Source organism: Lynx rufus, unplaced genomic scaffold (assembly GCF_022079265.1).
Source record: "Lynx rufus isolate CCGP_SWC_20201006 ecotype Redwood Valley unplaced genomic scaffold, mLynRuf1.p SCAF_14, whole genome shotgun sequence".
NCBI lineage: Eukaryota > Metazoa > Chordata > Mammalia > Carnivora > Felidae > Lynx > Lynx rufus.
This window is the reverse complement of record NW_025814828.1, coordinates 64,824,602-64,896,690: the sequence shown is the minus strand read 5'-3', so window position 1 is coordinate 64,896,690 and position 72,089 is coordinate 64,824,602. Positions and strand designations below refer to the sequence as shown.

At 37.2% G+C, this 72,089-nt stretch overlaps 1 protein-coding gene across 1 annotated transcript; it reads left to right on the top strand.

The window, feature by feature from the left end:
- Window positions 1-18,480: 18,480 nt before the first annotated feature.
- On the top strand, window positions 18,481-55,205 carry ZMAT1 (zinc finger matrin-type 1). The gene is made up of 6 exons (XM_047075715.1): window positions 18,481-18,757; window positions 34,452-34,558; window positions 41,764-41,865; window positions 41,960-42,134; window positions 52,583-52,682; window positions 53,885-55,205. Exons 1-6 carry the CDS (start codon window positions 18,481-18,483, stop codon window positions 55,203-55,205), a joined length of 2,082 nt encoding a protein of 693 aa, XP_046931671.1.
- The last annotated feature ends 16,884 nt before the right edge of the window (window positions 55,206-72,089 follow it).

Here is a 72,089-nt window from a genome sequence, read left to right as displayed (position 1 = left end):
GCAGGGCACCCGTTGCGATGAGCACTGGGTGTTGTATGGAAATCAATTTGACAATCAATTTCATATTTTAAAAAAAGAATCAAACAAAAGCACACTCAGGAGCTAGTTTTTGTTTGTTTTCTGTGTTTTTGTTTCTTTGTTTTCTCTTCCTTTCTTCTTTTTCTTTCTAGACAAAATGACGAGTCAGATAAGTTCACCCCAAAAGAAAGAACAGGCAGCAGAACTTCTGGCTAAGGATTTAATAAATACAGTTATAAATAAGATGACTGAACTAGAATTTCAAACCACAATTATAAGGATACTAGCTGGGCTTGAAAAAGGCATAGAAAACACTAGAGAATCCCTTTCTGCAGAGAAAAAAGAACGGAAATACAGTCAGGCTGAAATAAAAATGCTATAGCCAATATGAAGTCTCGAATGAATGCAATGATGGCAAGGATGGACAGGCAGAGGAGCGAATCAATGACATAGAAGTGACATTTTTGGAAAATAATGAAGCTGAAAAGAAGGGGGAAATAAAATCATGGATCATAAATGCAGACATAGGGAACTCAGCAACTTACTAAAAAGGATTAGCCTTCATATCATAGGAGTCCCAGAAGATGAAGAGAGAAAAAGTGGCAGAAGGATTATGTGAGCAAATTATAGCTGAAAAATTCCTTAACCTGAGGAAGGATACAGACATCAAAATCCAAGAAGGACAGGGAACTCCCATTAAATTTAACAAAAGCTGGCCATCGCCAAGGCAAATGATAGTCAAATTCACAAGATACATGGACAAGGAAAGAATCCTGAAAGCAACAAGGGGAAAAAATCCTTAACCTACAAGGAAAGACAGATAAGGTTCATAGCATATCTGTCCACAGAAACTGGTAGGCCAGAAAAGAGTGACAGGATGTATTTAACGTTCTGAATGGGAAAAAATATATATGCAGCCAAGAATTCTTGGCAAAGCTGTCATTCAGAATAGAAGGAGAGATAAAGATTTTCCCAAACAAAAACTAAAGGATTTTGTAACCACTAAACTGGCCCTAAAAGAAATTTTAAGGGTGACTTCTTGAGTAGAGAAAGAGCATAAAAAAGACTGAAATCAACAAAGACTAGAAAGGACCAGAGGACACTACAGGCAACACAATGGCACTAAATTCATATCAGATAGATAAATTCATATCTACCAATAATCACTCCGAATGTAAATTGACCTAATGGTTGGATCAAAAGACCTAGCAGAATGGATTAAAAAAAAAAAAAAACAAGATCCATGTGTATGTTGCCTGCAAGAGACTCACTTTAGACCTAAAGACACCTGCAGATTGAAAGTGAGGGGATGGACAACCATCTATCATGCTAATGGACATCAAAAGAAAGCCAGAATAGACATACTTATATCATACAAATTAGGTTTTTAAACAAAGACTGTAACAAGAGATGAGGAAGGGCATTATATCAAAATTAATGGCTCTATATCCATCAAGAAAATGTAAAAATTATAAATATTTATGCCCCCAACTTGAAAGAACCAAATATACAAATTTATTAATAACAAACATGAAGAAACTCATTGGCGATAATATAATAATGGTAGGGGACTTTCATACCCCATTTATAGCAAGGGACAGATCATCTAAGCAGAAAATAATAAGGAAACAATGGCTTTGAATGACACACTGGGCCTGATGAACTTAATAGATATATTCAGAAAATTTCATACTAAGTCAGCAGAATACAAATTATTTTTGAATGTCCATGTAATATTCTCCGGAATAGATCACATACTGGGTTCACAAATCAACACTAAACAAGTACAAAGAGATCAGGATCATACCATGCATATTTTCAGATGACAACACTACGACAATACTATGATAAAACTTAGTCAACCACAGGAAAAAAATTGGAGAGACAACAAATACTTAGAGGTTAAAGAACATCCTGTTAGGAATAAATGGTTTAACCAAAAAATTAAAGAGTATATAAAAATATACATGAAAACCAATGAAAATGAAAACATGACAGTCCAAGCCCTTTGGGATGCAGCAAAGGCAGTCATAAGAGGGAAGTATATAACAATCCACGCCTTCCTAAAGAAGGAAGAAATATCTCAATACACAACATAATGTTACACTTAAAGGAGCTGGAAAAAGAACAGTAAATAACGCTCAAAATCAGCAGAAGGAAAAAAATAAAGATAACAACATAAAACAATTATGTAGAAATAAAAAAAACAAGAGAACAAATCAATGAAACTAAGATCTGGTTCTTTGAAAAAATAAGAAAAATGATAAACCCCTATCCAGACTTATCAAAACAAAAAAAAAAAAAAAGGAAAGGACCCATATAAATAAAATCAGAAATGAAAGAGATCACCACCAACACCGCAGAAATACAACCAATTATAACAGAATATTATGAGCAATTGTATGACAACAAATTGAGCAATCTGGAAGAAATCGATAAATTCCTAGAAACATATAAACTACCAAAACTGAAACAGGAAGAAATAGGCCCATAACTAGTAAAGAAATCGAAATCAGTAATCAAAAACTCTCCATCAAACAGGAGTCTGGGGTTGGATGGCTTCCCGGGGAATTATACCAAATATTCAAAGAGGAATTAATACCTATTCTTTTGAAAGTGTTCCAAAGAATAGAAATGGAAGGAAAACTTCCAAACTTATTCTATGAGGCCAACATTACCTGGTTTCCAAAACCAGACAATGTCCCTGCTAAAAACGAGAATTACAGACCAATTTCCCTAATGAACATGGATGCAAAATTCTGAAAAAGATACTAGCAAACTGAATCCAACAACACATTAAAAGAATTATTCATCATGATAAAGTGGGGTTTATTCCTTCAGGGGTGGTTCCATATTCACAAATCAATCAACGTGATACACCACATTAATAAAATAAATGCTAAGAACCATATGATCCTCTTAATAGATGCAGAAAAAGCATTTGAGAAAATATAGCATCTTTTCTTGATAAAAACCCTCAACAGAGTAGGAGTAGAAGGAACATACCTCGACATCATATAGGACATATATGAAAAACCCACAGCAAATATTATCAATGGGGAAAAACTAAAAGCTTTTCCCCTAAGTACATAACCAATGACAGGGATATCCACTCTCATCATTGTTGTTCAAGATAGTACTAAAAGACCTAGCCTCAGCTATCAGGCAACAAAAAGAAATAAACTGTATCCAAATTGGCAAGAAAGAAGTCAAACTTTCACTCTTCACAGATGACCTGATACGCTACGTGGAAAACCTGAAAGATTCAACCGAAAAATTGCTAGAACCGCACTCTCAACAATAGCCAAGTTATGGAAAGAGCCTAAACGTCCATCAATTGATGAAATGGATAAAAAAAATTGTGGTTTATATAGACAATGGAGTACTACGTGGCAATGAGAAAGAATGAAATATGGCTCTTTGTAGCAACATGGATGGAACTGGAGAGTGTTATGCTAAGTGAAATAAGCCATACAGAGAAAGACAGATACCATATGTTTTCACTCTTAGGTGGATCCTGAGAAACTTAACAGAAACCCATGGGGGAGGGGAAGGAAAAAAAAAGAGGTTAGAGTGGGAGAGAGCCAAAGCATAAGAGACTCTTAAAAACTGAGAACAAACTGAGGGTTGATGGGGGGTGGGAGGGAGGGGAGGGTGGGTGATGGTTATGGAGGAGGGCACCTTTTGGGATGAGCACTGTGTGTTGTATGGAAACCAATTTGACAATAAACTTCATATATTGAAAAAAAAGAAAAATGCTAGAACCGATACATGATTTCAGAAAAGTTGCATATATAAAATCAATGTACCGAAATCACTTGCATTTGTATACACCAATAATGAAGCAAAAGAAAGAGAAATCAAGAAGTCCATCCAATTTAAAATTGCACCAAAAACCATAAAATACTTAGGAATGAACCTAACCAAAGAGGTAAGAAATCTGTATGCTGGAAACTATAGAATGCTTGTCAAAGAAATTGAAGAAGACACAAAGAAATGGGGAAACATTCCATGCTCATAGATTGGAAAAACAAATTTTGTTAAAATGTCAATACTAACCAATGCAATCTACACATTCAATGCAATCTCTATCAAAATAACATCAGCATTTTTCACAGGATTAGAACAAATAATTCTAAAATCTATATGGAAGCAGAAAAGACTGCATAGCCAGAATAATGTTGAAAAAGAAAACCAAAGCTGGCGGCATCACAATTCCAGACTTCAAGATGTATTACAAAGGTGTAATCATCAAGACAGTATAGCACTGGCACATATATCAACAGAACAGAATAGAGAAATCAGAAATAGTCCCACAAATATATGGCCAAATAATATTGGACACATCAGAGAAGAATATCCAATGGAAAAAAGACAGTCTCTTCAGCAAATGGTGTTGGGAAAACTGGACAGCAACATTCAGAAGAATGAAAACTGACCACTTTCTTACACTATACAAAAAGATAAATTTGAAATGGATGAAATACCTAAATGTGAGACAGAAAACCATCAAAATCCTAGATGACAACACAGGCAGCAACCTCTTTGACCTCAGCCACAGCAACTTCTTACTAGACATGTCTCTTGAGGCAAGCAAAACAAAAGCAAAAATGAACTACTGGGTCCTCATCAAGATAAAAACTTCGGGGCACCTGGGTGGCGCAGTCGGTTAAGCGTCCGACTTCAGCCAGGTCACGATCTCGCGGTCCGTGAGTTCGAGCCCCGCGTCAGGCTCTGGGCTGATGGCTCAGAGCCTGGAGCCTGTTTCTCATTCTGTGTCTCCCTCTCTCTCTGCCCCTCCCCCGTTCATGCTCTGTCTCTCTCTGTCCCAAAATAAATAATAAATAAACGTTGAAAAAAAAAAAAGATAAAAACTTCTTCACAGTGAAGGAAACAATCAACAAAACTAAAAGGCAGCCTACAGAATGGGTGAAGATATTGGCAAATGACATACCAGATAAAAGGCTAGTATCCAAAATCTATAAACAACTAATCAAGCTCAATACCCCCCCATAAAAACACAAATAATCCAGTGAAAAAACGGGCAGAAGACATGAATAGACACTTTTCCAAAGAAAAAATCCAGATGCCTAACAGACACATGAACTGATGCTCAACATGACTCATCATCAGGGAAATACAATCAAAGTACAATGAGATATCATCTCACACCTGTCAAAATGGCTAAAATTAAAAACTCAGGAAGCAAGAGTGTTGGCAAGGATATGCAGAAAGAGTAATCGTCTTACACTGTTGGTGGGAATGCAAACTGGTGCAGCCATTCTGGGAAACAGCATTGAGGTTCCTCAAAAAATTAAAAATAGAAAACGTTGGAAGATGGCGGCGTAGGAGGACGCTGGGCTCACCGCGCGTCCTGCTGATCACTTAGATTCCACCTACACCTGCCTAAATAACCCAGAAAACCGCCAGAGGATTAGCAGAAAGGAGTCACCGGACCCAAGTGCAGACGAGAGGCCCACGGAAGAGGGTAGGAACGGCGGAGAGGCGGTGCGCGCTCCACGGACTGGCGGGAGGGAGCCGGGGCGGAGGGGCGGCTCGCCGGCCAAGCAGAGTCCCCGAGTCTGGCTGGCAAAAGCGGAGGGGCCTGACGGACTGTGTTCCGACAGCAAGCGCGACTTAGCGTCTGGGAGGTCATAAGTTAACAGCTCTGCTCGGAAAGCGGGAAGGCTGGAGGACAAAGGGAGGGAGAGCTGCGGAGCCCCCGGACGACAGAGCTCAGTTTGGTGGGGAACAAAGGCGCTTGCCAGCGCCATCTCCCCCGCCCATCCCCCAGCCAAAATCCCAAAGGGAACCGGTTCCTGCCAGGGAAAGTGCTCACTCCGCGCAAACACCCAACTCTGTGCTTCTGCGGAGCCAAACCTCCCGCAGTGGATCTGACTCCCTCCCGCTGCCACAGGGCCCCTCCTGAAGTGGATCACCTAAGAGAAGCGAGCTAAGCCTGCCCCTCCTGCCCCCGTGCACCTTGCCTACCCACCCCAGCTAATACGCCAGATCCCCAGCATCACAAGCCTGGCAGTGTGCAAGTAGCCCAGACGGGCCACGCAACCCCACAGTGAATCCCGCCCCTAGGAGAGGGGAAGAGAAGGCACACACCAGTCTGACTGTGGCCCCAGCGGTGGGCTGGGGGCAGACATCAGGACTGACTGCGGCCCCGCCCACCAACTCCAGTTATACACCACAGCACAGGGGAAGTGCCCTGCAGGTCCTCACCACTCCAGGGACTATCCAAAATGACCAAGCGGAAGAATTCCCCTCAGAAGAATCTCCAGGAAATAACAACAGCTAATGAGCTGATCAAAAAGGATTTAAATAATATAACAGAAAGTGAATTTAGAATAATAGTCATATAATTAATCGCTGGGCTTGAAAACAGTATAGAGGACAGCAGAGAACCTCTTGCTACAGAGATCAAGGGACTAAGGAACAGTCAGAAGGAGCTGAAAAGCGCTTTAAAAGAAATGCAAAATAAAATGGAAACGACGACAGCTCGGATTGAAGAGGCAGAGGAGAGAATAGGTGAACTAGAAGATAAAGTTATGGAAAAAGAGGAAGCTGAGAGAAAGAGAGATAAAAAAATCCAGGAGTATGAGGGGAAAATTAGAGAAATAAGTGATACACTAAAAAGAAAGAATATACGCATAATTGGTATCCCAGAGGAGGAAGAGAGAGGGAAAGGTGCTGAAGGGGTACTTGAAGAAATAATAGCTGAGAACTTCCCTGAACTGGGGAAGGAAAAAGGCATTGAAATCCAAGAGGCACAGATAACTCCCTTCAGACGTAACTTGAATCGATCTTCTGCATGACATATCATAGTGAAACTGGCAAAATACAAGGATAAAGAGAAAATTCTGAAAGCAGCAAGGGGTAAACGTGCCCTCACATATAAAGGGAGACCTATAAGACTCGTGACTGATCTCTCTTTTGAAACTTGGCAGGCCAGAAAGAATTGGCACGAGATTTTCAGGGTGCTAGACAGCAAAAATATGCAGCCGAGAATCCTTTATCCAGCAAGTCTGTCATTTAGAATAGAAGGAGAGATAAAGGTCTTCCCAAACAAACAAAAACTGAAGGAATTTGTCACCACTAAACCAGCCCTACAAGAGATCCTAAGGGGGACCCTGTGAGACAAAGTACCAGAGACATCACTACAAGCATAAAACATACAGACATCACAATGACTCTAAACGCGTATCTTTCTATAATAACACTGAATGTAAATGGATTAAATGCGCCAACCAAAAGACATAGGGTATCAGAATGGATAAAAAAACAAGACCCATCTATTTGCTGTCTACAAGAGACTCATTTTAGACCTGAGGACACCTCTAGATTGAGAGTGAGGGGATGGAGAACTATTTATCATGCTACTGGAAGCCAAAAGAAAGCTGGAGTAGCCATACTTATATCAGACAAACTAGACTTTAAATTAAAGGCTGTAACAAGAGATGAAGAAGGACATTATATAATAGTTACAGGGTCTATCCATCAGGAAGAGCTAACAATTGTAAATGTCAATGCGCCAAATACAGAAGCCCCCAAATATATAAAAAATTACTCATAAACATAAGCAACCTTATTGAGAAGAATGTGGTAATTGCAGGGGACTTTAACACCCCACTTACAGAAATGGATAGATCATCTAGACACACGGTCAATAAAGAAACAAGGGCCCTGAATGAGACATTGGATCAGATGGACTTGACAGATATATTTAGAACTCTGCATCCCAAAGCAACAGAATATACTTTCTTCTTGAGTGCACATGGAACATTCTCCAAGATAGATCATATACTGGGTCACAAAACAGCCCTTCATAAGTTTACAAGAATTGAAATCATACCATGCATACTTTCAGACCACAATGCTATGAAGCTTGAAATCAACCACAGGAAAAAGTCTGGAAAACCTCCAAAAGCATGGAGGTTAAAGAACACCCTACTAACGAATGAGTGGGTCAACCAGGCAATTAGAGAAGAAATTAAAAAATATATGGAAACAAATGAAAATGAAAATACAACAATCCAAACGCTTTGGGACGCAGCGAAGGCAGTCCTGAGAGGAAAATACATTGCAATCCAGGCCTATCTCAAGAAACAAGAAAAATCTCAAATACAAAATCTAACAGCACACCTAAAGGAACTAGAAGCAGAACAGCAAAGGCAGCCTAAACCCAGCAGAAGAAGAGAAATAGTAAAGATCAGAGCAGAAATAAACAATATAGAATCTAAAAAAACTGTAGAGCAGATCAACGAAACCAAGAGTTGGTTTTTTGAAAAAATAAACAAAATTGACAAACCTCTAGCCAGGCTTCTCAAAAAGAAAAGGGAGATGACCCAAATAGATAAAATCATGAATGAAAATGGAATTATTACAACCAATCCCTCAGAGATACAAACAATTATCAGGGAATACTATGAAAAATTATATGCCACCAAATTGGACAACCTGGAAGAAATGGACAAATTCCTAAACACCCACACGCTTCCAAAACTAAATCAGGAGGAAATACAAAGCTTGAACAGACCCATAACCAGCGAAGAAATTGAATTGGTTATCAAAAATCTCCCAACAAATAAGAGTCCAGGACCAGATGGCTTCCCAGGGGAGTTCTACCAGACGTTTAAAGCAGAGATAATACCTATCCTTCTCAAGCTATTCCAGGAAATAGAAGGGGAAGGAAACCTTCCAGACTCATTCTATGAAGCCAGTATTACTTTGATTCCTAAACCAGACAGAGACCCAGTAAAAAAAGAGAACTACAGGCCAATATCCCTGATGAATATGGATGCCAAAATTCTCAATAAGATAGTAGCAAATAGAATTCAACGGCATATAAAAAGAATGATTCACCATGACCAAGTGGGATTCATTCCTGGGATGCAGAGCTTGTTCAACATTCGTAAATCAATCAACGTGATACATCACATTAACAAAAAAAAAAAAGAGAAGAACCATATGATCCTGTCAATCGATGCAGAAAAGGCCTTTGACAAAATCCAGCACCCTTTCTTAATAAAAACCCTTGAGAACGTCGGGAGAGAAGGAACATACTTAAAGATCATAAAAGCCATTTATGAAAAGCCCACAGCTAACATCATCCTCAACGGGGAAAAACTGAGAGCTTTCTCCCTGAGATCAGGAACACGACAGGGATGTCCCCTCTCACCGCTGTTGTTTAATATAGTGCTGGAAGTTCTAGCATCAGCAATCAGACAACAAAAGGAAATCAAAGGCATCAAAATTGGCAAAGAGGAAGTCAAGCTTTCGCTTTTTGCAGATGACATGATATTATACGTGGAAAATCCGATAGACTCCACCAAAAGCCTGCTAGAACTGATACATGAATTCAGCAAAGTTGCAGGATACAAAATCAATGTACAGAAATCAGTTGCATTCTTATACACTAACAATGAAACAACAGAAAAACAAATAAAGAAACTGATACCATTCATAATTGCACCAAGAAGCATAAAATACCTAGGAATAAATCTAACCAAAGATGTAAAAGATCTGTAGGCTGAAAACTATAGAAAACTTATGAAGGAAATTGAAGAAGATATAAAGAAATGGAAAGACATTCCCTGCTCATGGATTGGAAGAATAAATATTGTCAAAATGTCAATACTACCCAAAGCTATCTACACATTCAATGCAATCCCAATCAAAATTTCACCAGCATTCTTCTCGAAACTAGAACAAGCCATCCTAAAATTCATATGGAACCACAAAGGCCCCGAATAGCCAAAGGAATTTTGAAGAAGAAGACCAAAGCAGGAGGCATCACAATCCCAGACTTCAGCCTCTACTACAAAGCTGTCATCATCAAGACAGCATGGTATTGGCACAAAAACAGACACATAGACCAATGGAATAGAATAGAAACCCCAGAACTAGACCCACAAACGTATGGCCAACTCATCTTTGACAAAGCAGGAAAGAACATCCAATGGAAAAAAGACAGTCTCTTTAACAAATGGTGCTGGGAGAACTGGACAGCAACATGCAGAAGGTTGAAACTAGACCACTTTCTCACACCATTTACAAAAAATAAACTCAAAATGGATAAAGGACCTGAATGTGAGACAGGAAACCATCAAAACCTTAGAGGAGAAAGCAGGAAAAGACCTCTCTGACCTCAGCCGTAGCAATCTCTTACTCGACACATCCCCAAAGGCAAGGGAATTAAAAGCAAAAGTGAATTACTGGGACCTTATGAAGATAAAAAGCTTCTGCACAGCAAAGGAAACAACCAACAAAACTAAAAGGCAACCAACGGAATGGGAAAAGATATTTGCAAATGACATATCGGACAAAGGGCTAGTATCTAAAATCTATAAAGAGCTCACCAAACTCCACACCCGAAAAACAAATAACCCAGTGAAGAAATGGGCAGAAAACATGAATAGACACTTCTCTAAAGAAGACATCCAGATGGCCAACAGGCACATGAAAAGATGTTCAGCGTCGCTCCTTATCAGGGAAATACAAATCAAAACCACACTCAGGTATCACCTCACGCCAGTCAGAGTGGCCAAAATGAACAAATCAGGAGACTATAGATGCTGGAGAGGATGTGGAGAAACGGGAACCCTCTTGCACTGTTGGTGGGAATGCAAATTGGTGCAGCCGCTCTGGAAAGCAGTGTGGAGGTTCCTCAAAAAATTAAAAATAGACCTACCCTATGACCCAGCAATAGCACTGCTAGGAATTTATCCAAGGGATACAGGAGTACTGATGCATAGGGGCACTTGTACCCCAATGTTCATAGCAGCACTCTCAACAATAGCCAAATTATGGAAAGAGCCTAAATGTCCATCAACTGATGAATGGATAAAGAAATTGTGGTATATATACACAATGGAATACTATGTGGCAATGAGAAAAAATGAAATATGGCCTTTTGTAGCAACGTGGATGGAACTGGAGAGTGTAATGCTAAGTGAAATAAGCCATACAGAGAAAGACAGATACCATATGGTTTCACTCTTATGTGGATCCTGAGAAACTTAACAGGAACCCATGGAGGAGGGGAAGGAAAAAAAAAAAAAGAGGTTAGAGTGGGAGAGAGCCAAAGCATAAGAGACTGTTAAAAACTGAGAACAAACTGAGGGTTGATGGGGGATGGGAGGGAGGGGAGGGTGGGTGATGGGTATTGAGGAGGGCACCTTTTGGGATGAGCACTGGGTGTTGTATGGAAACCAATTTGTCAATAAATTTCATATATATATAAAAAAAAATTCATGTGGGCATTTAGAAGTAGAACTCTCAAATCTGAAAGGGTATTTAATAACTTGCTGGTCCTTTTGTGTTGTGAACATGGATTAGAGACTGAACGAATTTCATGAAATAAAAGATACCATTCTGTATAAAAAAAAAGAATAAATATTGTCAAAATGTCAATACTACCCAAAGCTATCTACACATTCAATGCAATCCCAATCAAAATTGCACCAGCATTCTTCTCGAAACTAGAACAAGCCATCCTAAAATTCATATGGAACCACAAAAGGCCCCGAATAGCCAAAGGAATTTTGAAGAAGAAGACCAAAGCAGGAGGCATCACAATCCCAGACTTCAGCCTCTACTACAAAGCTGTCATCCTCAAGACAGCATGGTATTGGCACAAAAACAGACACATAGACCAATGGAATAGAATAGAAACCCCAGAACTAGACCCACAAACGTATGGCCAACTCATCTTTGACAAAGCAGGAAAGAACATCCAATGGAAAAAAGACAGTCTCTTTAACAAATGGTGCTGGGAGAACTGGACAGCAACATGCAGAAGGATGAAACTAGACCACTTTCTCACACCATTCACAAAAATAAACTCAAAATGGATAAAGGACCTGAATGTGAGACAGGAAACCATCAAAACCTTAGAGGAGAAAGCAGGAAAAGACCTCTCTGACCTCAGCCGTAGCAATCTCTTACTCGACACATCCCCAAAGGCAAGGGAATTAAAAGCAAAAGTCAATTACTGGGACCTTATGAAGATAAAAAGCTTCTGCACAGCAAAGGAAACAACCAACAAAACTAAAAGGCAACCAACGGAATGGGAAAAGATATTTGCAAATGACATATCGGACAAAGGGCTAGTATCCAAAATCTATAAAGAGCTCACCAAACTCCACACCCGAAAAAACAAATAACCCAGCGAAGAAATGGGCAGAAAACATGAATAGACACTTCTCTAAAGAAGACATCCGGATGGCCAACAGGCACATGAAGAGATGTTCAGCGTCGCTTCTCATCAGGGAAATACAAATCAAAACCACACTCAGATATCACCTCACGCTAGTCAGAGTGGCCAAAATGAACAAATCAGGAGACTATAGATGCTGGAGAGGATGTGGAGAAACGGGAACCCTCTTGCACTGTTGGTGGGAATGCAAATTGGTGCAGCCGCTCTGGAAAGCAGTGTGGAGGTTCCTCAGAAAATTAAAAATAGACCTACCCTATGACCCAGCAATAGCACTGCTAGGAATTTATCCAAGGGATACAGGAGTGGTGATGCATAGGGGCACTTGTACCCCAATGTTCATAGCAGCACTGTCAACAATAGCCAAATTATGGAAAGAGCCTAAATGTCCATCAACTGATGAATGGATAAAGAAATTGTGGTTTATATACACAATGGAATACTACGTGGCAATGAGAAAGAATGAAATATGGCCTTTTGTAGCAACGTGGATGGAACTGGAGAGTGTGATGCTAAGTGAAATAAGCCATACAGAGAAAGACAGATACCATATGGTTTCACTCTTATGTGGATCCTAAGAAACTTAACAGAAACCCATGGGGGATTGGAAGGAAAAAAAAAAAGAGGTTAGAGTGGGAGAGAGCCAAAACATAAGAGACTGTTAAAAACTGAGAACAAACTAAGGGTTGATGGGGGGTGGGAGTGAGGGGAGGGTGGGTGATGGTTATGGAGGAGGGCACCTTTTGGAATGAGCACTGGGTGTTGTATGGAAACCAATTTGGCAATAAATTTCATATATTAAAATAAGTAAATAAATTAAATAAATAAATATAAATTAAATAAATAAATAAATAAGTAAATATAATGAAAGGACCACTGGTAGGCTTTTTCTTTTAAGCTTATTTATTTATTTTGAGAGAGAGACAGAGACAGGACAAGTGGGGGTGGGACAGAAATAGAGGAGAGAGTGAGAATCCCATGCAGGCTTTGCGCTGCCAGCACAGAGCCTGATGCGGGGCTCAAACCCACGAAGCCACAAGGCCATGACCTGAGCTGAAGGAGTCAGACGTTTAACTGACTGAGTCACCCAGGCACACTGGTATGCTTTTTTTTAGCTGATTTCTCAGATATGCAAAGATATATTCCTTTGTTTCTTTTTGGCATCTCTGAACTCCACCTTAGACCTTTTCCACATGCCCCCACCTGCATCTTCTTTCTATTATTTGGGGAGTTGGTAGTTAAAACTTAGTTGAGGCAATACAGTGTCCTCCCTGTGGCCAAGTGATGGAAACACATCATTTCAATCAGTAAAGTAAAAACAATGGAATAGTTAATTACATCAGTGAGGTTCAGTTTACATTCTTTAAATGGGATTAATGAGCACAATATAACATCACTGGTGTGAGAAGATGAAAATTATGGAAAATGTCTAGCCTACAGCAGGCTTTCATCAATTGTTACTCTGTCACATCCCACCTCCTCTCTCCTGTGAAATAAATTACTTTGGCACTCACTTAGCATTACTGTCATAGAGAGCAATGGTAAGAGTTGGAAAGGAAAGTGCGCGCTCATTGTCATAATGTATGACTGAGATTTGGTGGAATTTTTTTGTATTATGACATGTCACCAAATGGAGTTGGGGAATGGGGAAAAATTAACTAGCTGCTTTTATTTCGTGCATTGTCCTCTCCCCTCTTTTTACTGTTTGATTGACACATAATTTTCCATGGAGCCTAAGAAGAAAGAATTAATTCCAAAATTTAATAAATATTTATTAATGCACTGCTGGTGGGAATTCAAACTGGTGCAGACACTGTGGAAAGCAGTTTGGAGTTTCCTCAAAAAGTTAAAAATAGAACTACTTTATGATCCAGCAATTGCACTACTGGGTATTTACCCAAAGAATAAAGAGCACTAATTTAAAGTGATACATGCACCTGTATGTTTATAAGAGAATTATTTATAATAGCTAAATATGGAAGGAGCCCAAGTGTCCATCAATGGATGAATGGATAAAGAAGATATGGTAGAGGCACCTGGGTGGCTCAGTCAGTTAAGCATCAGGCTCTTGATTTCAGCTCAGGTCATGATTTCATGGTTTGTGAGTTTGAGTCCCACATTGGGTTCTGCAATGATAGTGCAGAGTCTGCTTGGGATTCACTCTCTCCCTTTCTCTCTCTCTCTGCCCTTCTTCCTCCTCTCTCTCTCTCTCTCTCTAGTTAAATAAATAAACTTTAAAAATATTATATATATATATATATATATATATATATATATATATATAGGGAGAGAGGGAGAGAAAATGGAAAACTATTTGGCCATAAAAAAGGATGATATCTTGCAATTTACAAAGACATGGATGGAGCTAGAGAGTATAATGCTAAACTAAATAAGTCAGTACAATTCATACAATTTGAATTCAGTAATATGTGGAATTTGTGACACAAAATAAAACAATAAAGAGAAAAAGAGAGAGAGACAGAGAGAGAGAGAGAGGGATATCAAGAAACAGACTGTTAACTATAGACAACAAACTGATGTCTACCAGAGGGCAGGTGGCTGGAGGGGATGGGTTAAATAGGTGATGGGGATTAAGGAGTGCACTTGTGATAAGCACAGGATGACTTATGGAAGTGTTCAATCACTATATTGTACACCTGAAACTAATATAACACTGTAGGTTAACTAACTAGAATTACAATGAAAAATAAATATTTACTCAGTGCTGTAGTCCAAAGACAATTATAACTACCACGCAGAGGTCAGGGGGCTGCAGAAAACCATTGCTAATCTTACATGTCCTCAGAGCCTTTGGGTGCAAACTTGAGGAAGAATGCTAAAGCCACCACAGACATTCATGTTTGATATCTTTTGGAATCCATATAAATAATGGGTTTTATCCCTATTTTATTTTATTTTTTAATTTAAACTTTAGTTAGCATACAATGCAATATTGGTTTCAGGAGCAGAATTCAGTGATTCATTACCTACATACAACACCCAGTGCTCATCAAAACAAAAGCCCACCTTTATACCCGTCACCTATCTAGCCCATCTCTCACCCATATCCCTCCCTCAACCCTCAGTTTGTTCTCTATTGTTAAAGAGTCTCTTGTGGTTTGTTTTCCTCTCTTCTCTTTTGTCTCCCCCCTTACCATATGTTCATCTGGTTTGGTTTTTAAATTTGACATATGAGTGAAATCAGATGGTATTTGTCTTTCTCTGATTGACTTATCTCACTTAGCATAATACATTCTAGCTCCAACCACTTCATTGAAAATTGCACGGTTTCATTCTCTTTGATGGCTGAGTAATATTCCAGTGTGTGTGTGTGTGTGTGTGTGTGTGTGTGTGTGTGTGTATACTATATATCTTTTATATCCATTCATCAGTAGATGGACATTTGGGCTCTCTCCATAATTTGGCTATTATTGATAATACTACTATAAACATTAGGGTGCGTGTACATACACCTTCAAATCTGTATTTTTTAATCATTTGGGTAAATACCAAATAGTACAATTGCTGTATCATGGGGTAGTTCTATTTTTAGTTTTTTGAAAAACCTCCATTCCTTCTCCAGAGGGGGTGCCTGTGTGGCTCAGTTGGTTAAGCATCTGACTCCTGATCTCAGCTCACGTTTTGATCTCAGCTTTGTGAGTTCAAACTCTGCATTGGGCTCCATGGTGGGCATGGAGCCTACTTAAAAATAAATATTTAATTAATTAATTAACTAACTAAATAGAAACCTTTGAGGGAGAAGTAGGAGGACCCTTGGCTTTTCTCATCCCACTCTATTTTTAAATGTCATGCAAATGTGTATCACTGGTAGGACCTAAACCATATACAGACCTTGCTGGCCAAGAAATTTAAGAAATGTAATTGATGGGCTTCCAGCTTCTGCAACACGGGGGAGTGCATAGATAGAAGTGCTAGCTGACAATATCCGGAAACATCCTCTGAGTTCTATTCCTCTAAACTTTCTGATTTTTTAAAACACCAGATTTCCTATATTAAATCTTCTGTTTATTTTTTTTAATTTTTTTAATGTTTATTTTTGAGACAGGGAGAGACAGCATGAATGGGGGAGGGTCAGAGAGAAAGGGAGACACGGAATCTGAAACAGGCTCCAGGCTCTGAGCTGTCAGCACAGAGCCCGACATGGGGCTCGAACTCACGGACCACGAGATCATGACCTGAGCCGAAGTCGGATGCTTAACTGACTGAGCCACCAAGGCGCCCCTAAATCTTCTGTTTAAAATACCTAGTGCAGTTTCTCTTTTGCTGTCTAAATCCTGAGTTATGTACACTCTTCAAAGATTCTGACTGAATAGTTCTTATAGAAGTGGACTGTGATCCATATTTTGAGAAGTAATGTGTTTGAGGGATTTCCTCCCCCCTACACACAGTATTGGAAGGAATAAAATTACACCCCCTCTTTATCCTTACCTTGTCCTATTGGCTATTTCAGTGGAACATTTCTTGTGTGTAATCTATCCAGTAATTTCTTTGGTAAGTAAACATTGCACTAACTTCCAGAAGAACAGGATAGAAAATTAGAGAAATAATCCAACAACTCAGGTAATCTTGGGTAAATTACTGAACCACAAAAACAACAAAGATATGTTCCTAAGAGCCCAGCATTCCAAGTCTCTAAATTTGCTATTCAGCTCCAACCAGTTGTTTCCAGTCAGGAATGTACAGCCAATACTGCCAAATTTTCAAATGATTTTAAGAGATTTTTTTGGGGGGGGTTATGAAATGACCTTTTCAAATACTGACAAGGAAGTAAATAAACAAAACATATCTGTGGGCCAGACCTAGGGACTTAAGGATCTAGCCCTAGGAACAACTAGTTTGTGACCTTGGCCGTAGGACTAGAGCATGTGCTAGAGCATGAGGAATCAAAATGAAAAATGAAAAAATCAAAAATGATACAAACTGTATTTTGTATCAAAAGGGTCCCAGGCTATGGAGAAGAGAGGCATACAATACAAATATGCATAAGATATGGGTGCATCACAGAGGAGGGTGGAATTAAGTCGAAGTCGGACAGAACAGGTCACTGGAGGAAGTGATGTATTATTATCTGGGTTTCAAAGAATGTATAAGAGCCCCTAATGTGGGGAAAGTGCATTTCAGGAAGAGGGAGCAATACATACAACATTGCATAATGAAATGACAGTCTTCATAGGAATCTGTAAGAAATTTAATATTGCTGAACCATAAAATAAAACAGTGGTGAGGTAGGGGCAGTGGAAGGGATTGAGATCAGAAGAAGGAAGACCCAAAGATCAGAGGCCTTACTTCTAATGAGAGATAATGAAGACTTGAGATTGGGAAATGGAAGTGAGACTGGAAAGGAGAGCATACACAAGCGAAAGTTTTGCACAGATGCACCAGGACACATATCCATCAACAGGGAAATGAATGGGATATTGCACAGCACTCAAAGTGAATGAACTACATCTACATGGATGAATTTTAGAAACAAATCATTTAGCGAAAGAAACAAGTCCCAAATTACTACATAGAAACAGATACAAAGTGCTGTGAAATTTGAAAACAAAACTAAAAAACTTTGTTTAGGCATGCATGTATGTGATAAGAGTATATGTAAAAAGATCATGGTAATAAACATAAATCAAGATAATGGTTTCTTCAGCAGGGCAGTTTGGGGAAAATGTTGAGATTTAAATTATCAGTAAATATTCTAGTTCTTTGGCTGGGTACCAGATTCACAGGTTTCTACTGTAATTTAAATGGATAGATGGATGGATAAATCATCGTTTATGGCTCCATGAACGAAATGTCATGACTACGTACTCTGCTTATTTCTGCTCTTAGTACTTAGGGCTATGAGAATTAGCATTTTGGAGGTGGAATCAATTGGTTTCCAGTCATTTTGTTTTTTACCTTAAATTGGTTTTAGATCAGTTCCTCTAAGGAAAGAGGCCTCACTATGTGAGGCCCACGTGCTTTTACATCCCGCTCTTTTTACCCTTTGCCTTTGGCCCTGCTTCCCCTCCAAAGGGAAGAGGGTGACGCCAAGCAGTTGGTGAAGGGGGAGGGGCTGCCCGTGGATCTAAAGTGTTCCTATTGGTGTGGAGAAGGAGCGAGAACGAGGCTCGAGCTGTAGCGTGGAAAAGAGGGGCGAGGGGGCGGGGCTAAGCGGGAGGCGGGGCTAAAAGAGCTTAACGGGAGCGAGGCGCAAGTGCAATTGTCCGCGCTTCGCTGCGATGGCGGCGGCGCCGAGCACAGTCACACTGCTGGCGGCGGAGTCTTCCCCTCAGGAAGCTACCGTCCCTGCCGCCTCCTCCTCCTACACCGCCTGCGCGGCGGCGGCGGCAGTGGCGGCAGTGATTGTGCCTGCCTCCTCAGCCACCTCCACCCCTGCCAGCCCGCCTGCCGGTGGCTGTGGCGACGGCGGCGGCAGCTTTGGCGGCTCCACTATGGCGGCGGCGGGGAGGGGGGGCAGTAGTTTTAAAGTAGACACCCGCCCTTGCCTCAGAGAAGGTGAGTTCCCGTCCCGGGGTGTGGGGGCGGCCCCATCTCCTTCGCTGCCTCTCCAGCCCGTCCGCGATCAGACTGGGCGCGGTTCACCACCGCCCCACCCCCCCACCTGCTGTGGCGCAGTAAAGGCCAAGCTCGCCCCGCCCCGCCGTAGTAGCCCCGAGTGTGCAAGATGGACCGAAGTAGAGAGGGTCTTCCCTACTTCTCCCCACACCCCCGAAAAGGATGGGGGGGGTCCCTAGGAAAAGGAGCTGCAGGTATTCACAAAGCAGGAGTTTGAAGGGAAGAAATATACCACTTAGTTTCTCTCCCAACCAGGGCGCCTTACTTTGCTCTGTGAAGTTGAGGTGTGATTTGGTAGAAAGGAGACAAGGTAGAGGTGCTGTGGAACTGGAGGGTCAGGGAAAGGGAAGGGGGACTGATGGAGAAAGGGGGCAGAGATAAAAGAAAGCGCTGAAGAAATCAATAAGAGGGGGGAAACCCCCTTTGGTGAAATTCAGCATCCTGCAGTGTAGAAACTTTGAATAGGATATTTAGAGAGGAGATTAGGAATTTGGGGAGGTTAGAGTGTATACATGAGCTTTAAAGTAGGAGCTGTTAGATTTTAGGGTCATAGGGTCCGATGGAGGGGGTTGTGCTAAGAAGAGAGTAAAGGAAGTGTGGGAGAAGCACAGATTTCAGATACCACATTGGAGAGTTTTCTTTGGCTATTTGAGGGTGTGACCTTGTAGAGCAAGGTTTAGGGACCCATCTTTGAGATGGTTTTGATTTTAATAAGTGCTGTTGTACCTACCAACACATACTACTCCTAACATAAAAAAGAGATTTCTTGACTATTTCAGTATAAATGCTATTTAGTTCACACAAATACTATATACTAGTAAACAGCAAACTGTAAAATTTGCCGTTGAGATTCATTTTAAAGCAGTGTTTGGAAATGCTTCTTAGGTTGTTGAGACCAATTCCACTACAAAAGATCTCAGTAAAGCGTTTTGCCATCGTAAATTTTGTAATTAATTTCCATTATTTGTGTGTTACCTTATATTGCTAACTTGCCTCCAAAGTGAACGACGTGGACACCAAAATGGAGTTTAAGTTCCTTTTCCTTAGAACCCCCCATTAAAATTAGCCCATAAAAATGATTTTCTCTTCACATTCTTAAGTGATATATCCCTGTGTGCTATTTATTACCTTTCACACCTTTCACTTTGGGGGAATGGCAAAGCAGTAAAAAAATCCTTTACAATAGTTGTCATAGGCACATGACATAAATGCCACTTACTAAATATGGAAGTTAGAAATACACTGCGATATGGTGATGTCTTTTTATTTATTAACTCTCTTACTTAAGGCAACCTTGGAAAGATTCTACTGTCTTCAGTCAGCCTGGATTTGTACAGTTGTTTCGGGATGAAAATATGAAACCTGGATTTTTGTTTGTTTGTTTCTGTACCAAACTTTCTGTGTAACCGGAAAGAACGAGAAAACAGTTTTGTAGGTGGTCAAGATCACAATTCAGTCTGGCTCTCATGGCCTTTTCACAGTAAGGTTTAGGACCAGTAGCTCATGCAGCAAATGGCTTTTTGCCTGTCTCTGTGACTGGATTGGTTATAGTATTTTTTAATTTATGCAGGTATTAATGGCTTTAAGAGGTATAAATTCATAATGTAGCAACCATACCCTGTCTACACTATTACTAACTGACAAAACGAGGAGAGCTCTAGCATAGAAGTCTGGTGCAGTGAACTTGGGTTCTGTTGTTTATGCATTAGATTTTGTGACCCTGAACAGATCACAAACTTCCTGGGTTTGGGTTTTGACATTGAACCAGCCAGACTCTTAAGGTTGATTTCTGGTCTGACAGTATGAACCATGATTTTGCAGTTCTGCATTGATACATACTCTTAATGACATTTCCACGGCTGTGCACTAGAACAGTAATTCATAAGCCATAAGAAACTTTGACCATAGTTATCACTTGACATTCAGTGAGTAATTAAATCTGTGTTGTTAGTGTTGAGACAATTTACTAAGCTATGAAAAAAAAATATAATTGCTACCTAAAAATTATCTCTTACTATTTCATTTTAGGTAAATATCCTTAATTATGTGTTCACTCCAAACCAAAACTTTTACCTTTCCACCTAACGAAAGATAAATATGTAATATAGTACACTGTCCAAAGCACTATTACATCATAAAATATTTTTGTTTGGATATTTCTAAAGACTATAAATGGTTGCCAGTTATAAGATACTGGATAAAAGAGAAGAGAGAAAAATGTTTCTTGATGGTGTGCCAGTATCTTTTGCTTTGTTTTTGTTTTTTTTTTTAAGCCCTGGTTAGGAGATTACTCTAAAATGTGACAAAGAATTGTCAAGATTCCAGTTGTTATAAGTATACTCCAGATAGAACCATTAAAAGTCGTTTAATAAAGCATTTGGTGATCTTTTTTCAACTATAGCCAACACTCCTAAGGATCTCATCTGTCTTGGGGTTGGTAATGAGCAAATGACAGTGGAGATTAAAAATTGCCAAGCAGGGAAGATGAGAAGTTTCAAAAGTTACAACTGGGAAATTGGGCAATAAACTTAAAAACAAAACAACAAACAAAACAAATGCCAGGTGAATGGACATATGACAAAACATACCTGCCTAGAATTCATGGTAAAGGGAGTCATGAGATTTTGTAGGACACTTCATGTTTAATGGCTCAAAAAAGGAATTTTCACCCAATATTGATGTTCCAGTGTAATCATAGTAAACATCAAAACAAAAATAAACAAAAACTCTCTTGTTTGTTTACCTCTTCATTTAAAAAAATAAATTATTAAGTGAATTCTGTTTTAGATTGGAGGACATGCTGGCTTTTTCTTTAGTTAATAATCCATTTGTACAGTAATTACCTAACAATTACCTTTGTCTCCGTATTATTCAGTGAAGTTTCAAGTCCATCATAAGAAAACCTAGTTAATGGCCTTTCCTTCATTTATTCGAGAATTGTTTATTGAACTCCTGTGTGTGTGTCACTATGCTCAGTGATGAGGATATAGTTGAATTAGACACAGCTGTGTCTAAGAACTCTAGATTAAAGAAGTCAATAGTATTGCTTGATAGTGAAATTATAAAATGAATAAATAAATAATTGGGGAAAATGCAATCTTAAATATCATTTGTCAGACTCTTAAACTATCAGGGCCCTCCCATTGTTTATTATAGATCTGCATTCTACCCATGGTGTCTTATATATTATAGGTACACTAAAACACATTATAAATCTAATGTTGGTATCTAGGAAGGAATAATTAGCAAACTGTTAGAATTAACATTTATTCTTTGCATTTGTTAGGGTAGGAATGTCTGGAGAGAGGTTAATGACCACTTGTTAGTTTCTGATCTTCTGTCTCTATGTGTCTTTAGGTGTCAATATGTGAAAATATTGACTAAGCCTGCCCCTTCATGTATTAATCACATATTTGTTTGGATATGAACCTTGATTCTTTTCCATCTGAAACCAATCTTGGAGATCCATTCACATTTACTAACCTATTGGAATGAATGGCATGGTGACTTTCTGATGCAATGTAGCTGTCATGGGATCAAGTAAATTAGTGGATTTACACAGGACTTGAATTCAGTTTGTAACTTCACAAGCAGGCAGGACTCCGGAGCTAACTAGCCACAGAGTGCTTATAATTATGAAGGTCACATATTTCATTTAAAGACAAAGTAAATATTAAACTTATAACTAGTATTCCCAGTTATTTTATTAATTACATTGCATTTTGTAATTACTAATATGCTATAGGAAATCCTTCATTATTTTTTATTGTGAGAATCTGTGTAAAACACCCAAAACTTGCTAAACTTATAGGTCAGGTACTAATCTTATAAACTGAGAAAATAAAGATACTAGATAGCATTATAACTGGGTGTTCATAATGCTTACAGGTACACATCTGCACTCTAGCACAAATAATATTTCTGAAAACTCCTTAAATGGGCTGTGACATTTAGGGGAAACAGTGTTAAAATACCTTGGCAAGGTTAACATGGTCCATTTTCCACTATAACTTAGTGTTGAGCTCTGTTCATCTTTCCTTTATATGGATGGTATTAAAAGATCACAAAGGTCGGAGCTCCTGGGTGGCTCAGTTGGTTAAGCGTCCAATTTGGGCTCAGGTCATGATCTCACAGCTTGTGGGTTCTAGCCCCGCGTCAGGCTGTGTGCTGACATCTTAGAGCCTGGAGCCTGCTTAGGATTCTGTGTCTCCCTTTATCTCTGCCCCTCTCTCTCCCTTAAAAATAAATAAAATGTTTAAAAAAGTTTAAAAAATTGCAAAGGCCAAGTCAGCTATTTAAAAAATGCTTTTAAATCAAGAACGCTTGAGGGAGGCTATCTCAAAAGGTGCGGTCATGGAGAATACAGCACGTATGCTCTTTGCAGAATTAAAATGATGATTTCTTGGATTTATTAATAGCTGACTTTAAATCTGTGACTGAGATTTATATTATTGCAGCCAACTCTTTTGAGTTTTTCATTCTTGTCACTTTATTAAAATAAGATGCAAAGACATGAGAAAGAATTAAATATGGCCTTTTGTAGCAACGTGGATGGAACTGGAGAGTGTTATGCTAAGTGAAATAATTCATACAAAGAAAGACAGATACCATATGTTTTCACTCTTATGTGGATCCTGAGAAACTTAACAGAAGACCATGGGGGAGGGGAAGGAAAAAAGAAAAAGAGAGGGAGACAACCAAACCATAAGAGACTCTTAAAAACTGAGAATAAACTGAGGGTTGATGGGGGGTGGGAAGGAGGGGAGGGTGGGTGATGGGTATTGAGGAGGGCACCTGTTGGGATGAGCACTAGGTGTTGTATGGAAACCAATTTGACAATAAATTTCATATTTAAAAATAGGATGCAAAAAGTTTTTTACAATGTTAGATTTTTTTTGCATCAAGATCAGTTGGACTATGCAATTCCCACCTCAACAAAGCATTAAAGCAGTTAATAACTAGTTATTGCCATAAACATCTGATGGGTTATCTTGAGGAATAAATTTGGTGTTTGGTACAACTAAGTCTAATTGTCATGCAAGTGAGATTCATTTTATTAAATGTAGCCATTTATAGAGTGATCTAATTTGAATAAGCTTAAATTTATCAGGGTAACCAAGTAACATTTAATTCTAGTGAAAGCAAAGTTCTCTTAGAACTGAAGGATGTTATAATCTTCCTTTCCTCAGAGATCCTGTGTGGTTTTTAATTTCATTAGCAAGGGTGGACCAAATTGTAGGCATAGACTCATCATTTTTGTCTGACTCAAGCCATAATTGTTTTTCTTTTATCACAAAAATGTATTTCATCCTAAGTTGTCTGGTGTTATCTAGTAGTATTAGGAAAAAGTTTCAAATAGGATAATTTTGATTTCACACTCAATTGCACTTTTGTATACAGAGGTTAATGGTATTTTATAAAACTTCAGCATAATAATGCAGCTATTTGGAGTAGACACAATCCAACAATGGTCTCCACAAAAATGAGTTTCTAGGAAGTAAATCCTCTTTGCTTTTTATATCATCAAAGGCAGGTACTCTGGAACAAGCTGAATTGAATATTTTTATATCAACATGGGGGATTTTAATCCATAGAATGTGAATTATTCGTCCTTACATTTGCGTTTCACTTACTTAAAAACATCTCTCAGCTATTATTAATGCCTCTCCTCAAACTTCTGGAACTTTTTCATAGTCCAAATCTACCTAAATCTAGAATCATATATTTTAAATTTTAGCTTTCCCAATCCTTTATTTCCTATAATCTCTCTGGGCCTTAGCTTCCTTATTTTGAAATGAGGACATTAGACTAAATCAGCTATAAACTAGAGGCAGTTTTGCCCCACAAGGGACATGTGTTAATATCTGGAGATATTTTTTGGTTTTGACAACTGGAAAATGCTGCCAATTTCTAGTTGGTAGAGGCTGGGGGATGCTGCTAAGTGTCTTACAGTGAATGGAACAGCCCCTCATAACAATGAATTATCTGGCCCAAAGTGACAATAGTGCCAAGAGTGAGAAATGTTGGACTAGATTATCTCTAAAATTACTCTGATCTGAAATAAACTGACTATATATAATACTAAGTAAAAATTTCAGCTTCTGAATTAGTAAACGAGCATATTTTATCAAGTGACTTTGTGTGCCAAACATTTTTTTTTAATTTTTGTTTCATTTAATATTCACCACATCCTGGGAGAGACAGTATATTTCTTTACTTTTTAGATGAAAAAACTGGCTCCAAGTGGTTAAATAATTTGCTGAAGGGTATATAGTTAGAGATCGAGATGGGATTTGGATATGTTTGACCAACTCAAAAGCTTATTTTTTTTCCCTACTACCCAGTATTATAGGTCATAGTTTTTCCCCCCATTCCAAATTATTATGAAAGCTTTGCTTTCTCAAGTCATGTAAATACTTCTTGTAAGAAGGAAATAAAAAGACTTAACACTTTCACTAATAGAAATTTAGTTGATTCACTAAAGGCTAAAGTCATGTATAAATATAGTAAAATTGTAGGAGCACCAAATACATGAACTTTCTTCTCAGATCCTGTTTATAATTTGTCACAAAACCACTCTTTGATTTAAAATAACCCTCATAATTGTTATTCAAGAGAGGATCACTTAGTTATAGTAGCAAAACAAAGGTTTATTACTTACGCATTTTCCTCTGAGTGATGGGTTGACTCTGGAGGGGAACTCCCCTTCAGGGAGAAGAAGGTGCTTTTGTCTTTTATTTTAACACTTTCAGTATTTTATTTCTTATTAAACTGCCATTTTAAGCATTTTTAAGTGTGCAACTCAGTGCCATTAGGTACATCCACATTGTTAGGCAACCTTCACCCCTGCCCATCTTCAGAAATCTTTCATCATCCCAAACTAGTACTCTGTACCTGTAGGTCATAGTTTTGTTATATGACCATCTTTCTCCAATCTAAAGAACTTTATGAGGTGTCTAATTCCTGTAAAATAATATATTTATAAACTATGCTTAATTTTTTAACAGTTGGCAACCTGAAGAAGTGTACCATTTATTGTGACCACAGAGGACAGCATTGCAAAGCAGTTTTACTCTCTTACACTTTGAATATGAATGGAACCATGCATTAAACATTGGTTTTATCTTTTCCATATCCTGTGGGTTTAAGCCTTTACTTCTTTATCAGCCTTAGGTTCTCTTCCCATTTTGAACCTAGTTTTTGATAGTACTTTCTTATTCCTCATGGATTTTTTAATGTTAAAACACAAAGAAATGTTATCAGCATGAGAAGCTCCTGTATGTTTCAAAGACAGTATATCCCAGTCCATATTTGAGAGCATAGCATTGTATCATTAAGATCTCGCTATCAAGCTACCTAAACTGGGCTTTGATTCTGAGTATAAAATCTTGTTCCCCTATCCATATTTTTTTCCCAAGTTTATGATGGCATAAAATCCAAATATGTCAGGTAATAAAGAACAAGTGAGAGGTACTATGCTACGAATATTAGAACAACATGTCTATGATTAACTGGGAGGGATTTAAGTTCCCATGTTCAAAACTTTATTTGCTACAGATGAGGGATGAAATCACACATCACAGCATTTAATTTAGTCATTTGATATTCTAATGTGTAATCTATTTATATTTTTAGCCATAGCTTTCCTAACTTATAACTAAATGAGATTGAAAGATGCAGGACCATTTGCCATGAATTTGTTGTATTCATTGTCAGGAAAGAAAACTGAGCCACTTATACCTATATTATAACAAAAATAATACTATAATTTGCTTAAAGCAATTTGACATTAGTTATGATGACTAAAACATTATATTTGGTAATAGAAATTCTGTGTATGTTTTTGCAAAGAAATACCTTGGAGAGAACCAATTTTAGGGTTAGGACAAAGATAAGGAAATGCAGATAATGGAGAAGTAGGGGGAAAATATTAGGACCTTTTGAATTTTTAGGCCCTAAACTCTGTATAACTATATAGCTGTTTAAAACTTCAAATAATCTTTTGTGTTTCCTGATAGACTTATTATTTGGAAGCAGCTAAGATATTTGGACCCTTCTATAAGAATCCCACCAAAATTTTGCTTCTCTTTGTATTTGTCTCTAAAATACAACATTTTTTTGGTGACTATCAACCCATATATGGTCAAGTACAAGAGAAACTTTAGAAATGGAAATCTGAAAGGTGGCATATGTTATTAATCATAAGCTAGTTAATAGCAGAGTAAAGACTATCATGCAGTCTCTCTCATTCTGGTGCTTTTTAAAACTCTTACTGCTTTTGGAATTAAGAATCGGTGTGAAGCCCATATTTAACAACCAACCAATAAAAATATATTTGTTTCAAATTCTAAACAGTTTATGAAGAGAAAAGATGTGAAGAGAGTACAAAGAAGAAAAAAGAAAAAGGGGGATATACAAATTGCCAAGTTTCTTCAGGTATTCATTCCTACCAGAACCAGTTTCAAAGACCCAGTTCTTTGTGAGAATACTTAACTTTAGTTCCTGGCATATAGTGAGCACACAATAAGCATTAGTTCCTGTTCCAGTCATCTTCCTCACAGCCAACATCATTTGTTCACATGACTCCTAATTTAACATCTACTCCCTGATGTTTGCCTGCCTTCTAGGTCTTCCCCCTAAGACAGGCTGAAAAACATCTGCACTATCTATCACCAATTACCTCTCCCACTTTCAGAATTTGCTATAGACCATTTACTTCTGAGAGTCCAAAAATCATGTCTCAAAAGTGGGGATAAGGATAGAGCAGGGTCCAAAGGAACATTTATTTAGCATCTCTTGTGAAGTAGACATGCATTTCTCATATATGCCAGACCTAGAGAGGAAGTTTCTCATTTAAGACTTTGGCGTTTTTAAAAACTAACTCTCAGGGATATCTTGGGCAGACTTAGATTGGAATCCTGGCTCTGATGCTTACTGTGTAACTTTGGACAAATTGCTTGACCTTTCCAGGCCTCAGGTATTACCTTTAGAAAGTAGAGATCATCACATTCATATCAAATTTAGGGGAAATGCAGTTTGAAGAGAACTTGGCAGTGTGGGATTCCCTCTGAAAAATAATACCCCATCATGTATAATTGTTGTCAGTAAGAAGCCACCTTCTACAAACCTCTTGTCTATAGTTTCAGGATCTGAAAAGATCTTGAGAAGCCAGAATTATTGGTAGAATCTAACAAATGAAACTTAAATGAGACAAATCTAAGTGTATATTGGGTCTGGTTGGGGATCCATAAAAATTTCTATCTATATAACTATGCCCTAGAGTGACAGTTTAACAGCTCCAGGTGAAAAAGAAGCTTGTATTTTTTTCTAAATTTTTTATGCTTACTTATTTTTGAGAGAGAAAGAGAGATAGATTGAGAGTAAGGGAGGGGCAGAGAGAGAGGGAGACAGAATCGGAAGCAGGCTCCAGGCTTTGAGCTGTCAGCACGGAGCCTGATGTGGGGCTCAAACCCACGAACTGTGAGATCATGACCTGAGCAGAAGTCAGACACTTAACTGGCTGAGCCACCCAGGTGCCCCAAGAAGCTTGTATCTTTTAATTTTTTTTTCTTAAAACTATTATCTTTATTCAAGTTAAGCACAAATTTATTATCATTGTGGGGATGGCTTATTTTTATTTTATTTTTTACTTAAATTTTAGTGAACATTCAGTATAATATTGGTTTCAGGAGTAGAATTGTTATTCATCATTTACATACAACACCCAGTAGAAGCTTGTGTTTTACAAAAGTTATCCTGTCATGAGTCAATAGTATGATGTGCCCACCAAAAAAATCGGTGAGGCTATCTTAGGCTATATTAATAGAAGAGAAATATTCAAAATAGAGAGGTGAATATACTTAACACTACTGAACTCTACACTTAAAAATGGTTACAGTGGTAAGTTTTATGTTATGCATTTTTACTACAATAAAAAAATGAGGTGATGATCTCACTTTACTATTTTGTTATTGTGACCCCATTACGGTGATTGTGCTTATGTTACACTTTATGAATTGCAGGGATTTAGGTAAACAGTGAGAGCACTGGACATTCAGCTGGATGACAGAGCTGGGATCAGTTCACTAAAAGGCTAAGGGGGGTAGCAATAAAGATGTAATGGTTCTACTAAAATATTTGAGGATTGCCATTTTAGAAGAGGGATTATATTTACCATGCCTTCAAGGAATAGAACCACGACTAGTAGAAGCGCTAAGACAGCATGGTCTGAGTCTGATCCCTGGACGAGTGTTGGAACAGTTTCACCCGTGAACTTGTAAAAAACTATACATTCTTGGGCCCCAACCCCAGAACAACTGAATAAGAAGTTTGGGGATGGGACCCCAAAATTAATCTTTTAACAGGCTTTCCAGATGATTCTGATGCACACTAAAGTTTGAGACCCCCTACTCTCCAGGAAAACAAATTTCCATTCAACGAAAATACACATGAAAATTTGGCTAACAGCGATTCTCAACCTTCACTGTGCAACAGAATCACCTGGGAAACTTTAAAAAAAAAACAAACAAGAAACTATGATGGGAAACCACTCCCAGAGATTCTGGTTAATTGATCTGGAGTGGTGACTGGGTATTGGTATGTTTTAAAAACAACCTAAGTGACTTTAATGTGTAGCCAGGGTTCAGAACTACCTTGTGGAAGGTTGAACAGGATCACTAGGTAGGCTGTTCAAGAGATTACTTGGGGACCCTACTTAAAACTCAGATTCTTGGGGCACTTGAGTAGCTCAGTCAGTTAAGCGTCCGACTTCGGCCCAGGTCATGATCTCACAGTTCATGGGTTCAAGCCCCGTGTCAGGCTCTGTGCTGACAGCTCAGAGACTGGAGCCTGCTTCAGGTTCTGTGTCTCCCTCTCTCTCTGCCCCTCCCCTGCTCATTCTCTGTCTCTCTCAGAAATAAATAAAAACACTAAAAAATAAATAAATAAAACTCAGATTCTTGGATTTCAACTCTGGAGATTTATATAGATAGTGCCAAGGAATACTTCTTTTCTTTCTTTTTTTCCTTTTTTTCCAAAATCTTTTCAGGTTAGACTAAAGCAGTTAGCTTGATAAGTATCATTGTAAATGACCTGTATACCAATCAGCTTAGTCACCAAATAGGTATTGGACAGCCATTACGTGTAAGGATCTAGCCTGTACTGTAGAGCAGTGATTCCCAACATGATTGATTATCAGAATTATATGGATTGGACTACCCACAGAGATTTTTGAATCCAGCATGTATGATGTTGAAAAACTGTGCATGTGAATTTGATGTGATACCCTGATTGAGAATAATTTTTACATGAAGATTTATTCCTGAAATTTTGAACGCAAATTTAATAGTATTGAATTGATTGGGAAAGCATGCTGTTTAAAGAAAATTAGCATAAATCCTCCTACGTACATTTTAATGTGCATCAACACTGCAGTATCTTCTTTTTTAATTTCAGATTTTTCTGCATTTCAGTTTTGACTCACTGAAGTCAGAATATCAGCACACTCATATTACACTCGGAAATAATTTGCCATTGACAAGTAACTGTAGGTGAATTTACTGAATTTAATTAAGGCCAAAACTCCACTTCTTGCATCAGGAATAACATTGTATAAGCTTAAATGTGATAGATCTAAAAGCTCATCATATTCATAGCAAATTCTAATCTCAGGATTTAATGCCCTCTAGTTTTGACAGATATGCCTCTTATATCCATCCATTCCTTCCTTTCTGTGCCTGCTGCTCCTCCTGAGGCTTCAAGCCTCAATGACCCATTCCTGCAACTGATTCCTAATTCATATGCCCATTGTGAGCCACTTCTTTTCCCTTTTTGAATGCAAAATTCAATCCAAATGCCCTAGTGAAGACAATTATGATTTGGCCTCATGGCAACCTTTCAATTATTGTCTTTCATATACTTGCCTCTCCCCAAGTACATTTATTCCAGTTTTTTTTTTACCTGAATTATATACACCTTTTAAATCTTAGTTCAGAACCTGTTCTCTAGAAAGCTTTTCCAAAAGTCCTCAGCAGGAACACACTGTACCTTGTGTTTTATATCACTTCTGACATTTCATATGGGGATCATAGTTTTTTCTATACACTTGCTATACACTTACTAAAATTACTAAATTGTAAATTCCTTGAGATTAGGAATTATTTACTTGCTGTGTCACTTCCAACATGTGGATAGTTATGTACATATAGTAGAAAAATTCAAGATAAACTTCAAGTTTTAGCTCCACCAAATAACATGTGACAAGTAATTTTGATTGTACTAAATCCCTATTTTCTAATCTTCAGAATATGTGAAATGCCACTTACCTCACAGATTTGTTCTAAGGACTATAGGGGTAAGCTGTTGTTTTATTTGACACATAGAAGGCCTTCAATAGATGCTCATTCTTTTTTCTTATCTCTTTCCAGAATCTACCATAGTACTTTGAAACTAACTTCAATAAATATCACAAAGCTAGGGGCGCCTGGGTAGCTCAGTCGGTTAAGCGGCCGACTTCAGCTCAGGTCATGATTTCACAGTTTGTGAGTTCAAGCCCCGTGTCAGGCACTGTGCTGACAGCTCAGAGCCTGGAGCCTGCTTCAGATTCTGTGTCTCCCTTTCTCTCTGACCCTCCCCCGCTCACACTAGGTGTCTCTCTCTCTTAAAAATAAACAATGAAAAAATTATTTTAAATAAATAACTAAATAAATATCACAAAGTTAAATGATGCCTAAAGGCACTGATGACCTGAACAAGGGTAGTATTACGGGAAATGAAAAGGAAGAGATGGATATGAAATAATGTTATAAGCTACAATTGATATGAAATAGTGTTTTTCTGGGGAGAAGAAAGGCTGAGATTTTAAGCCTGGAATATTGTGCCATTTAATAAAGAAAAACAGACCAAGAATTTGTTTGAGGAAATGAGTCAAAGGCAGTACATCTAGGCAATACCATTCTAAAGAAAAAGGTAAAGGGGTGCCAGTAACTTTATGGGCTTCATGGAAATGATGTGGGGCACCAGTAATGAAAGTCTAGGTTAAAATACTCAGACTTGGTATTTCCAAATTTGAGTGTCAGTTTCGAACACTGAGTACTGAGACTTGGGGAAATCTGGAAGTAAGTAATTCCAGATTTAATTCCATATTTAGGAGAGAAAGGAGTGTTAAATTTTAGGAATTATTGAACCTCTAAATTAGTAGTTTCCTTTTGTCTTCTTAAAAGATACATTCTCTCCACAAGTTATGTTGCTGACAAATGAAATATTTACTAGTGAAAAATTTTAAAGGGAAATTTGAAATCTTACCAGCATACTCAGATTGCATATAATCATTAATAATGAAACAAGGGAAGTCCTGAAATGCATTTTAACCTCTTTATCTTGCTGAGTTTAGAGTCAGAGTTAGATAAATCATATATATTCTAAAGCAACCTAAAAAATTAAATTCAGAGGGGATGCTATCTATATATTACAGGGATAAATATTTAACTGTCAATCAAGGCATTTCTGACATGTTCCTAATTATAGTTATTCTTTATTTTTTAAAGTGTAATTAACATACAGTGTTATATTAGTTGTAGATGTACTATATAATGATACAACAATTCTTTATGTTTCTCAGTGCTCATCAAAATAAGTGTACTCTTAATGCTTTTTATCTATTTCACTCCTTCCCCCACCCACCTTTCCTCTGGAGGAGGAAAGCTGTATTTAAGAGTCTGTTTTTTGGTTTGTATCTTTTTTACTTTGCTAATTTGTTTTGTTTCTTAAATTTTATGTATGAGTGAAATGGTATGGTATTTGTCTGTCTCTGACTGACTTATTTAACTTAGCATTCTACTTTCTAGATCCATCCATGTTGTTGCAGATGGCAAGATTTCATTCTTTTTTATGACTGAGTAATATTCCACATCTGAGTAAGATATCACATCTTTTTTATCCACTCATCTATGGATGGACACTTGGGTTGCTTCTATATTTGACTGTTGCAAATAATGCTGCAGTAAACATAGGGGTGCATGTATCTTTTCAAATTAGTGTGTTTGTTTTCTTTGGGTAAATACCCAGTGGTGGAATTAGTAGATCATATGGTAATTGTATGTTTAATTTTTGAGGAAGCTCCATACTGTTTTCTACAGTGACTGCACCAATGTTGCATTCCCACTGATATCATATGAGGGTTCCTTTTTCTCCACATCCTCACCAACGCTTGTGATTTTTTTGTGTTTTTTATTTTAGCCATTATGACAGGTATAATGACACTCATTGTGGTTTTAATTTCCATTGCCCTAATGATTAGTGATGTTAATTACAGTTATTCTTATCTTGGACAGTTTTTTAAATAAGCCTTTTTAGTGCATACAGTGATACTGAAAATTAAGCTTAGTTGAAGATATCCAAAATAACTTCTAAAATAAGTATATTTAAAAGCTTTTGTAAGTTTATTTATTTTGAAAGAGAGAGAGAGAGAGAATGGGTGAGGGCTAGACAGAGAGGGAGAGAGAATCCCAAGCTGGCTCCATGCTGTCAGCACAGAGCCCGAGGTGGGGCCAATCCCATGAACCACAAGATCATGACCTAAGCTGAAATCAAGAGCCATATGCTTAACTGACTGAAATAGAAAGGCTTACATGTATTTTGCAAAAATTAAAACAAGATAATTGAAAAGAATAAAATGTTAAATTTTCTCCCTTTGTTCCTTTTCTAACCCCATTTCCCAAAATTAACAACTTTTAAATTTAATTTATAACTTCTCATATTTTTTCTATGTGGTGTATATTTAATTTTTGGTAGTGTTGGGAATTTGATATATTTCTTGTTCTACAATTTTTATCTATTTAATGTATTATTGGCATTTCTCCATAAATATGTGGTATCAGCTTATTCATTTAAATACCAAATAGCAAGTAAAATTTGATGTTTTGTGATTTATACCCTATAGATAAGCTAATAAACTTTGTCAGAATACATTGCAGCTGTTAAGAACTTTTGATAGAAGTGTGAACCTCAAGTGTAAATGCAGAAAGTTCCAATATGTGTTATTAATACAGTGAGAAACACTATAGTGTAATTTCTAGATGTTATTATATGTACATTATTTTATAGCTTTGAGGGGCTTGTGTGAGACATGTTTGGCCAGATGAACATGCTAGTTTAAAAAAAAAAAAACCAATGGAGGATGTTTGCCTACCATCAGCAAAGTTTGTGGTTCCAAATGGTTTTTAGGTAACATTGGAACCATAGCTCTAGACAGGTGATAGTCTTAAAACAATGCTTTTCTAAGAATTATCTGCTGTAAAACAAAATTCCAAGGCTATTTTTTTTAATCCTGCCTTTCATTATTGGTGCCCTAGATCATTCTACGAATTTCATGAAGTTACTGATACCCACATAAATATAACTTTCCTTTTGGAATGGTATTGCTTAGACTTATCATACTAAATAAGTAACTCTTGCTGTATCAGATATTGGAAGCATACTTAATATACACATTTTATTTAAATTGCATACTCATTAAGCAAAAAGCTATTACTGTAGCCTCGCAAGTACTCAGATTTGAGGTGACATGTGAAATGAATGAAAATGATAACTTTAAGTATTAATTAATGTGTCTCACTTCCCTTTATTTTATTCATAGATATGACTTGGAATGAACAGGAAAAGACTGAACTTTTTACAGATAACTTTTGTAATATATGTGGAGTGGTGCTACAGTTTGAATCACAAAGGATTTCACATTATGAGGTAGGTTAAAAATAATGGGAATAGAATCTAATGTAGGCTTTTAAATGTGGCAGATAAACTTCATATTTTCTCGTTTTTGGCTCTTATGAAAATCCTGTGAAGTAGGTGGAATTATTTCCCTTTGATGGATGATGAGACTGGCTCAGAGAGGGACAGTAACTTACTAGCTTAAGTTTGGGGAATTTGAGTTTAAAATCTTTTTGATTCTGAGCTTCTTTTCTTTTCTTCACACCATTCTGCCTCCCTTTGTATTCATCAAACCACTGTCTCTTCAAGTCCTTGTAGTAAATATAAGGGAGGCATTTTAAAGCTTGAGTAGGTAACTATTAATGTTAATCAAGGCATATTATAAAACTCCAGAGTCTTTGTGTACAGTAAATGAAGGCTATAAAAACAAAATGAACCTGTCTTGCATTTGACTTAGCCAACAGTTTTTTTTAATGTTTGTTTTTATTTATTTGAGAGAGATAGAGAGCCCATGCACACACGCATGCACACAAGCACAGAAGGGGCAGAGAGAGAGGGAGAGAGAGAATCCCAAACACGCTCTGTGCTGTCAGCGCAGAGCCCAACATAGGGCTCAGTCTCAAAGTATGAGATTATGAACTGAGCCAAAATCAAGAGTCAGATGCTTAACCGACTAAGCTGCTCGGTTTCCTCTTAACCAACATGTTTTTAAGCACAGAACCATAAAATTCTAAAACTAGAAGAGGGAATGTTTACTGTTCTTACTCCTTTGGTTTACTGATTAGAAAACTGAGTACCAGAGGGATCATGATTTTTCATAGCATCATTGGCATGACTAAGCTTAACAATGATTCCTTCTTTCATGTCCAGTGTTCTTTTCTCTCATTTGGTATTACCTCTCATTTCTATACAGTGAGCTATTGGATTTATTTCATATCTAAGGTCTGGGTTACTAAAAGTACTAGATAAATTTACTCTAAAAAATATAATGGCAGCTTTACTTTTTAAAACACATCTTGTCTTAGGGATGCCTGGTTGGCTCAGTCGGTTGAGCGTCTGACTTCGGCCTAGGTCATGATCTTGCTGTTTCTGAATTTGAGCCCTGCGTTGGGCTCTGTGCTGACAGCTCAGAGCCTGGAGCCTGTTTCAAATTCTGTGTCTCCGTCTCTCTCTCTGTCCTTCCCTCACTCACGCTCTGTCTCTCTCTTCCTCAAAAATAAAAATAAACATTAAAAAAAATTTTTTTAAAAATGTTTCATTTTGTCCATTGCTAATATTATTGGTAGCTATATTTCTTTCTTACGTTGACTGGGATTCAATTACTGTAATGACAGGGAAATTTTGTTAGATGTGGATTGAGAGGACATACATTCAAGCTTTAACTCCATCACTGCTGTGTAACCCTGGGCAAGTCATTTTACCTCTCTGAGCATGTTCCTTGAACCTGCAAAATAGGGGTGGTAAAATCTCTCTTATTAAACATGTGAGAATTAAATGAAATCAAATATGTGAGAGTGCCTAGTACATCTTCAGATGCCAGAGTTCAAAGATTCAGAGTTAGTAAAGAGAGACACACAATCAAGGGGCTCTGTGATAACTGTGGTTAGAACCATTTGAATTTAAATGTGAAAAAAACAGCTTTTTATGGGCTTACGAAGTACTATTCAGCGTAGAAAATACACAAAATCATGAGAAAATCACATTCAGTTATAATTCTGTCACTTGTAGGTAGCCATCACTTAACTTCTCTTTTGCTGATATGATTCCAGTATGCTTTCTGAACGTGCATACACACACACACACACACACACACACACGCACACACATCTTAACAAAAGAGAATTGTGTCTGTTGGTTTTTACTTGTTTTTTCATATAACAGCATATTCTGGACAATCTGCCCTATCATTACATCTTTTTATTTTTTCTGTAATATTTTCATGGTGATAAGGCATTATGTAATGTTGTGGCTTTTTTATTAACAAATATTTATTGAGAACTTCCAGTATTTCAGAGCTTGGATTGTTAGGGGGATTAAATTATAAATAATATACTTTCCTTATTTTCATAGACTCTACAAGTAATGCAGTCAATAAAAATGCACTGTAAAAAATGTATTATACTAAAAAGCAAACATAGATAAGTTTACACATTGTATGACTACAAAATGTTTGTTACTAGCCTATAATAAAAAGTTGGCACTTTATAAAATGAGATTGATATTTAAAACATTGCCAATTATAGTACTTTGAAAGTTTATACATTTTCAAAAAGACTTTTTTTTAATAAAAACATTTTACAGAATTCTGAACCTTTGAAAAGCTATTCTACTCCGGAAAGTTTTGGGGAAAGCAAAGCTAAATTTCCTAAGAGCCAGGTTTGCTATTCACTATATTATGAAATAAGTACTTTTGAATGAATTGTTTTTCTTTAAAATTCCAAAATACATTTTTGAAACCCAATATAGTTTTAATAAGAATAGAAAATTGTCTACATATGTCTCTTAAAATTCCATTTATTATCAATTTTATTCTAGATTTTATAGGTTATGATTTTTTTCTTTTTTTCAAGTTTTTGTTTAACATATAGCGTAGTATTAGTTTCAGGGATAGAATTTAGTGATTTAACATTTACATACAACATTTGGTGGTCATCACAACAAGTGCACGCCTCAGTCCCCATCACCTATTTAACCTGTCCTCAACCCACCTCCCCTCTGGTAACCATTAATTTGATCTCTATAGTTAAGAGATATCTCTCTCTCTCTTTTTTTTCCTTTTGCTTGTTTGTTTTGTTTCTTAAATTCCATATATGATTGAATTCATATGGTATTTGTCTTTCTCTGACTTACTTATTTCATTTAACATTATACTCTCCAGCTTCATCCATGTCATTTCAAATGGCAAGATTTCATTTTTTTAATGGCTGAGTAATATTCCATTGTATATATATACCACTTCTTTTTTATCCATTCATCAGTCAATGGATACTTGGGCTGTTTCCATAATTTAGCTGTTATAGATAATGCTGTTATAAACATCTGGGTGCAGGTATCCCTTTGAATTAGTATTTTTGTATTCTTTGGATAAATACCACTAGTGCAATTGTTGGCCCACAGGGTACTTCTGTTTTTAACTTTTTGAGGAACTTCCATACTGTTTTCCATAGTGGCTGCACTAGTTTGCATTCCCACCAACAGTGCAAGAGGGTTCCCCTTTCTTCACATCCTCACCAGCATCTATTGTTTCCTGTGTTGTTGATTTTAGCTATTCTGACAGGTGTGAGGTGATATCTCATTGTAGTTATGATTTGTATTTCCCTGATGATGAGTGATATTGAGCATCTTTTCATGTGTTTGCTGGCCATCTGGATATCTTCTTTGGAAAAAGTTCTATTCCTGTCCTCTGCCTATTTTTAAAGGAAAAGTTTTAAGGTTTATTTTTGAGAGGGGGGAGGGGCAAAGAAGGAGACACAGAATCCAAAGCAAGCTCCAGGGTCTGGGCTGTCAGCACAGAATCCAACATGGGGCTCAAACTCACAAACTGTGAGATCACGACCTGAGCCGAAGTCAGATGCTTAACCCACCAGGCCACCGAGGCACCCCTCCTCTGCCCATTTTTTAATTGAATTACTCATTTTGGGGTGTTGAATTTGATAAGTTCTTAATGTATTTAGGTTACAAACCATTTATCAGATATTTTATTTGCAAATATCTTCTCCCATTCTGCAGGTTGCCTTTTAGTTTTGTTGATTGTTTCCTTTGCTGTGCAGAAGTTTTCTGTTTTGATGAATTTCCAATTGTTTATTTTTGCTCTTGTTTACCTTGCCTCAGGAGACATATCTAGAAAGAAGTAGCTACAGCCCATATCAAAGAGGTTACTGCCTATGTTCTCCTCTAAGATTTTTATGGTTTCAGGTTTCATATTTAGGTGTTTAATCCATTTTGAATTTATTTTTGTGTGTCATGTAAGAAAGTGGTCCAGTTTCATTTGCATGTTGCTGTCCAGTTTTCCCAAAGGACTCCACCTAAAAAACTGCTGTAACTGATAAACAAATTCAGTAAAGTCACAGGATACATAATCAATATTCAGAAATCTGTTACTTTTTAAAATTTTTTAATGTTTACTTATTTTTGAGAGAGAGAGTGTGTGCGGGGGAGGTGCAGAGAGAGAGAGAGAGAGACACAGAATCAGAAATAGGCTCCAGGCTCTGAGCTGTCAACACAGAGCCCAGTGCGGGGCTCAAACCCATGAACCATGAGATCATGACCTGAGCTGAAGTCAGATGCTTAACTGACTGAGCCACCCAGGCGCCCCAAAATCTGTTACATTTCTATACACCAATAATGAAACAGCAGAAAGAGAAATTAAGGAATAAATTCATTTATAATTACACAAAAACCAGTAAGATACCTAGGAATTAATCTAACCAAAATGGGTAAAGACTTGTACTTTGAAAACTATAAAACACTGCTGAAATGAAGAGGACACAAAGAAATGGAAAGACATTCCATGTTCATGGATTGGAAGAACGAATATTGTTAAATGTCTATACTCCCCAAATCCATCTACACATTTAATGCAATCCTTATCAAAATACCAAAAACATTTTTCACAGAACTAGAACAAACAGTTCTAAAATTTATATGGAACCACAAGATACCTGGAGTAGTGAAAGCAATCTTGAAAAAGAAAAGCAAAGCTGGAGGTATCATCACTATTCCATCACATACATTTTGCTGAAAGTTATGTTACAAAGCTTTAGTGATCAAAACAGTATGGTACTGGGGCGCCTGGGTGGCTCAGTTGGTTAAGTCTCCGACTCTTGGTTTTGGCTCAGGTCATGATCTCACAGTTCATGAGTTTGAGCCCCACGTGAGGTTCTGCGCTGACAGCTGTAGAGCCTGCTTGGGATTCTCCGTCTCCCGCTCTCTTTGCCCCTCCCCTGCTCTCTATCTCTTGCTCAAAATAAATAAATAAACATTAAAAAAGAACAGTATGATACTGGCACAAAAATGGACACATAGATCAATGGAACAGAATAGAAAACCCAGAAATAAATCTACAATTATATGGCCAATTAACCTTTGACAAAGAAGTTTTGAATTTTAATGATGTTGCAGTTATTAATATTTCCCTTTTTGTATATACTTATTTGTTTAAGCAACATTTCTTGCACTTTTGTCATATAGATACTTCCCTCTATTTTCTTCTAATACCTTTAAAGTTTTATTTAATATGTTAAAGTGTTAATCCATCTAGGATTGATTTTTGCATGTGGAGGAGGGTGTTGATGACATTTTTTCCATACAGAAAGCCAGGTGTCTCAGCACTGTTGATTTCACAGTCCATTCTTGCCCCAGTGATTTGTAGTGACACTTCTTTCATATTCTAAATTTCATATATATGTTTGTTTTGTGGCTATTATTCTGTGTTATTGTATTGCATTGTTTGCCTTTCTGTACAAGAGTTTTGCCTCATTGCTATAGCTTTAAAATAAAGATGTAGTCAGGAAAATTTATATGAAAAAAATCATAAAGGTAAAAGACAAATCACATATTGAGTGGTATTTATAGCCCATGTAGGTAACAAAAGATTAGTGTCTAGAATATATAAATGACTATATATCAGTTAGAACAAGAAACAACCCAGTAGAAAAATGGGAAAATAATATGAACAGGCTATAGAAGAGATACTCAGCTTCACTAGTGATCATACAGGAAATGTAAGTTAAAGTGATGAGCTGTGTTATCAAAATCATCATGTCAAAAATTAAAATCTAATAGCACATAACACTTCAGGAGAATATACAAAGACAGAAACCTTTAAATTCACTGCATTTGGAGTTGTGGGCTGCTGCAACATCTTTGGGGGCAAAGTTTATAATACATATTATAGTTGAAAATCCTCAAATCTTGTAAGTCAAGAGAATTCTACTTCTAGGTATCTACTTTAAAGAAAGCCTTGGACATATATATTAAGAGATGTGTTTACATGTATTCAATGGAGAAATGCTTGTAATAGCCAAATAAACAAATATAACTGCCTTCAATATATGACTAAATGGGTAACATATAGAGTAGAATATTATGCAGCATGTAGCAGAAATGAATGAGAAGTATCTGTACCAATATGGGTAAATCTTAAAAATATAATAGAGAGTTATAAAAAGGAAGTTGAAAAGGATATGAATATAATGGTTCTATTTTCATAAAAATTTTAAATGATGATAGTATATAATACCATTTATGGGTACATGCATATGTGGTAAAAGAGGAAAAGCATGAAATAAAATGATATAGATCAACTCTAAGACAGTGGTTACTAATGGGGAGAGAGTGAGGAGGAAGAGATTGTGGGCATGAGGAAGTAGAACTACATATGTGGTGGGTGTGGGCTTCAGCTATATTATTTCCTGTGCTTTTCTATAAGATGGATATATTTCATAATTTAAAATTCTGTAGATAGTGATTGTCTCACAGCATGTGCTCAGGAATATTAGTTTCCCTTCTACCACAACACCAATACTTTTGTTATTCTTATATATTTTGTTACACATTTTTAGAGATTTTTCTAATCTCTAATATGCTTAATTAACCTTGAAGGGTTAAAATCTTCACATAAAAGAATTTGAGAGGTATCCAGTGCAAAGCTGATATGACAGTTCCATGACATCATCAGGGACCTAGGTATTTTCTGTCTTTCTGTTTCGATGAGCTAGCTTTTGTCCTCAAGATCCCCCATAGTCCCAGATGACTGTTCGAACTCTGACCTTTCCATCTTAATTCCAGAAACAGGAGGGAAGAAGGCTGGAAGAGGGGCTCATCTCCCAGCCTGTTAAGGAGGTTTCTCAGAAGTTCCACCGAACAGTTCAGATTATATCTTTTTGGCCAGAATCTAGTCATATGGTTACATTTTGCTGAAAGGGAAGCTGAAACATGCAGTCTTTTATCTGGGTATGTTGCCCAATATGTGTAAGTAAGCAGAAGAAATTTGATACTGAGAAGCAACCAGGAGCCTGTTAAAAACAAGAACATAAAGTTATTGACCTCTAAATTATAGTATTATTTTCATTTTAACTGAGATTTAGAGATTTGAAAAAGCATGTGAAGCTCTTTCATAAACTTGGTACACACCACATACATTACAACTCACAAATGCCATCCTGAAATTCAGAGAGGTGTAAATTTGGGGTGCCTCTGTCATTGAATGTACAAAGTCATATTATATCTTTTTTCAGAGTGAGAAACATGCTCAAAATGTTAGGTTTTATTCTCACATTCATGGGGAACAAAACGAAGTGCCTGGTAAGAAAATGAAGATGGATGTTAAGAAATTTAAGGTAAGTGGACTATATTGATGTCATAATTCTAACCTTTGAGTTATCAAATCATTCTAACAAGATTGTGCTTATTTCAACATTGTGCTTATTTCAGGTGCATAGGAGTAATGTAGTGGACAGAAACAAATTTTGTGATCTCTGCAACATGATATTTAGCTCTCCAGTTGTTGCTCAGTCTCACTATGTGGGAAAAGTCCATGCTAAAAAACTGAAGCAATTAATGGAGGAGCATGATCAGGTATCTCCATCAGGATTTCAGCCAGAGTTGGGTAAGGTTATATTCACCTCTTTAGCTTCCATACAGGGTCTCCCTGTCATTTTTTTTCCAACCTGCTACCCATTTTTTAATTAGAGAGACTTTCACTCTGGAGCAATAACTGGATTCTTGTTCTTCTGCCCAGTAATCTCTTTCTGTGTCTTCGTCATTTAATATGGAGATTGTAATTGCTAGATGAATTTTAAGAAATGTTATGACCTTTCCTTTTCAGTTTATTAAATACAAATGAAAACAAGTTATTTGCTATGCTGCTATAAAGAAACAATAAAAAGCAGCCTGAGCTGTCCAGGTTCTAATCAAATCACAAAATCTTGGCTCCTTCTTACTTCTTCCCCTATCATAGTTTTTTTCTTTAGTACTTTCTAAAGCATTCTCTCACATGTTCAGACCAGTGTCTTCATCATAATATAGTTATGGTGTAGCATTTTCTGACTATAACTATAAGCAAAAGAAATACATATGTTATGGACTCTCCTTCAACCTTGATAGTTCACTGCTTTTTTCCTCTGAATATAAAGAAAAAGTACCACCAACATTATCAATCAGTAATGAGCACTTATTTTATGCTAGATTCCAAAGATACAGAGAACTATAAAACATTGCATCTTTCCTCCTTCCAGTGATGTTGAGTCACCAGCGCATGAGAAATCTATCACAAAGATCTCACTTCTGGCCTAAAGTGGAAGAGTATACCCTGGAAAAATCAAACTTGTGTTTTAAACAAAAAATGAGAACAAAAAATGAGATGATTAATCCTCTGCAATAAATAAGTTACCACATTCACACTAGCTTCAACACTTTAGGAATAAGGCATGCATAGCATGGAAAATTTAACGACGTTAATTTCCAACTCATATTGTAGGCCTCATACAGCATTAAAACATACTTTTATCTTAATAAATTAAATCAGAATTATTTTTAAACTTATTCTAGTCTCTCTAATTTTTGTATATTTGTTTTTCTTCCTGTAGGTCCAAAGAGGGTTGGAATCAGTATGTCCTACAATAGAAAGTATCGTGTAAAGTCTTATTTTCAGTCCCCACAATTCATCAAATTGAGCTCAGAGAGGTTATGAAATATAAGAGCTCTGAAATAACTGTAATTGTGGAAACATTATTGTATAGCCTTAAATAACTGCATAAATTTTATTTTGATACAAACACCACAAATCTGGACTGAATAGGCTTACTGTGCTACTCAGGAAAGGCACCAACTTAGAAGTTGGCACCCTCTGTTTTACCCTCACTAATTTCAAGAATCATCCTAAACTCTCATGCTTTCGTTTATTTTTCAAATTAATGTAATAAGCTAAAAGCTAATGCTGAATATGCTTCCTTCCTGTACCTTTGTTGGAGAAACTTGGTGCCAGACTTGCATCCAAATTTTTGTTTTCACAGAAGGAAATTCTTTTTAACCTGAGTACCTTTATCCAACAGCCCTGTGAGGAAAAAGTCCAAAGATAGCAAGTTTTCAAAGAATTCTGAATTTCCCTAATACTTTATAATGAATGCAGATCTGATAGCTGAATACATATTGATCACTTCTCATTACAACTATTTCAGCAGGTGTGCCTATTACTACTTCTGCAGAATCAACTTTTCTGAAGCCTCTTGCTGTCAAGCTTCCTCCAGGTGGGATTAAAGACAAGACTATGCCTTCCTCTTCCAGCAGTGCTTTGGATTTGAATAATCCAAACAAGTATTGCAAGCTCTGTCCTGCTTCCTTTAATAGTCCATTAATGGCCCAACAACATTATGTTGGGAAAAAACACAAAAGAAATGAAGCTAGGAAGAAGTTTGTAGACAAGATAAGAGAGAAACCTCTTCCAGCAAAATCAGATGCAAATGGTAAACAGTAAAAATATACCAAAACTCTTTCATAGAAAATTTATATTTTATAAAACATATTGTCTTATGTATATATTATTTTACTCATATTGAGTAGTAGGTTGATAGTACTCATGGGATTATAGAATCTTAGATGAGTAAGGACTTCAGGGTCCATCTGTTGGTTTCTAGAAAATGAGACTCAGAAAAGTTTAGATGACCTTCATTAATTATAGAATCGAGTACAGGTATTCCCATGGTCTCATGTTATGTCGTAGGTACATAAGGAAGTATTTTTAATTAGTGACGCTGTAGTTATATTATTTAGTCACTAAGTATGGTTTAAGTGTCTCTAAGGTACTAGGCTACTTATTCTTGGGAATACAAATGAGGGTATACCATTTTCCCTGAAGGAGCAAGTGTGTAAACTAGTTACGTTAATGATACTTCATTGTAAGAGGCTACAGGCATGAATTTTTGCGTACATATTTTTGGTAACCAGGGGAGTAAAACATCATGGTTCAGAAAATGTTCTTAGAGGAAGTGTATGATTTAGATTTGTAGAAGTGGGAAGGAGAGAGTATTAACAAAGGAACTAGAAAGAGTGGCAAGAATTCAGGCACAATAAAGATTCTGATCCTGACTGAAGGAATCCACTTGCTCTTCTAACCATATTTTTTTTTCGTTTTTCCCCCACAGGCACCTTCTCACTACTAGTGTATTTTATTCGCGTTTCATATTCTCTCTTCCACCCACTTCTCTTCCTCCACTCACTGTTCTTTTTCAATTCTTTCCTTACTAGACCTTTTTGCTTCATGTGAAAATATTTATTACTCCCTCCTTAAAGCCCTAATCTTTGTCATATGTAACTCCTAAAGCTCTGCTCTTCTTGTGTGTTTCTGTTTCTTTTCTGTTTTCTTTGGGGGCTCTTTTTTTAATTCATTACCTAAATGTAGGTGTTCCTGTGGCTCCATTTTGCCCTCACTATACAAATATGATCTGATCTGTTACCCTGATTGCATCTTATCTGTATGCTTATGACCTTTCTGTCAAGCTTTGGACTCATATCCAACTGACAGCTACTGCTTTACCTGGATACTTCATAGCCATTTCAATTCCATTCGTTCAAAGTAGAAACCTGTAGTTGACTGTGACTCCCCCAACATTACCTTCTTCACTTCTTTATCTAATGAAACACAGAGCTATGACTGTTTTACCAGTTCCCTTATCTCGAGCCCTGCTTTTTCCACACTAGATCAGGCCCTCAACATCTCTCCTAGAGCTTTGCTACTCAAAGTGTGGTTTGTGACCAGCATCATTAGCATCATTTGTGAGCGTGTTAGAAAAAGAATCTCAGTCCTCACTGAAGACCTACTGAATCAGAAACTGCATTTTGACAGGATCTCTAGGTCATTTGTACTCACAATAAATTTTGAGGAGCATTGTTCTAGAACATTGCCACAACCTCCTAACTACTCTCCCTGCCATCAGTTTTGTCTCCCCAAATCTACCCTTAATTTAACCACTAGAGTGTTTCACCTAAAGTGCACATCTTTCCATGCCATTCCTCACTTTAAAACCCTCGATTGTTTCTCTATTTTCTGAGGATAAAAATCTAAGCTTCATAGCTCCTTGCCATCTTGTTCCTTCCTGCCTTCTCCAGGCGTATCCCCTCCTACTTCCTGCCATGATCTGTGTTAGGTCAGAACCTGCAAACTGCTTTTGGTTTCCAGAAACTATTACCCTATTTCTCATCTCTCTGCCCTTGTTCATGCTGCCATTTTGTCTGAAACATCTTCTCTTCAATTCCTACTCATTCATTAACATGCTACTTCCCTGGAAGCCTTTTCACTTCCTTCAAGACTTATCTTCTGTGCTTCCTTAGCCTGTGTGTCTAATTTTCTCTGTATGTGTCTTTATCCCCCACTAGAATGTAAGGTCTTTGAGGGTAAGGACTTCATCTAACTTGTCTGTATTTCAAGTGTTAAAGATAGAAACTGGCACAGATTAGGCCTGCCTCAGTAGAGATTAGTTTAATATATGAATCTATGCACTATTAATTTTGATATGTTGAGTGCTAACCCTATGCTTATAGTATTTAAGTTTCCTAATTAATATGATTCAACATATCCCAAAAAGTTACATAGAGATCTGTGTTTCTATGTAGGATTTTGAAGAATGTTGTCTTAGATAAGTGTAGAAATAGAAGTGGTAAGGCTTTAGAAAGTAGTAGATGTTTGGAGAAATGCCAAACTTTTACTTGTTACAGTATTTTTCCTATTGCTGGGGTGATGATATCTGAAATAAGTACCTTCTAATTTAATGGCTGGAATTAGGTAAAATTGGAACTGAGTCAGTTATGAGAAGTGTGTGTACTCTGGTCACTTCTAAAGGGAGGGTCATGTTAGCACTCTCAAATTTCAAGGTTATTAGTATAAGAGAAGAAAGATTTTGGTGAAATTTTCATCTGGCCAGGGAGGGAGTGCTGACCACTAGCATAATAGAACAAATTTTCCTTACTACTTTGACTATTCCATTTTAAGAAGAGTAAATATTTGAGGATTTAAAAACTGGCTGAAGAATTTAAATTAGCTAGTGAGAATTTCAAAGAACAGAACAGAAACCCATATTATAAGCAATCAAGCGGTAAGACAAAAACAACTTGACTTGTGACACCTTAATTATTTCACTTATCACCCATTTCACCCTTCTTTCTGTCTCTGCCTTATTTTCCATCCACTTTGTATGTGTTCCTACTATACCTAATCTCTGTCTTTTTTCATCATTCTCACTGCTTTCCTCATGTCCCTCATCCAGCCCAGATCTTATTAGCACAGGGATGGCTACCATAACAATATGGAACTAAAGTATGTATGCATTTTTTTACTTATTGTATTTGTTTTGTTTATTTTACTAATTTGTAGCCTCATTATTGCACTTACATGTCTCACCTTCACCTGTACCTCAACATATCTAAAATGGAATTAATAATCTTCTCTAAAACCAACTTTAATTTCCCAAGATTCCGGCCTTTACCAGTAGTACCACTACTTATTAGTCATCTACATTTGAATCTTTGAGGGCATCTTCGTCTACTGAATTTTGCTACATCCTGTCCATCAGCAAGTCTTATCAAGTCTTATTAGAACTATTTTTCCTTCCTGTACCCTTCCATTACGTTTTTACTACCATCATTTCACACTCCCAATTCTGTAACAACCTTTGGGAAGGCTTTACTTGTACCTCATTGTTATTCTCTCCCTAGTAGCAAGAATTCAACCCTAGATCAGTTCCGCAGTCCACCTTTTCTACTTTTATATTCAGAGTACTGGGTGATGCTATGGAAAATTATGTAAAGCTACAGATTGGGTACCTTGAAAGTCTTGGAATCCAACCTCTATGGACTTGAAGTCCTATTTAATCCTTTACCTTCCTCTTCACTCTCCTCTCAGCAATGGTATTAAAACCTGCCCCACTCTCCAAGACTCTCTTCCACTCTTCTACATTTCCCCTTCTCACACCCTTCAGGTAAACTTATATCCCACATTCAATAAGTCACTAAGTTATGCCAATTTTAATGGTATATTTCACCAATCTCCCTGTTCCATGTATTCTAGCCCATGCCTTCCTTATCTCTTGCCTGGCCTAGTATATTTACATAAATGTAGTCTCCTTGCTTTAAGGTTTGTTCCTCTCAAATTCATCCTCCATATTGCAGCTAGAGGAGAGATTTGTCTAAAACACACAGCTGACTATGTCACTTACTACTTAAAGCATTTCAAGTTTTCACAACACACAGGATAAAAAGTGTAGGCTCCTTAGCATAACATATACATCTCTCTGACCTGACACCCTTTTGCCTCTCCATCTTGTCCTGTTCTATTTTATTCTACAACAATTCCAAATTTTAAGAAGCTCCTATAAGCACTTATATGCTTCTTTCATGCTAGTCCCTCTACGCACAATAATCTTCTCAACTCTTTTCATCAAGTTAACTAATTTTCATCCTTCCATGTTTAACTAAGGCATCATCTCTTCCAATAGCCTTCTCCAGACTACCACACTGTGCTTAAGTGCCTCTACTTCTTTGGGCTTCCATACCCCTTAAGCATACTTCTTACCTTTTACCTAATTAGAATGAAATCCTTTATTTAAATATCTGTTTCTCACTTGAGTTTGTGAGAAACCTGCCCATTTTATCCATCTTGTACACCTAGAATCTAGTATGATGGTTGGTGCCACATAGGCCCTCAGTGTTTGTTGAACAGATTATTTGAAATCAACACATCATACTCATTTCTATCTATGCCATATCTGATACTGTTTTCATCCCCTGGAATGCCCTTTTCTACCTTCCTTATGATTCAAATTCTTCTTGTTCTCCAAGATCCATCATAACTTCCCTCACTACTCTAGCTATTCTCCCCTTGACATTCATCCCTCTGACATTCTCCCCTTCCTGTGATTTCTCACAGATTTCACTGTTCATTGACAATTGCATTAATTATAGCTCCTTAACTGAATTAGCCTCCTTAAGACAAAAGATTATATTTTATTCTGCAGTATCCATCTCAGTGCTTTATATGGTAATGAGTATATAATTTTTCTCAATATTTGCTAATTGTTAATTGAGAGGCAGTGTCACATAGAAGGATAAACATAGATTTGTTTATCCTTAGAAGGAGATATGTTTGAAGTCATTTACCCAATTGTATCTCAGATTCCTCAGGTGTAAAATGAAAATAAGGCTACTTCACAGGATTGACAAAGGATGAAATGAAACAGTATGTGCAGTACCCATCACAGAATAGGTTCTAAACAAATGTTACTTTTTTTTTAAATGTTTTGTTCTCCTGTCATAATTTTAAAACAGGTAAATTGGACATTTTCAATTTTTCCTCATAAACTAAATCCCACATTGATTTGCATTTTTGCTTACATGCAACTCTCAATTGATTACTTTTCATTTAAGCTATTAGACCAATGGTTCTCACCTTGACTACATGTTAGAATCATGCAGGGAGCTTTTAGAAATCTCAATGCTCAAGCCATCCCTCAAATAAATTAGAATCCCTAGAACCTGTACATTAGTGTTTTGTTTTATGTTTTTTAACTCCCCAAGTAATTGGGCTATAGAGCCAAGATTGAGAACCACAACATTAGACTATAAAGACATGAATTTCCCCCAATCTGTTCTTTGAAAACAAAGATCTTAGTCTGGGGAGTTATGAGATAGGACTGTGATTAGGAGAAAAGTGGGCCCCACAAGTGTTAGGTTATGGAAGATTCTGAATGGAATGAGATGCAGAGAAGCTTGAGTTTCTGGGTAAAGTCAGAAACAAGGAGTCCTAGCAGAGCTGAAGGCAATAAAGCTGGACAGGGCCAAGGAGCAGACTCAGATAGGAGAATAGAAAGTATAAGAAATACAGTGGATAAATAGGATTTAGAGTACACTTATCTTGATGAGCACTAAGTAATGTATAGAATTGTTTAATCATTATATTGTGTGTCTGAAACTGATATGGCACTATATATTAATTCCACTTCAATTTAAAAGAGGAAAAGAAAAAGAAACAGGGGAGTCAGGTTTCAGAGAATTAGACCAGGAATTCTGATCTTGGAGCCAATAAATAGGCTTCATATCTTCACAGAAAAGGTTTATACCATTTAGTATATATTTTTATGTATTATTTTTTGAGATATATTTTTTGAATATATTATTTTATGAGATGTCTGTATCTAGGAAACAAGAATATCAGTGTATGAAAAAGACAAAGGCTAAGGTAATAGTAATCAGACTACAGTTCCAGAACTGCCTCTGTATCTTTTATATGTGACCTGAAGCTTCTCTAAACCCCTCTATTATGTATATTATAGTCTCCTGATATAATCTGTGAAGAAACAAAGGAGAAACTGAGGAGAACATTATGTATACTATATTCTTTATAAGCACTAAACAAATAGGTAAAACCCCTAAAATATAATCTGAGTTTATAATCATAATGAAGATAATCAGCTTGATAATTTAGGGGAGTGGTGCTCAACAACAGTTGTATAGAAAAACCATCTAAAACACTTTCTATTTTATTTACTTTTGTTGTTGTTGTTTTTAATATATGAAATTTATTGTCAAATTGGTTTCCATACAACACCCAGTGCTCATCCCAAAAGGTGCCCTTCTCAATACCCATCACCCACCCTCCCCTCCCTCCCACCCCCCATCAACCCTCAGTTTGTTCTCAGTTTTTAACAGTCTCTTATGCTTTGGCTCTCTCCCACTCTAACCTCTAACCTCTTTTTTTTTTCCTTCCCCTCCCCCATGGGTTTCTGTTAAGCTTTTCAGGATCCACATAAGAGTGAAACCATATGGTATCTGTCTTTCTCTGTATGGCTTATTTCACTTAGCATCACACTCTCCAGTTCCATCCATGTTGCTACAAAGGGCCATATTTCATTCTTTCTCATTGCCACGTAGTACTCCATTGTGTATATAAACCACAATTTCTTTATCCATTCATCAGTTGATGGACATTTAAGCTCTTTCCATAATTTGGCTATTGTAAAACACTTTCAAAAAGTAAGAAAGCCTGGTTCTGCTCCTGGAGATTCTGATTTAAATGGTCCAATGTGGAGCTGTAACATTAATATTTTTAAAGTTTTCCACATGGTTCTAATGTGTAGCTAACATTGAGCACCATTAACACAGACAAAACCAGGATTCCTGCTTATCTTGCATAACTTGGGTGTTCTCAAAATGTATGGTGTTGGCCAAGCAAATCTGAGCTTTAATTTCCACAGTTGTTAAATAAGGGTATTGATAATTTTTTTGAAAAGGATTGTTGTGAACATGCAGACTCCTGGATTTAGTCCTTAGCTTTGCAGGAAGTCCAAAATCTTCAGGGTTGACCAGCCTCAAATCAGGGACTGACGAGACCACAAACTTAGAAAACGCCAATAAATAATCAAGGAACTAGAAAGGTATTCTCTTAGTGTATTCCCCACACATTCTCTAAGAATAATTACCTGGAGTATTGTTAAAACATGAATTCCCTGTCCCAGAGACAGAGGATCATGTTTTACAGGGAGAGGCTTAGGGATCTATATTTTAATTTTTTAATGTTTATTTATTTTTGAGAGAGAGAGAATGACAGAGCACAAGTGGGGGAAGGGCAGAGAGAGAGGGAGACACAGAATCTGAAGCAGGCTCCAGGCTCCGAGCTGTCAGCACAGAGCCCAACGTGGGGCTAGAACTCATGAACTATGAGATCATGACCTGAGCCGAAGTCGGATGCTCAACCAACTGAGCATGTGCTCCTTAAGGATCTATATTTTAAATAATATTTCAAGTAATTCTGGAGTCTGGGAAACATTGTAATTTAAGTTAATACATTGTCATTCTGGTATTGATTTATGGTAGGAGAGGATAATATCTTTTTTCAGTTCCTAGGGCTTTTAAAACCTGGATATATCATCCAGGGTATTCCTTTTTTGGTATCAAAGAATATGAGAAGCCAAATTATAATCAGAAATAGACTTGATTAGCATGAAATCAGACCACTGGGAGAGAGGATAGTTACAAGGAATCATTCATTCAGTCTTTGGCATAACCTGCTGAGCTCTCCTTGGCCCACTAGAGTTATGTCAGTAGTAAGCAGAGTCCTCATGTTATTCAAAGTTGCATCTTTCTTTCTCATTAACAATAGTCTTCTGTTTCTATGAATAATATTTGCTTGGACAAGACCAATATCCTTGATTAATTTAGCATCATTTGAATGATTAAGTTGCTGTTTGATTTAAAAGATGACCTTGCTTCATCTTAAAATTACTGCATCCACCAATTTATTGCCTCTTCTTTAGTGTGGGATTATTTTATATTTGGCTTATGAAATTTATTAATTTTCTACTTCTGACCAAAGAGAAATTGGAAGGATGATGAGGTTAAGAAAATAAAGATTAATTTATCCTCTGCTTTCAGCTCTACCTAAGAAGCAGAACAGAGAAATAGCTGGCATGCTTATTCTATAGTTTTTGACTCTTTTGAAGTAGTAACTAGTAGTTGTTTTAGAATTTTTCTTTCAGGTTTTATCCTGAGAGTGGGGCTCACTGAACCTCTCTCCTTTCTAATATCTGTCTGTGGGAATTACTTTTGGTAAACTAATGCACTACAGTGATTTCACATAAGAGAGTAAAACTTTGCTTTTGTTTAATCTTTTGGAACATTTCAGGTTTTTGTTGGATGGCAAGAGAATTAGGGGCAAGAAAAAAGAGGTTGATTAAGGGATTAAGAGGCAAAGGTTAATTGGGCATACTAAATTTGAAGTGTCTACTGCACTTCCATGTAGAAACAATAGGCAGGCAGGTAGTAGTCTCAAGAAAGAGGCCAAGGCTAAAGAAGTAGTGTAGTGTAGTGTAGTGTAGTGTGAAGAATTCTGGGCTTTAAATTAAGAAACATGGGCTCTGAGAGGTTAGCTCTATTATTGACCTGCTCTTTGACTTTGACCAAGTCATTTGACCTCTCTGGGCCTTATCTTTAAATTGGGAAAGTTCTGTAGATGATCTCTAGTAAATTCCTGTCCATATTGACCTCCTTAAATTTGACTCTCTCTTTTTTCAGCATTTAGTATGAGGACCTACGTTTGCCATATTTGTAATATCACCTTTACATCTTTAGAAATGTTCCGGTCCCATATGCAAGGAAGTGAACACCAAATTAAGTAAGTATTTTCTGCCAAAATGCTCCTATGATACCAAAGAGTAGGGCTTCTGTCAAGTACCCTTGCATGTATTTTACAAAACTTTTGTAGGCATTCACTTCCCTATAAGGTGATACAGTTAATGGTATTTGTCACAAAGTGCATGGTAGTGGAATCTCATAGGGAGTTCTCTAGCCATGATAGTATACTTGCAGAGCTGGATAATTGGCACCTCTTGTGACCAAACAGCATTGTTCTTCTCATTCTCATTGAGCCATGAAAATTCAAATAATTCCTGGAAGGTTGGCTTAGTTCCAGGGATACAGTGATCTGGTCATCATCCTTTCAGCAAGGTATAGTGGTTATGAACAAAGGTCTTGCTGTTAGACCTGGACTGGAATATCAGATTTGTCTTTCTAACAAGTGTATAACTTTAGACATTTCCAATTTAATGTGGTTATAATGAAATACAAAAATATGTGTAAGGTTCCTGGCCTGGCACACAATAGCACAATAAATATTTATTCCATTCTATTCTATTGTTTCAAGGAGGAGAGGATTAAGTAGACAATTAGGGACTTGATCAGTCAGATAGCAGGACAGAGGGGCACTTGGGTATTGTATTTTTGGTTTGTTGCTTTGAAAATCAAACCATAGTGTTTCTGTTTAATTATTTTATTCTAGTTGAAAATATTTCTACTTTGAGTCTGAATACGTAGGAGCTAAATTGTGCAATTCACCAAGTTAACCTTCATTTAGACTCTTTTTTAAAATCTCACGGTTCCAGAACAAATATCCATTACATTTATAGCTCTATACAAAGAACTAATTAAAACTTTTAAAATAATGTGACATTCAAATCAGACAATCCTCAAGGCATTAAATATTATTTGTTCTTTCCCACATATCCCAACATGTCTTACATGTTTAGTACTAAGGCAGTATCAGCTATGTCTGCATGTTTGTACCCATCTTCCCTTTCATCTCAGCCCTGAAAATTTTTTTGTATTTAAAAAATTGTGAGGTACCTGAGAAATATGACTGTTCCTGCTACTTCTTTTTAGCATAAAAAGTGATGATTTACAGCATTTATATTGAAGTAAGCTTTTAATATTTGTTTGGACTTTTGTTGTTGTTTTTTCCAGACTAATCTTTTTAAAACAAAGAAAGTATTCAGAATAAAATAGCCTAGTAATAAGAACTTTCTACTGTTTTCTTTGCAGAGAATCCATTGTTATCAGTCTAGTGAAGAATCCCAAGAAGACACAAGACTCTTACCAAGATGAATGTGCAGATTACATCAAAATGCAGAAATCCAGAGGACCAGAGCCCAAGATTTGTTTCAGAAAGATGGAAGAGAGTTCTTTGGAGGCCCGTTGGTACAGGGAAGTAGTTGATTCTAGATCCACACATACAATGTTTGAACAGAGACTCCCATGTGAGACTTTCTGGACATACCCAGGATCATACAGTATTTCACAAACAGCAGAAAACCATTTACCTCATTGTTTACCAGCTCATTCAAAGAAGACATATGACTCTTTCCAAGATGAACTGGAAGATTACATCAAAGTGCAGAAAGCGAGAGGACTAGATCCAAAGTTTTGTTTCAGAAAGATAAGAGAGAACTCTACAGAGACCCATGGGTACAGAGAAGTTGACTCTGGACCCAGGCAACAAATGTTTGAGCAAAGATTTTCACTTGAGACTTCCCAGACTTACCAACAACCATACAATATTTCACCAGTGGAAAGCAAGTTGCATTATTGGTTACCAGTTCATTCAAACAGAACTTATGATTCTTTCCAAGATGAGCTAGAAGATTACATCAAAGTGCAGAAAGCCAGAGGACTAGAGCCAAAGACTTGCTTCAGAAAGGTTAGTGATAGCTCTATAGAAATCCATAAGTACAAAGAAAAGGTTGATTTCAGACCCAAACATAGAATTTTTGAGCAAAAAGTTCCATTTGAGACTTCCCATGCTTATACAGGATCATACAGTATTTCCCAAGTAGTGGAAAACCAGTTACCTCATTGCTTACCAGCTCATGACAGCATACAGAAACTAGACTCTATATCCTCCTGTCAACCCATCAGAGACTGTTTTCCAGAAAAGCCAGTACCCCTGAGCCTTAGTCAGCAAGAAAATAACTTTGGCTCATACAGTGTAGAATCTGAAGTTTACAAGCACCTCTCAGAAAACAATACCAGTGACCATAAAGCAGGTCATAAACGAAGACATCAGAAGAGAAGAAGGCACCTGGAAGAAGGTGAAGACAGGTCAGAGAAAGAGCAATCGAAGCATAAAAGGAAAAAGAGTTATGGTGATACAAATCTAGACAAGGACAAGAGCATCCGACAAAGGAAAAGAAAGGGAGATCAAGTCAGCGTCAGTTCAGGAAAGCTTAAACATCGAAAAAAGAAAAAAAGCCATGGTGTGCCCACTGAGAAAGAAGAACGTAAGCACAAGAAAGGGAAAAAGAAACCTGTTGAAGAAAAGACAGAAGAGGAAATGCTTTGGGATGAATCTATTCTTGGATTTTGAATTTTTAGTTTTGTTTACCCAAGGATGAATTCAAGAAATCAGTTATGGATTTAGACAAAGACAGGAACATCCAGAAGAAAAAGAGCAGTGGATATAGTCAGTGTCAGCTCCAGAAAGCTTAGTTTTTGTGTTTATAATTTGAAATTGAATTGAAAGAAGAAACAAGCTTAAATATACTGAGAAAGAACATAAGAAGAACATAAGAACACAACCAGAACATGAGAGAAAAAGAATTCTGTTGAAGAAAAGACAAAGAGTCAGTCTTTTGGGATGAGTCTGTTTTAGGAATTTCATTTTGTTTACCCAAGGATGAAATGAAGAAATCAGTTTAGAAAATGGATTTAGACAAAAACAAGAACAGCCAGTGAAGAAAAGCATAGGTAGATATGATCATTGGCTATTCAGGAAAGCTTAGTTTTAGGGGGTGTAAAAATTGAAATTGAATTGAAAGAAGAAACAAGCATAAATCTAGCCTCTGAGAAAGAAGAACATAAGAACACAAGAACAGAAAAGGAAATCTGTTGAAGAAAGACAATGCTTTGGGAGGAGTCTATGCTTGGATTTTGAGCTTTTTAGTTTTGTTCCCTTAAGGTCGAATTGAAGAAATAAGTTGAAAAGTTTGATTTCATAAAATTTATGTTACTTGAATGCTTCCTAAGTGAGCAGTTAACTTTAACCTCCAACAAAAGCCAAGTGGAGTAAAAGTATTCAATATGCCTTTTCCTCAAGTTAGTTTTTCTCATTTTCTTTAAAAAATTACATTTCTTATATAAAATGTAATTTTGCTTAATGAGGTTGTCTCTACTTCTATTCATCAAATTGCTGTGGTGGTGAATTATTTGCCCATGAAAGGTTAATTTATTTTAAATGAGAGAATTACCAGGCATTACAAAATCCATTCCTTGTTTGGGTTTGTGTTAGTGTTGGTATTTTATTGTTGTTATTGTGTGTTTGTTTTTTGATTTTCTCTAAGAAAAATGTATGAAGCAATTTAGATCAGTTTTTTTTGTTTGTTAAATCTAATTTGCAGTGTATTTTTGTATTTTCTAGTTCTGAAAGTGGAAAATGAAACTGTCTGTAATAAGTTTAGATGATATATAGTTTTAAAAAGCTCTCAAAAAGTACTGATACAAAATCAGTCTATATTCTGGAAATGTTTATATTATATTAAAGTGTTTTAATTTCTACATATTGTTTTATGTAAATGATCATTTCCCAGCCAAAGATGATTTTACTTTGGGAGTGAGAGTGGAAATAATGAAACCTCTCAGGACCTCTCAGGAGATCACAGTGTAAAGTTGTAACAACTCCATTTATTCTACATCTTGCTTATGAGAAGCTGATATTCAGACTGGAGTTCAGTTTTAAGTTTAAAAATGTGACCAACTAAATACTTGAAACTGAAGAAGAAAGAATTTATAAGTGGAAAGGGCTGTGAGGGTGCATTACCTTGAAACTCTTTCATACTTTTTTTTTTTTTTTTTTTTTACTCTGGTGCTCCCTTTTATATGATAAGCACTTCCTGTAAGCATTTGAGCATCACCATGGTATAGTAGAAAGAGTAATCCTGGGAATTCAAATCCCAGGATTCTGGTCTCAGTTGTACTATCAAGTCGACTGTGTGACCTTGTGGGAATACCATCAGAATCCAACATGGAGTCATTAGAAATAGGAAAAATAGGCTATAGTGTTCATATCCAAAAAAGGAATCTTATTCAAAAACGTAAATAAATTTAGACGGTGTTGTATCTGCACATAGGTGGGACTTTTAACAGTGTTTTTTCTTGAGATTTCACTGAAATGGTAAATAGGAGCTGAAGCATAATATGATTGTTTGGGTTTATACCAGGTTGAATGAATAGTCTGAAAGGGAGTTAGATCCCAAATTAACTTTTATTCCATGACACTGTTGGTATAAGATTATTTGCTACTACTACAATACTACTGCCCTTCTTTTTAACACATCTGGTATACTAGCGAAAGGAGAAGGAAAAGAAGAACCAAAGTAGCAAATAGACTGGAATTAGCCACAAAAATGGCTAAATTTCTTTTCTGAACATGGCAAAAAAATGCAGCTTGTTTTCACAGAAAGTAAAAGATCAATTGAATTGTAAGCATTTTTAGAATTGATAAATTCTTTTGCATAAGTCCATTTTGTGTTGAAAGGTGGAGGGTAGGAATTCAAAACTATATAAGAATATTTACTAAGACACCAAATTACCATGATCTTTTTCCAAATAACTTAAATAGATAAATGATTTATTAAAATTAGCAGCACCCAATCTCATCAACACTGTGTAAATCATGCGATATTTTAACATTAAAATCATTTAAATTAGGTGGGGTGGCAATTTGGGGGAAGGATAAGGGTGTGGTGTTAACTACATTCTTGGAGAAGTTACTAGTGACTTGCTCTAGAAAGTGGTTTTGCAAATTTTTAAAACAAAAACTATTTTGGGGCGCCTGGGTGGCGCAGTCGGTTAAGCGTCCGACTTCAGCCAGGTCACGATCTCGCGGTCCGTGAGTTCGAGCCCCGCGTCAGGCTCTGGGCTGATGGCTGGGAGCCTGAAGCCTGTTTCCGATTCTGTGTCTCCCTCTCTCTCTGCCCCTCCCCCGTTCATGCTCTGTCTCTCTCTGTCCCAAAAAAAAAAAAAAAAAAACTATTTTGACAAAACACACTTTTTGTTAACCCTATCATAAAGTTAATTTTCTATTAACTGGGAAGTATTTTCTAGGTGAAGCTGGAGACAAGGACCTAGAATCTGACTTTGGCACATTTGCTATGCTCCCAACTTCTGCCTCTGAGCACAAGGAGGTTACAGTATAAGTCAAGATATTTAAATATACATATATACAGGATCCAAAATTAACTCTACTTCTGGATTTGAGTGCTGAATCTAGTAAGATTAAATTTAATGGTATAAACATTAAATCCTGCATTTGGATGTAGAAGATAATACAAAAATATATTTGAGGAGACATAGTTTAAGATATTGCATGTGAAAACAGTGTTGAGATTTTTATTACATGCTTAGTTTGAAAGACAGATATACCCATCCAGACATAACATCACATGTGATCTAAGCAAATTACCAGTCAGTATTCAGACAAATTAATAGCACCTAGCCTCATAGGTATATCCCCAATTAAATAGAAGATTGAGGCAAATTATGGCTGAATTTGGAAAATAATTTTCAACAATTGCAGTCTTAGGAAAAAAATAGAATTGACTGCCTTTTTATATGCATGCCTTAAACAAATAATAAGAGCTGGCTATCACCATTGAGCCAGTAAAGAACCTGAGAAAAAAATGAACAGATTCTATTCCATAAACAGCTCACAATCTAACAGAGTAAATAGACCAATAAATAGGAAATTGCAATATAAACTTGATAAATAGTACTGAAGGATGCTCTGGGTTGGAGGGTAACAAAATTAATGGAATGAGAAGTGGGCATTCAGGAAAGGCTTCCAAAGGAAGTGACATCTAAATAGACCTTTTCCTCTTAATTCAAAGACATTTCTTTGATACATTCACTTGGCTATATAATAGGTCCTTCAAACTTAATATAACCACACAGAGTGCCTGCTTCTATCATTACCAATCATTCATCTCCCAGTTTTCCGCATTTCTATAAAACCGTCCAATTGCTCAAGCCCAAAACCATTTTTGAGAACCTCTTCACTTTTACATTAGTCCATAAGCAATCCTCCTTAATTGTATCACCAAAATATCTCTCTTAATGTCCAATTCTCTTCATCTTCACTGCCACCACTCTAATCTGAGATATCATTTCTTCATAAAACTGAAAAAATAGATTTGAGAGAAACTGAAGCATTCAAAGAAGACATCAGAGGTTCTGAATTACAGGTAAGTGGGTAAAAACTACACAATCAGCAAGAGATCAGAGTGCTATGGTGAACTAGGTCCTTGATTTCAGAATGATCCAGCATAGTGTTTTTCTCCAGAAGAACAAACCCACATACACAAAGAAAACTGCTAGTTTCAGAAACAAAATTGAATAGTACAGAACACTGGGTAAGGGTAAGAGAAAGTAAAAATAGTAGTGGATAGGGGAAGAATCCAGAGAAAGCAGATCCAAAGAAGTATTATGACAGCAAAATAAACCTCTAAAGGTGTGAGTAGCACCTTGGAAGGCCAGACCTGCAGAATGTGAAAACACCAGAAAAATGAAGATAACAAAGTAAATGAAAACTATCTCAGTATTTTAAAATGAGCTGAAAGAAAGAAAAAATTTAAGAGCTTTGATATACAGCATAAATTCAGAAAGAGAACCCAGAAATAGACAACAGAAAGATGTGAAACAAAAACTGACAGAACTAAGTAAATAAAAAATAAGCGAAGATTAGATTGCAAGGAATACAAAAGAGAAGAGACACTGTGGTAAAGAGGGAAATAATTGAAAAAAATTTTAATTCCATAGATTGACAGAACAGATAAGAGATAGTGGAGATAAATTTGTTGTAATGGATGCTATGTTGGTGCTGCCCAGAACCATTCCTCACCCCTGCCCCGATATCTCAGGACAAAGGCACCCATTTCCCCAACTTTTGGGTATTGACCTTGTCTGAAGGGAACTGTGTTCCTATAAGATCATGCCCTCTCCTAGAGGCAGGCAGCAACCATTTGTGGGTTTATGTAGTTAAATACTAAGGCCAAAGCCTCCCGTTTCAATTTTGGGCAACTGTAAAAGGCCATCTTCGTTTCAGAGCTCCCCACGGGATCAACTGAGACCTTTGTTATACCTGTATCACAGTTCAATTTCTCTGCTAATCCTGCTTCCCTAACTACCTCACAGTGTTATTCTTTTGAGCATTCCCCTATAAATTACCTACAAACAAATCTCCATCTCATAATCATTTTCTCCCAGAACCTTACCTAAGACAGGTGTTATCAGGAGTAGTCCTAGGAAACAGACTCCAAAAACAGGGTTTGGGAAGCACAAAATGAGGTTCCTGTCATTCACTGGTAGTTGGTAAAATACTGGTAGTAGGTAGTCCCTGGCATGCTATAGTAGTACAATTGTTAAAACTTTTACCAGTGATACTAGTGAAAAGGAATGTATGTGCAAATATAATATCTCGAGTAATTGAGAGGATTTGGGGGACATAGCAATTATCTAGAATCTGCTGATTCTTGCTGAGTACCATTGATGTATGGGAGAGAGAAAATGAAAGGCTAAGAGAATGAGAATTAATTACCAATTTAAAGCAAAATACGAAAGTCAGAAGGCATCCTTGGTAGCATATAAAGGGACTTCTATCTCTGTCTTGAGATCCCATCTCCCCCAATTCCTCTATCTTGAAAAGGTGGACCAATTCTTTTTTTAAACAATTTTTTTTCAACGTTTATTTATTTTTGGGACAGAGAGAGACAGAGCATGAACGGGGGAGGGGCAGAGAGAGAGGGAGACACAGAATCGGAAGCAGGCTCCAGGCTCTGAGCCATCAGCCCAGAGCCCGACGCGGGGCTCGAACTCACGGACCGCGAGATCGTGACCTGGCTGAAGTCAGACGCTTAACCGACTGCGCCACCCAGGTGCCCCGAAAAGGTAGACCAATTCTAAGATTGCCAGGAGAAAAAACACAGAATGCCTAGATAAACTTGAATTTCAGAAAAAAAAAGAGCTATTTTTGAGTATAAATATGTCCAATGCAATATTTGGAACACAATTATATTAAAACAAAATTTCATTGTTTATCTGAATTTCAAATTTAACTGGATTTTTGTTGTTAAATCTGGCAACCCTACCCATTTCTCCTAACTCCCATCTTGCTTGAAGATGATATTTATCCCTCTGCCTTGCAAGACAAGTCCCCTTCCATAGCATCTACCCCCATGATTCCTACTGGTCACCAGACCAATAACTATAATCAAATCACAACTTAACCTAGCTTGAGAAGTGTTAGTCTGGAAAAACGTTCTACAGAAAGAAGTAAAGTACTAGGAGGAGGCCTGGTGGGACTGAGCTCAGAGGCCTATTTGTGGCCAGACTTTAAGAGGGCTAGGTGTTTCCAGGAAGAGATCCATAAAGCAGGGAGGTTAGAGATAGAGAGTAAAGACAGAGAACACAGCTCACTTGAGGGTGTATCAGAGAGAATATGCACAGAGAGAGTAAGAGCAGTCCTGGAAAGCTTTACAGAGAAGGTTAGAGAAGGTTAGAGTCTTTGCCTGTTAAGTAACAGGAATCATTGAGGATTTCTAAGCAGGAAATGAGAGGGAGTGGGACTGGGTGGTCTTAAATGAGTCTAACATGTTCATTAAAAAAAAAAAAGTTGTTAGTGTGAAGTTGGAAGTGTGGGCAGTGAAGGAGACCAGACACAGAATCTATATGGTAATCCAAATGTGATATCAGGGACTAGGGTAATGTCAGAGAAAACTGGGAGTAAGAGACTGATGGAGAAAGACTATGAAGTTCTCTTGTAAAGACTCTTAAAGACTAGGGCTAGGTCATAGATGTCTGAGAGAAAAGCAAAGCCCAGTTTCAGATAGGCTAATTTCACAATGACTGATACCAAGAAAGTCAACCTATCATCATGATGGCATTAAAGGAAAGAGCCTCCAGATTGAAAGAAGTCTATTAATTTAATTACAGGCTCAAGTTTCTTGGGACTTTTTAGTTGAGTCCAGGGGGATTAAAAACTTTAAGTATATAACAACTGACCCATGAAACTTGTCAGTAAAACTTCACTGTGCACCTTAATTTAAGATAAGCACTCAGAAAACAAATACTTGGGAGTAGCAATAATAAATCACATTCTGGAAAGTTAGAAAATTATTTTCCACAGGTTTGCTATTCTAAAAACAAAATAAAAATTTTAGTATAGCCTTGCTAAAAGTTTGGTCTATTTATGTTCCCTTCCTTTTTTTTTCCTTCCTTTTGTGTATATATGTGTATATATATATATATATATATATATGGTAGATTATAGCAAAATTGAAGAGGGAGAATTCATGAAATCTTTAACTGGCTCACTGGGGGTAGAACAGTGTATTAGGGAAATCTAACTGTGTAATTCTTTTGAAAAGATTAGCTATACATCTATCATACTGCACCTGTTATATATACAGGGCAAGGAGATTTGTTAGAAAAAGGAAGTATAGCTGGTACTCCCCAAAGAGATAGAAAAAGAGGAAGTATGAAGTACTCTTTCCCCTTTGTTTAAGAAATGCTCTAAGCAAGAGGTTTATTTGGTTCCTCGAATTTTCAGCCACCATAAAATGGGTGAATCTATAAATTCTATAAAGGGACAGCTATGGGGAGAAGTGAGGGCCCTGGCTTATAAATCTCTTATTTATCCTGAAATACTGCATGAAGTAACCAAGAAATTTACTTCAATGTACTCTACATTGTGTTTTTCTTTCCCATAGCTGATAGAACCTTTAAGAGGTTGGGTGGAACAGGGCTCATTCCCATCCCAGAAAAGAAGGAAATCCTAGCTTTACAGATGTCCTCAATGCACACCCAGTGAAGTCAGGAGGTGATCCTCAAGTTTTCCCTGAATTCACTTTAGTGTAACATCTGTTATTCAATAACTGGAAGCAACCTATCAAGTGTCCAACTAGCTTATAGTGCAACAGGAGGAGAAAAATCTTACATATTATGGGAGATGACATGGAGTAGTACACGCATTGTATACAGATTCAGAAGACCTGGGTTTGAAAGACCACTCTCACACTCCTTTGCTTTAAGGTAACTGGAAGCCAGTCATTTAACCACTTGCAAACTTACTTTTCCTCATCCAAATTAGTTAGCATATAGTGCAACAGTGATTTCAGGAGTAGATTACTTAATGCCCCTTACCCATTTACCCATCCCCCCTCCCACAACCCCTCCAGTAACCCTCTGTTTCTTCTCCATATTTAAGAGTCTCTTATGTTTTGTCCCCCTCCCTGCTTTTATATTATTTTTGCTTCCCTTCCCTTATGTTCATCTGTCTGTGTCTTAAAGTCCTCATGTAGGTGAAGCCATATAATATTTGTCTTTCTCTGACTGACTAATTTTGCTTAGCATAACACCCTCCAGTTCCATCCACGTTGTTTCAAATGGCAAGATTTCATTCTTTTTGATTGCCGAGTAACACTCCATTGTGTGTGTGTATATATATGTATATATATGTGTGTGTGTATATATATGTATATATATACACACACACACCATATATATATGTATATGTATGTATGTATATACACACCATATATATATGTATATGTATACATATATACACCATATATATATGTATATGTGTGTATATATATATATATATATACAGCACATTTTCTTTATCTTTTCATCCATCAATGGACATTTGGGCTCTTTCCATACTTTGGCTATTGATAGTGCTACTATAAACATTGGGGTAAGGCTGGCTGGTTATTAAGCTAGGTTGTGTGGGGAGCTCACTCTCATTCTTACTCATAATTTCACTCATTTTTTTCTACCTTAATTTCCTTTATTTACAATTTCATCACTTAAAAAAATCCTGTCATCAAACCTCTATCTTTGTAAGCTGCCTTGACATTTTTTTTTGAAATAAAGCCTGATATAAACAAATTTCACAAAAATTATATGCGGAATTGCTAGTAATTAACATTTTTGTGGTTTCATTTTTTGTACTAAAAGAGATTTTGTAGGGAAGGTGTGCCTTCAGGGAAGGTGAGAAGTAAATATAAATCACAAATTCCTTGTATTGACACAGATTTTAGGTTATTGCTTTGTGGGTAGACGTTTTGCCATTAGTTATGATTTTATAATAGTGGATATATAAATCAATAATTACACTGCCTCCCACTGGTTAAGTTCACATTTTTAAAATGTTTTCATGCAACACCTAGTGCTCATCACAACAAGTTCATTCCTTAATCCCCATCACCTATTTATACATGTTTTATTTTTTTAATTTGTTACTTTTGTAAACATAAAGTTATTTAAAAAGTCTCAGATCAAGAATACAGTGATCTTTTTCCTAAAATAAAATAAAATAAAATAAGATAATAATAAAGTTTTTGCATGCCACTTTCATTATCCCAAGTTCACAGATGACCAAAGTAAGGTTTTGAGTCATGTGTCTCAAATCACACAATTCCTTACCTGTAGGTAGTTAATATCTGTATATCCACTGTAGTGTGTCTAATTTGTCAAACATCATATCCTCTCAGGAAGAAGGCACCACTCTGCAAGAGTGGAATACCATCATCTACCAGGGATCTTCCCTTACCAAAAGCACATGCCAATGCCCAAACTATCTGAAAAAAGAAAAAATAGTCTCTCTTTCTAAAGTGCTCTTCTCCCAAAAGGAGTGAGACTTTCAATTCCATCAAAAAGGTTCAAATCCTATGGGCTAAAACGTGTCCTTTGTAAAAATGCAAACACTACCCAAGGGGTAATTTTTTCAGCTATTAACAGCCATTAATTTTCCCTGTGGAAAAGTGACAAGAGAAAATAGGAAGCTCAAGGAAAATTTGAAAATGAGAGAAAATTGCAACTAGATTTGAGTACCAGTATTGGGCTAGGCACTTTCACATTTGTTATGTTTGAATTCTAAAATTAGTTCTGAGAACCAAGTGAGAAAAGATAGAAAGTGAATCTCAGAGAAGTTAAGTCTATTGGTCAAGATCATAGTGTTAGGGGCAGAGCTGGGAATTGAATCCTCATTTTTCTGAACTCTGAAGCTGATCTGAGCCAGGAAGTTCACTATCCCTGGAGAAGCACTGACCCAGAATACCCTTTGGGCATGAAGACCCTAGGTAGGCCCAGGGTGATCTTATCCATTAAGAACAGTAGGCACAGTGCTTAGGTATCATGGCACTTTTAGGGATCCATGAAAATGGCTTAATTTAGGGAAGTGATGTCACTCAAAATGGCAGAGTAGATAACTCCAGGGCCTGACCCATCTACAAAAACAACTAAGCTGGCAAAGCTAATTAAACTCAACTTTCACAGAATTCTGAAATCTAGTCAAAATCTTAGAAAAACCAGGGAAAAGCTTAATTAAGAAAGAAGCTGCAGTGTTTTAGTAAGAGAGAATAGTGTCATTTTAAATACCTCTCCTACTATTCCCATTCTCCAAATCAGCAGCAGCCATGAAGACTACTGGTACAGATTACTAAGTGGCAGAGGGAACAGTACTGCCCTTATTCTCAAAGAATGGTGGTTATGTGTTTTGGCTAGACTTGAAGCTCCTTGAAAGACCATCTCAAAGGCTTATTTTTGTTTCTTATGATTTGAGTTCCGAGTTGGAGTGACTTCCCAGGCAATATTTGTTGACAGCAGTTGTGATGGTTCATTTTAGGTACAAACGTGGCTGAGCCATAGTGCCCAGATATTTGTTAAAACATTATTTTGGATGTTTCTATGAATATTTTTTGAATGAAATTAAGATTTAAAATCAGTGAGTTTTGAGTAAGGCAAAAAAAACCCTCCATATTGGTGGGCCTCATCCAATCAGTTGATGGATTTAGTAGAACAAAGACTAATCTTTCAGAGGAAGAAGGAATTCTGCCAGTAAACTGACTTTGGATTCAAACTCTAACTCTTCCCTGGGTCTTCAGCCTGCAAACCTATCCACATATTTTTTACATACCAAGCTTCCACAATCAAGTGACTTAATTCCTTAAAACAAACAAACAAATAAACGAACATCCTGTTGGTTCTGTTTCTCTGGAAAATCCTAATACAAATTTTGGTACTGAGAAGTGAGGTGCTACCTTAACAAATGCCTAAAAATGTGGAATTGGCTTTGGAATTGGGGATGAGTAGAAGCTGGGAGAGTTTTGAGGTGCATGCTAGAAAAATTCTAGATTGCCATGAAGAGACTGTTGGTAGAAATGTATACATTAAAAGGTGTTTCTGGTGAGATTTCAAAAAGAAAACAGGAACATGCTATAGGAAACTGGAGGAAAGGTGGCAAAAGACTTGGCCAAATTGTGTTCTAGTATTTTGTGGGAAGTAGAAATTATAAGTCTTGAATTTGAATATTTAGCATAGGAGATTTTGAGCAAAATGTTGAAGGCATTGCTTGGTTTCTTTTTAATGATTATAATGAAATGTAAGAAGAAAGAGGTAAATTGGAGCAGGAATCGTTAAGCAAAAAGCACCAGAACTTGACGATTGGAAAATTCTATCCATCTCATTTTGAAAAAATGAGGAAGTGTGTTCTGGAGAGAACACCAAAGATGTGATTGGACAATCACTCCATAGGAGAGATTATGGGTATGACTCATAGTGTAACCAGCCATCTCAGCAGAAGCCAAAAATAGAGGTGGGGTTATACCAGCAGAAACACTTCCAGCTTTTACTGAAGAAGACAAAGATGGGACATAATGAAGAAAAGCTATTAGACTTCTGGGATTCTATAGGACAGAACAATAGACCTATCCAGCTCTGAACATGTGTTATCCATCAAGAAAAAAAATAAGGATGACCCCAAAGATGGGGCTGTCTCTCCCTGGGTTTCAGAGGGCAGGGCCACCTCTTTGGTTTCAGTTGGCAAAGCCTTGGGCCTTGGGGGTGGAGCTGCCACCCAGGGACAAGGGGGTGGAGCTACCACCTCAGTGTGCTCAGAAAGTGAAACTTCCATCTCTGTGGGCCTGGAAGACAGAGCATCAAGTCGAAGAGAATTATTCTTGAGCCTCAAAATGAAGTGGAATTTTCCTGCTAGGTTTCGGACTTGTTTGTGATATGTAATCCATTTCTTCTTTCTGATCTTGTCCCTTTTGGAATAAGAATGCCTGTCCCACCATTGTATTTTGGAAAAAGATTAACTTATTTTATTTCACAGATTCACTACTTAACAGGACATTTGCCTCAAGATGAATCATCTCCTGAGTCTCACGCATTTTTGATTTAGATAATATTTAGGTGAGATTGGGGACTTAGAGTTAATGCTGGAATAGGATAAGACTTTTGGGCTGTTGAGATAAGGGTCAATGTATTTTGCATGTGAGAAAGAAAAGAATTTTGGGTATCCAGAGTGTGGGTTGTTATGGACTGAATCATGTGTCCTCAAAATTTATATATTGAAGTCCTAATACCCAGTACCTCAGAATTGACTGTATTTGGAAATAGGATCTTTAAAGAGGTGATTGAGCTAAAATGTGACTTTTAAGACAAGCTCTAAACTGATTTGGCTTGTGTCCTTACAAGAAGAGGAAATTTAGACACACACAAGAGATACCAGGTATATGTGCACACAGAGTAAAGACCATGTGACGACAGAGCAAGAAGATGGCCACCTGTGAGCCAGGAAAAGAGGCCTCAGAAGACACCTTGATCTTGGACTTCTAGGTTCCAGAGCTGTGAAAAAATAAAATCCTGTTATTTAAGCCACCCAGACTGTGCTATTTTGCTATTTCAGCCCTAACAAACTAATACAGCATACAAAAGGAAAGTATTGACTGCATTAGGCCAGACTAAAGGGCAAAAAACAGACTGATAAGGCTGGGAGAAAAAGAGGCTGGGAAAAAAACATATGAGGAAACAAGGGCTTTTAAAAGCTCTTGTGTATATCAAGAAATCCAGAACTTTTTCTAGTGCCACTGGCATCAGCACTGTACTTTTTTTCCAATCAAAAAAGGGCTAGTTAATATAATCTAAAATGTTAATTCAGCTTATAGCTTTCCACAACCTGTTGAAAATTCTAGAGATTTATTTAGTATCTTTAGTAAAGACCCACCTACAGACATTTTCACATTTCATGCTTTATGCTTGTCTTTTAATTTTTTCGGGAATATGTAGTGATACTTTCATAATTACCTGATAAAATGTTCAATTAAAAGGAAGAAGTAGCCTTATCATCATTTCCTCAACTCTTCTGTTAGACCACTCTCATTCTCACAAATATACTATTCCTTCCTTACTGCTGAAAATCTATTTGTGTAGATGTTTCATATATGCACCTGTATTTAAAACTAAGACTGATCCACCTGAACCCTGGGTTTCTAGAAAGGGACTGGAAAACCATGTCCCCATCCATATGTATTAGGAAGTTATGATTCCATTGAAATAGAAACAAATTAGCAGCACAACAGGATCTTATAATAGCGTACATTTGTTGGAAAATTTCTTGTGAAATTACCTGAAGTGGTAAGAAGGTTATGAGAGGAATATTTTTCAACATGAGTCAGACATAAGTTTAGATCTATCATACAACAAACACCATGCCTGACACATAACAAATACCTAAAGATCCTGAGATTCCTTAGAAGTGGGAACATGTCATCACAATCTTGCCATGCATTTATAAAAAATTTAATTAATTCACTCAACAACTATTTCTTGAGCACATTCTAAATACAGATAATATTATAGGCATTGAGGATATAGTAGTTAACAAAAAAGACAGAAATCTCAGTTTTTATAAGGGATGAAGACAGAAAATAAATTAAGTACAATATTAGTGGGATAAAGAGTGATAAATGCTAAGGAGAAAATAAGGAAGGAGGAGAGTGAGAGTGGGGGTCAGGGAATGAATAGGGAATCGGGAAGTAATAAATAGGGAATATGAATAAGGAAGCTAGGAAAGGCTTCGGTGATAAAACGATGTTGAAGCAAATATCCTAAGGAGGTCAGGGAGAGAGCCAAGAGGGTATTTTGGAAATAGTATTCCAGGTAGAGAAAATAGCAAATGCAAAGGTCCAGAGGACACAGCATAATTGGCATATTCACAAACCACACAGAGGCCAGGTTGGCTGGAATAAAGTGAGGGAAAAGAAGCATATTAAGGATGAAGGTCAAGAAGGAAACTGGGGATGAACTCATGTTGAACAGTGTTGAAGGCGCTGGCCTGAAATCATGTTCTGGCACTTCAGCCACTCACCTTCCAGTTTCCTCAATTTCCCCACATCCTCCTTGTTCCAATCAGTGATCAGAAATTCCCATCCAACTGTATGTTTTTTGTCATAGAAAACTTGGGAACAGTGATTTCTGCCAGGTAAATTCCAGAAATGGTACAGTTCAAAGGGTCTATAGATTTAAAATAATTAAATGAGAAGGAATGAAATATGGCCTTTTATAGCAACGTGGATGGAACTGGAGAGTGTTATGCTAAGTGAAATAAGTCATACAGCGAAAGACAGATACCATATTTTTTCACTCTTATGTGGATCCTGAGAAACTTACCAGAAGACCATGGGGGAGGGGAAGGAAAAAAAAAGAGAGGGAGAGAGCCAAAGCATAAGAGACTTTTAAAAACTGAGAACAAACTGAGGGTTGATGGGGGGTGGGAGGGCAGGGAGGGTAGGTGATGGGCATTGAAAAGGGTATCTTTTGGGATGAGCACTGGGTGTTGTATGGAAACCAATTTGACAATAAATTTCATATATTAAAAAAAAACACTAAGAATAAACTGAGGGTTGATGGGGGGTGGGAGGGAGAGGAGGGTGGGTGCTGGGCATTGAGGAGAGCACCTGTTGGGATGAGCACTGGATGTTATATGGAAACAAGTTTTACAATAAATTTCATATTAAAAAATAAATAATAAATAAATAAAAATTTAAAAAATAAAATTAAATGGAATAATATCCTTCCTATTTTGTGGTATGATAATTTTCCCAATATAAAAAAATCCTGGGTGCCTCAGTGGCTCAGTCAGTTGGGCGTCCAAGTTTGGCTCAGGTCATGATCTCACAGCTTGTGAGTTGGAGCCCTGGGTCAGGCTCTGTGCTGAAATCTCAGAGCCTGGAGCCTGCTTTGGATTCTGTGTCTCCCTCTCTCTTCCCCTCCCCACTCACACTTTGTCTCTCCCTCTCCCAAAAAAATAAATAATAAAACATTAAAAAAATTTTAATCCCTATTTGGTATGCACATGATTTATAGCCAAATGAGTATGTTACAGAGACAAGAACAGTGGTTTGGGTTCAGAAGGGCCTCAACTCCAATATGATTTTCTAGATTACAGCTGAACTTGGTAGTGTCTTGGGGGGAGTACGGGGTTGGCAATCAGAAAGGCATTTGTTACCACCTTTGTCTTTCTTTTCAGTGGCTATATGACCATAAGCGATATACTTCTTGTTTCTCAGTTTCCTCATCTAGAGCATGGAGATGATGATTATCTTCCTCATAGGAATAAATGAGATAACTTATAGAGGGCACATGGTCAGATATTCCTTGGTTCCCCACGGGGCAGGAACTAGGGGACTCACCTACAAGGAGCCATATGCCAGTGGACATTTAAATAACAATAGTATTGATAGCAATGAATTACTAGATCCAAGCCCCTAAACATGTGTAAATTTTAATTATTGGTATAAACTTAGGCAATAATTTTAATGTTTCTATAAAAATAGGAAAATATAAAGAAACAAATAAAAGTCATTATAAGTACCTCTAATTAGAGATAATTTTTCTTTTAATTTTTATTGATTGTAAACTTGACAATAGATATTACTTATTGCCTACTAACTATGGCATTGTGCATGAGCATTTACAAAAACTACATGATCAACTCAATGGAAGCAGAAAAATCTTTGGACAAAATCCAACACCCATTCAGGATAAAATCAAACCAGAAATAGCAAAGAACTTCCTCAACTTGATAAAGGGCCACTTCTATCAGAAAATTCTAAAACTAACATCCTATTTAGTGGTGAAAGACTGAATATTTTCCTTTATTATTAGGAACAAGGCAAGGATGTTTGCTCTTATCAGTCTTATTCAACATTCTACTGGAGATACTAGCCACTGCAAAAAGGTATGAAAAAGAAATGGAATGCATATAGATTTCAAAGGTGTAAATAAAACTATTTTTATTTGCAGGTAATAAAATCTTGTTTGTAGAAAATACTAAGAAATCTATAAAAGAAATACTAGCACTAATACACAAATTTTGAAAGATAAATATAAAAAATATGTGTCTGTATGCTAGAAATGAACAATCAGAAAATGAAAATAAGAAATCAATCCCTAAAGTAGTATAAAATAGAATAAAGTACTTAGAAGTAAATTTAACAAAATAAGTGTAAGGCCTATTCACTGAAAATTATAGAAGATAGATGAGAAAAATTAAAGATCTAAATCAATAGACAGATATATTTAACCATTGGAGGACTGCACTGTTCTCTCTCGCACCTTCTGGGATTCCAATTAAATGTGTTAGAATTATTCACTGTATTATCTTTAGAAAAAACAGAGTCACCGGACCCAAGTGCAGACGAGAGGCCCACGGAAGAGGGTAGGAAGGGCGGCGAGGCGGTGCGCGCTCCACGGACTGGCGGGAGGGAGCCGGGGCGGAGGGGCGGCTCGCCGGCCAAGCAGAGCCCCCGAGTCCGGCTTGCAAAAGCGGAGGGGCCTGACGGACTGTGTTCCGACAGCAAGCGCGACTTAGCGTCTGGGAGGTCATAAGTTAACAGCTCTGCTCGGAAAGCGGGAAGGCTGGAGGACAAAGGGAGGGTGAGCTGCGGAGCCCCCGGACGACAGAGCTCAGTTTGGCGGGGAACAAAGGCGCTCGCCAGCGCCATCTCCCCCGCCCATCCCCCAGCCAAAATCCCAAAGGGAACCGGTTCCTGCCAGGGAACTCGCTCGCTCCGCGCGAACACCCAACTCTGTGCTTCTGCGGAGCCAAACCTCCGGCAGCGATCTGACTCCCTCCGGCTGCCACAGGGCCCCTCCTGAAGTGGATCACCTAAGGAGAAGCGAGCTAAGCCTGCCCCCCCTGCCGCCTTGCACCTTGCCTTCCCACCCCAGCTAATACGCCAGATCCCCAGCATCACAAGCCTGGCAGTGTGCAAGTAGCCCAGACGGGCCACGCCACCCCACAGTGAATCCCGCCCCTAGGAGAGGGGAAGAGAAGGCACACACCAGTCTGACTGTGGCCCCAGCGGTGGGCTGGGGGCAGACATCAGGACTGACTGCGGCCCCACCCACC

Coding starts and splice junctions, on each gene's coding strand:
- ZMAT1 (XM_047075715.1), top strand. CDS start 18,481: ATGGCGGCGGCGCCGAGCACAGTCACACTGCTGGCGGCGGAGTCTTCC. Junction 34,559..41,763: donor AAAGGATTTCACATTATGAG/GTAGGTTAAAAA, acceptor ATCTTTTTTCAG/AGTGAGAAACATGCTCAAAA. Junction 41,866..41,959: donor TGGATGTTAAGAAATTTAAG/GTAAGTGGACTA, acceptor TGCTTATTTCAG/GTGCATAGGAGTAATGTAGT.